Here is a 72,089-nt window from a genome sequence, read left to right on the forward strand (position 1 = left end):
GATATTGAAGACGGGTACACTGAGGCTTCGGTCAGATTACGGAAAAATGCCCACATTGACAGATTCGATGGAAATGGGGATCCGATTGTGCACATTCGCTTATTTTCAGATGTGCTAAGGCCAATGAGCCTGTCTCAGGCACAAAAACTATCACAGTTTGGGAGAACTCTGTCTGATATAGTGGCTATCTGGTACGCTAAATTGGAGGACTATACAAAGCGGAATTGGGAAGAGCTATTTGAGGCATTTGTAACTAGTACTCGTATAACACTCAGATAGAGGTAACCATCAGTGAGCTAGAGGTAACTACCTAGAATCCCAAAGAATCATTCATTGATTTTGTCGCCCGGTGGAGAGCCAAGGCAGCCCGGATGACAAATAGACCTTCTGAAAGAGAATAAGTTCGACTAGTGGTCTAGAATCTTGAACCAAATATGCTACAAAGAATGATAGTGGCACCATTATCCACTTTTGCTTCCCTATGTGAGTTGGGGGTCCAGATTGAGAGTGCCTTCAAGAAGGGCCTTATTCACAGAACAAGCGAACCTGCAAAAAGGCCATTCTTCTGGAGTACCAATGCTAGTAGTAGCACTATTCCTTGACCAGCAGATGTCAGTACAGTTGCTACAACGGCCAAAATGGCTCCCTTTACTGCTGCAACCTCACAACCTTCACAAAAAATCGGCCCACCCTAAAACCAAAGAGTTTTTACTCCTTTCCATATGAGCCCAGCCCGCGCCCTCAAATTGTTAATGGAAAAGGGCATCTCATGCCTCTCAATCCTCGACCACTTCCTGACCCATTACCACCCAAACATGACCCTACTCAGTATTCCAGCTTTCACCAACCACATGGTCATTCCACAGATCTGTGTTACCACCTACGCCATGAGATCCAGGATCTCATTGACAACAAAGTCATCACCCCACCCTCCAAACCAAACGTAACTACCAACCCACTTCCTACACATCACCAAGTCCGTCCCACCTAGAAACATTAACCAAATCCGTACACTACCACTGTAGACACCCCATTTTTGACCGTCCTCAAGACTTGGACGTCATCGTTTGAACACTCGATGATCATCCATGTTCGTGTTCGTCTTGAGTTCTTGGAGGTTTCGGTTGCGCGCCTTGCCTCAAGACCTCTCGACTTATTTGTTTTGTGCTTGGTTGTGCACCAAACACTTGTGTTTTTGCTTCTGACGGCAGAGAATGGCTTGTTGGCCATCCCAATACCTCACTGGCCTTGGCTTGAGGCCATCAGCCTTGTTTTCTTTCTACCGGCCAAAAATTTTGGTCAGTCGGCATTGTTTTTGATCGGCCGGCCATTTTTGTTGGTCAATCGGCCATATTTCCCAGCCGACCCCTTTCCATCTGCTTTTGGCAGATATTTTATGCCAGCTGTCACAGCTGGCATCCACATTACACCCCCTCCATACACGTGTATGGAGGGATTTGCCTCTTGCTTAGCTTGCGTAGAAAGCTTGGCATTTGAACCTCTATAAAGAGAGAGCCCCTCCTCCCTCCTCCAAGGTTCAGAAAAATTAGGATTAGAGAGTGAGATATAGTTTTGTATCTATACTCCCTTGTTTGATCCTATTTTGTGCCTTAAAGTGAGTTTTTGTCTTACTTTTGCACTTGAACACCTAGCATTACACCATCCTTGGGTTGCTGAGGCATTAGAGGGTTATTGTTAGGGTTCTTGAGTTGATTTTGATCAGAGAAAGGTGCTGGAGTGGTGTTCTTGAAGAGGTTCTTCAAAGGTGAGAACCTACCTTCTTTATTCCCCATTTTGCACAAGCTTTTAGCCTATCTTGCTTATTGTTTTAAGCTTTGACTATAACTGATAAAAGTTCTGATTTTGTGTGTTTTAGAACTTTGTTTAAGGTCACTTTGAGGTTTGGGGTTGTCTCCCCCCTCCAAGGCCTTGTTGGGCCTTGTTTTAGGCCATACCTTTTGGCCATTGTTTTGGTCTTTGCATGACCTCTCTACCACTGAAATCCAGAGGATTTTCAGTGGTGGAGAGGTGGTTTTGAGGTCCTAAAAAGGAGAGGGTCATCCCCTCTTCTTGTTGTCTTTAATGCTTGCATAAATGGCTTATGTGGTAGCATGTGTGTTTAGTTTGTTTTAGCTCCATTTCAGCATGTATTAGGCTTTGTTTTGCCATGATACACCTCTGTTTTGAGTTGGTTTAGACATGCCATGTATGCTTCATACACTTGTCTTATAATCCCATGATTTGGCCTTAACATGCATCATGTTGTAACATGTGTTTTTAGCATGATTTTGGCTCAACTCCATGAAGCTTTTAGCATTGTTATAGCATGCTTAAGCTCTGTTTTTCATTATTTTGGTTATGCTTGCATTGTTTTGTATAGCCACCATGCAATCTAGCTTGTTAGCTTTGGGTATTGAATCCTCTAGCATGCTCTATGTGGATCATTTCAGTGGTTTGGCATCACTTAGAATGTTATTTCAGTCCATGTTTCATGCTTATAAACTTACACTTATCACTCCTTTAATGTCTTAAAGAGTTTGTGTTTTATGCCTCATGAATGTGTTATTGCGTATGCCATCATGCTTAGGTCATTGGGATGCCATCTAAGTGGGTTTTTGGGCTCATTTTGACGTGTCATACCTCTGATTTTGGTTGCCTAAATCATGCCATGTTTGGTTGTATTAGGTGTAGTGTAACACCTCTTTGATGGCCTTGCATGCCTCATGATTTTCCCCCTTTGTTTTAGCTTGTTTTGGCTTTGGTCATTGCATGTTTTAGGCTCACTTTAGCATGATTTAGGACTGTTTTGGGTCATACTTGCCATATGCTCTTTGTTTTGTGTAGTTTTGGTTCAAGTCCCTCGACTAGCCTTAGGATTCAGTCTTGAGCATGCCATGCTCGACTTATTTATGTGATTTGGCATCACTCCTAGCTTCATTTCAGAGCATGTAATGTCGTCACATTTGCATGCTTTTCATTCCTTTTAAGTGTGCTTAAAGATTGCCCTTTCGTGCTTAAAGTGATGGGCCATTAGCATGCATGTTTGTTTGTGGTTTTGTCCCCTACCCCTTAGCATTTTGGCCACTGATTTGGGCCTATTAGAGAGCTGTCCATCCTGGTATAAGTCCATCCTTTGCATGTTGTTGCATGCTTGCCTTGTATGTTGTTGCACACTTGGCACATTGCATATTGTTATGTGCTCAAGTCGCATTTCACATGCTTATTTAGCTTTTATTTTGTCATGAGTTTAATATGTTGTTACATGTTTGTATGTTTGCATGCTTGTTCACATGCTCATGTTGCATTAGCTTGCTCGCATGCCTAGGTTGCATAGCATTAAGCATGCATTCCTTGCCCCTTGATAAACCATGATAGAGGTTGGGGCCCCTTATGTGTTATATGCATTTCATTCCATATTGATTTGCACACTTGGCTCCTTTGGCCATCATGCATCGAGATGCGTGATTGGTGGCCCGAGGTCGAGAACCATACTGCTTTGAGTCTCAAACATAATAAGGAGGGTGGTGGTGCAAACATTGCTTTGAAAATGCATTGCCATGTTCTGTCTGTCATCTGCTGCAGCAAAATAGGATTCTGCAGGAAGAGATGGTCGGTCGACCATCTTCAATGCCGGCCGACCATTAATTGTTAGCCGAGATTACCATAAATGGTCGATGACCAGTTCCCATTAGCCGGTGGCCTCACCTCTTGGTCGGTGACATCCTACAGTGCTCAGGGAGTGATTCTGAAGCTTCCTTGGGACTTGTGAAGTTTTCAGAAGTACAGATCAGTATAAACAAAGGCATCGTGAGTATGGCGATGGATTTTCGAGCAGAGCCGAGCGTGCACGCATTCGTCCCTCTTCCTGAGGCCTCTTTACTGCTTTCTTAGCTTAATTAATTCATTTAATTAATTAAGTATTGTATAATATTTAATTAGCTTGTTAGTTAATTAATCTGTATTATTCTTTCGGTCCCTCCCTCGAGAGGGTGCAATTGTGTAATAAGCGTGCGTGTGTGTGATGCATGTCTTCCAACCCCCACTTCTTTCTCCCTTTTATTTAACCGCTTATGATGGTTAGTTTTAGAGCATATTTGATTTAGCATACCTTATGCTATGCATGTTTGCATTCATTCATTTGTATTTCATGCACCAGGCTCGGCGCATCATACTAACTGCATAGTATTTCAATTCCAACTTGAATACGTGTATCAAATTGCCGCATATCATATGCCATCTTAGATTAGCTGAGCCTATTCTAATTGCATTTCGGATGTGTTGCATTAGCCATCTTAACATGGACTAGGATCATACATTTGATTACTAACATGTTCTTGTTTTGGCTCGGAGTACACTGCGAGTGTTTATGCTTTAGCATCTTGCATGTATGTGAGTGTTAACATGAAAGCATTCTTACCATGAGGCTAATTGCTTATGTGATATAACTGCCTGAATGCCTGTGGGTAAAGGTTGGATTGCTTGAATTGAAATAATTCATCGAAATCCATGATTTAGCCTACTTACGAGTAGCAAACTTCAAACCATTTTTCAAACAACAAATATGCGATGTTTTGTTCCAAATTAGGCGACCTAGTCTATACTTGTGTGTTGTGCGCATCACATAGTAAGATTAGCTAATTAACCGGGATAAGAACACATATGTTTTCAAAACTCGATATCATGCTTAGTACAGACCGATCTTTGGATCGGGCGAGCGGGGGTGCTCATAGCTGACCTTCCCCAATCGTACCCAAGTTCCTGAGCCGAGGCAAATTTGGTGATGACGGACACGTGGCCTTAGGCACGAGTCAGGGTTTCCTAAATTCTCCCAAAACAAAATATTTAGGTGGCGACTCTGTATCTGGCAAAGTAGTCCATGTTTGGCACTTCTTTCTTAAAAATCAGTTTTTCAAAATGATTTGCCGGATTTAGACTCTTTGGTGATTTATCAATCTTGCATTGCACTTTGCGAGATCAGATTCAGAACCGTGACATTTGAGTCCGAACTATAGCATGAGGCCCTCGGGGCGCGTCTACAGTTTCTGGCGACTCTACTGGGGAGTTAGAGAACTTGACTCGAACTCATGATATCGTGTTTTGACTACACTCATGTGTTTCTTTGCATTGCATGTGCATTGGTGCGCCTAGGACACCGTGTTTGCCAGCTGCTATTCCTGAACGGTTTGCCGGAGGCTCGCTTTGAGAAGTGTGCCATAAGGTTGACCAGTTACGGGCTCTGCCACGGTGGGAACACAAACCCCGATTTTTATCGGGGCACCCTTTGTGACCATTTGACCTAGTGCATATCGAAAACTGTAGTGACCATTCCAAACTAGGATAGGTTGCTTACCCGATTATAGGTTGTTTGAAACCGCTGCGTGCGTAGTGAAACCCTAGCTCCTGACAAAATAGGACAGGGAAACCCTACCCCTCCATAGGGGTGTTTTTGCTCTCACTTGTTTGTTGTGTGCTTTAGAGTTGACCTCTACAGGGAATACACATGTTAGTCTGCAAGTCTGGGCATCAAGCCTGTGGGCATCAGTGTTTTGAGAATCAGTTATATCTGCGGGTATCAGATTCAGATTTAGGGCAGTAATTTTGGAGAACAGTGATCAGTGGTCGAATACAGTTATTCAGCTATACTTATGTTTGTTCTAGTAAAATTGGGCTGAGATATTGCCTACTTTCTCTTTTAGTTCAGAGACTCAGTTTGGAGCAGCCAGCGTTCTCCTTTGTTGAGGTAAGACCAGTCAAGGCTCACCGGTTCACCTGCTCTGTCAGTCACTGGTTCCATCATCTCCGTTCAGTTCAGCAGACTTATGATGACTCAAAATTTAAAGGAAATTGTGGTTATGGCAGCCACATTGGACCAAGGAATCATCTTGCAGGATGAGACCAATGTTGAAATACCACATCCGCCTAGGTCGCTTGTCACGCACCTGATCTGGAGGCCCCAGTTGTTTCAAACTCGTGAGCCCACCACGTTTGAGTTGATGAGAATGATTGGCGACCTCCAAAGGTTTGTGGCTGACCTCACCTATGTAATGTCGGCTTCGCCACCAACCACATCGTATGTCGGGAACTTCATGCCGCAAGAGCCCCCGCTACTGGGGCGAATTGTAATTGAGCTCAGCCAACCTGAAGCTGTCTCAAACTCTGGCAATGACGTATCAACGACAACGGGGCTTCACACTGAAGCAACAACCCAAACCTCCCACCAAGTTGAGGCTAGTAGAAAGAACAAGATGAAGGTGGACGCTGATCCCTACGAACAACTTCAACAAGCTGTTGAGGCTCTAAAAGCAGAGGGGTTGAATAAGCAACAAGTACTCGAGGTTTTGGCTAAGACCGTGGATGACATCTTCCCCAATCAGACCGAGAGTAGTTTAAGCCAGAGGGAAAATCGGGATAAGGACCGTCGCTTCGGAACTGTTCCTGCCAATCCTAACCCTACGCCCGGAAAAGATCAGAGAGCCAAGGCAGTACTTACCGATCCTTTTGATAGTGCGTCCAGCAAAGGTCCATAGACTTCGAAATATCTGCCCCGAGGGCGTAGGGTTTTTCATGCCCTCTACATGCCTTTGTCCAATGCTCTTCGAATCCTCACTGAAAAAGGTCATCTTAAACCTCTTGAGCCTTGGCCTCTCCCGAGTAATCTCCCTCTCTCACATGATGCTACCCAGTAGTGTGCGTACCATCAACAGGCTGGTCACACCACCGACAATTGCTTTCGTCTTCGCCACGAAGTGCAAGACTTGATCGATGATGAGGTCATCCTCCCACCTAGCTCAACAAAGTCCGTCACTACTGAGTTTGTGGACTTCGAAGATAATACAAGTATGTGATCAGGGGTTGGCCCACCTACGGGCGGCGCTCGGTTTACTTCAGATGTGGCGTATGGCACGCACTGTTTTGAGCGTTTGCGAATGCTAGCTTTTGTAGTTTCTGACTCGGGTGTTGAGTTAGTTCTATTGTTTTATTTCGAGTCTGTCTCATTGTTTTGAGTCAGTCTTTTTGATTAAGGTCTGTCTTGTTGTATCGAGTTAGTCCTGTTTTGTTAGAGTCGGGTGATTTCGGGGGTGTTACCTCGGACATCACTTGCTTGTTTTGGTATTTGTCTTTTACACTCTTTTGAGTCTGTTTTTGCCAGGGAGCCAGTTACACCAGAAGACCTAACTGAAACAGCAGTGGTTTTCGTGTTTTGTGTTTATTTCTGCCTTGAATCAGTTGTGCCAAAAGATTTGAGTGAAACGACAGTGGTTTTCACCTATTCTTCTGTACCTTGAAGTCATTGCATTGACCTAAGTTTTTCAAAACTTTTTTTGAACACTGTGATGAAAACGAAGAGGAAGGAATTCCTTGGGATTTGCAAAATTTGACCAGCTTGAGAGAAAGAGAGGCATGCTAAGCCTTTGATGAATGAGATCATGTTTGTTAACGTGAGTACTGAGAAGGATCCTGGCTTGATCCAGATTGGTTCCGCACTGTCTTCAGCGCGAGCGACTTGTCGCTTCCTTAAAAGATTTCAAAAAAATATTTTGCGCGGTCCTGCGAAGACCTGTGTGGAATCGCTCTTGAGATCGTGCAGCTTAGGATCCCTCTCAGCCTCGAGACTCGACCCCTTGCTTCCGAACCTTGAACTTAGATTCAGAATGTTCAATGGTCAACCACCATGTAAGGCCTGTGTGGCTGGATCAGAAGCAGCCCTCAAACTAAGGACAGGGAAGCCAGATCAAGAAGATTGGATGTCGTCAAAAGAAACTTGCAAAGCTAGATCAGAAGCACCCCTCGAACTAGGGACAAAAGATGTCAGATTATGCTCGAAGAGCCGAAGATGGATCATTCCACAAATCAATGAAGATCGGCAAGAATGCCAAACCCCAGAAGGGAGGAAAGAAGAAGACATTGCTGAAGGACAACCGAGCTCCTATCCACAACACTAGGGGCAAATTCAGCCCCTATTGGATGGACTCCGACATCATCAGTAAGCAGCAGCCATTCTTCTAGATTCAGATGGCTTCGAGATCTCAAAACCATTTGACATGGACATAGCTACACTTTTACCCTTGAGAGGCTCGTTGGGCCGAACACCCGGAAGGGCGACCCAGGCAAACATTAGAGCAAGAAAAAAAAAAAAGTGAACAAAAATTCTGAAAAAGCAAAAAGAAATGAAAAGAATTGAAAAGAAAAGAAGAACAAAGCTCACAAGGTTGAAAACCCAGAAAGGGTGGCCTTGGCAAAAGTTAGAGCGCAAAAGGTGAGGGTTAATACACGAGTGAACCTGAACCCGAACTACGTAAGGCTTGATTCCCATGTTTGGGATACGTAGGCAACTTCATTTTGAAGTCCAGCCACAAACACCTCCAAATCGACTATGTCCATGTAATGGTTCTGATCATCGTTTTCTTCTCTGTATCAGAGAGCTCGGTTGTGATCATCACCTTGAAAACTGGTTACAGTATGCTGCGGTGCTATTCAAACAAGGGGCAACTTTCTGTTGCCATACAGCGCGCTGTGGTGCCATTCAAACAAGGGGTAACTTTCCGTTGCCATGCAGTGCCATTCAGATAAGGGGCAATTCTCCTTCGGATCTGAGGTTGTGCGTCTCGAGAGTAGGTTCCGTGCTCATTGAGCACTGGCCGTTTGCAAAAACAGTTCTTGAGAATTTTTACTAAAGCTGACTAATTCTCTCAAAAATTATTTCATTTTTTCCAAAACCGGACCATTTTCTTGGACCCAAAAAGCAAAATTTTCAGTGCCCACAGCCTGACTTGCATGATTTCAAATCAGAAAATTGAACAAGCATGTTAATCAAACTTTTATATTGATCAAAATTGTTTTAGTAGAAAAGCCAAAACAAAAAATGGTCAAAATGATGAACTAGGGGCCCAGTTGAGTCAGGCTTCCTGTCTTTTCCCCGTTATCCATGCATTTGCCAGAAAGGGCACCATACTTGCCGGAAAAGGCACTGTATTCGCCAGAAAAGCGCACAGCTGATGCTAATAACAAAGGATCGAAAGCTTTCAACATCCTCCAAGCAACGAGGTATCAAGCCAAGTGCGAAGCGCAAATTCGAGTGGATCAAGTTACTCTACTCCGTCATCCGGCGCCTCGACTAAATGACACCGGAGGAGATAGCCGCGAGCCAATAGTGTTGGGCATGAACCCACAACTTTTTGTTTATCCATTAAACCACCCAGGGGAGGGATAAAAAATGAGAGATTGAAGAATAGAGAGATGTGCGTTGAGAAAAAGTGAGAAAAGGGCTTTTTCAGAAAAATAGAGATTGAGTGCTAGAGTGATGCAAGAATCACAAATGAGAAAGGGTGGGAAACAATACCCGGAGAAACTGGCTCCTCGCGAATTGAGAGGCCTCTCGCCTTTGTAACACGTCCGAGTGTCATGTCTTTTGTTTTTGTTTGTCTCGATTCTTGTCTTGAGTCGTTTCAAGTGTCTGTGTTTGTCTTTAGGTTGTATACCTTTTGTTTTCTGTTGTTGAGTTTTTCTTTTTCGCTGTGTTCAGTCGTAGGCTCGATACTCGATTGAGAATTCATTTCTCGATTTTCAAAATGAATCGTTTTATGCTTAGAGTGCTATGCCATTCTCCACGTTTGTTCTTCCACATTTGGAGCATCTGAGTATGTTTCAACTTCTGCCAATCCCATCTTTGCATCCCGTCTGTTCGGATTGAACTGTTTGTTCAGAATTAGCTGCGTGCCAAATAAACCAAGCGCTGTGTTATGGGCTGTATGTTCAGAATGAGTAGTGCATTGTATGAGCTGTGTGCCAAATGAACTCAGCGCTGTGTTATGAGCCATGTGTTCAGAATGAGCAGTATGTTGTATAAGTTGCTTTGTTGTTAGTCAGTTCACCACCCAGTTATTACGATACATGGTTGTGTAAAGTGATGCGATGCGATGAATAAAATGTGCAAATATCTCTTTTTCAAACAAAAAGCTTGTTTCATTCCATTATCTTTTCAAGTATATAGTTTTGAGGAAAATAAAAGCTGCCTGAGGCAGTACAAAGTGCTCAAACTACCAACAAAAAAAAAAAAAAACAACAAACAAGAAGAGAAAAGCGGCAAAAGTCTAGATCAACGTCAACTGGTCTCAGGCATGAGAGCTTGTCCTCGTCCTCTTCCTAGATGAAGGTCTAGGAGCATCGTCGCCGGTCCCACCATCTGAGCCTAAGCCCGAGTCATCTCCAGTCTCATCCTCAGACGACTCTGCCTCTGCCTCTGTATCGGTCTCGGACTCATCATCATCTGGAATCGGTGCCCGCGAGCTGCTCTCAACATGAGTGTGCCCCGCTTTGGTGCGGGGGGGTACTGTGGTCCCTCGCCCTACTCTCCTCCTCGGGCAGACACGGATGGTCCTGCTAGAGCACCCCCTGCAGCCGGTATCTGGAATGGAGGTTGAAAAGGACAAATGGTAAATTCATCAGTTAAGATACGCAAAGCAGAGTATTAATACAGAATGCAGTGTATGAGTACAGTGTGTGAATGTTGTGAGCAGTGTATCAGAATAGAATGCAGCGTATGAGTACAATGTGTGAATGCTGTGAGCAGTGTTTCAGAACAGGATGTAGTGTTGAGTACAGGGTATGAATACTGTGAGTAGTGTGTCAGTATAGAATGCAGTGACTGAGTGCAGTGTATGAATGCCGTGAGCAATGCTGTGAACAAATCCATGGGTTACAGTGTATCAAAGCCGTGAGGGCCGCGTATCAAATGCCATGTTGACAGTGCGATGCATCAGATTATGTATGAAACAGATTATGCACAATTTGAGATTATGGTTGAAAGAGCTTACCGGGATACTGTAAATAGCCAGCAGGTCGAGGCGCCGCTGTAGCATCCCCATCACGGAAGCAGTCAACTCCAAAGACTGGCGAGTGTACTCGGCGGAAGTCTGCAAGAGTGTTAGAAACATCAGTATTCTGCGGAACATCAAGAGAAATGAAATGAAATGACTGTAGAAGATGCAACATGTAGTAGTGCATATCGGAGGCAAGCCGTAGAATCTGACTAGCTCGTGATCAGGCGGAGGGGGAGCGATGGGGATCTAGTAAGTCTCCCCACCCTGCCCTCGGCATGTCATCATAGTAGGCAGCTCGGGCCACCCAGCTCCCTGCCCTCTTTGAGGCTCACTCCTACCTCGGGCCCAAGGTGCCCACGATGCTCCTACTCTCGCAGTTGGCGCTGTTGGTCTCTCTCTCTCAACTCGGCCGGCACCGGTCAGAGGCTGCATGATAGAGGTCTGGACGAACTCCGTATAGTCGCCCTCGTCTACAAAGCGCTCATGGCTCCAGCTGATGGTGTAACTCATCATCTCTGCTAAGGTATATCTCTCTGTGTCCCTTGCATGGGTAGGAGGAGGTGCTGGAACCGGTTGCTCTGGCACGCCCAAGGTCTATCGCAAGAAGCGCTCCCCAAAGTACCAGGCACGGCAAACTGGGCCCTCTAACAAGACTCTGAATCAGGCAGTCTCCTGAGCACCGGCATACCGCTCCCGAACTGCGATGGGCAACGAGGCCCACGGCTGCCAGGTGATCTGCGAATAGCAGTAAATACAGTTTCTTATCTGTTATTTAAGGTACATTGCAAAGAAAAGACAATAAACTGAAATGTTTGACATGTTGCGGTGATGGTGTCAAAGTAACGACGGAAGAACATGAAGGGCTCTCGCGGCCTCCGCTCGCATCTTGGCCACTGATTTGGGCCTATTAGAGAACTGTCCATCTTGGTATAAGTCCATCCTTTGCATGTTGTTGCATGCTTGCCTTGTATGTTGTTGCACACTTGGCTCATTGCATATTGTTATGTGCTCAAGTCGCATTTCACATGCTTATTTAGCTTGTATTTTGTCATGAGTTTAATATGTTGTTACATGTTTGTATGTTTGCATGCTTGTTCACATGCTCATGTTGCATTAGCTTGCTCGCATGCCTAGGTTGCGTAGCATTAAGCATGCATTCCTTGCCCCTTGATAAACCATGATAGAGGTTGGGGCCCCTTACGTGTTAAATACATTTCATTTCATATTGATTTGCACACTTGGCTCCTTTGGCCATCATGCATCGAGATGCGTGATTGGTGGCCCGAGGGTCGAGAACCATACTCCTTTGAGTCTCAAACATGATAAGGAGGGTGGTGGTGCAAACATTGCTTTGAAAATGCATTGCCATGTTCTGTCTGTCCTCTGCTGCAGCAAAACTGGATTCTGCAGGAAGAGATGGCCAGTCGACCATCTTCAATGCCGGCCGGCCATTAATTGTTAGCCGAGATTACCATAAATGGTTGATGACCAGTTCCCCATAGCTGGTGGCCTCACCTCTTGGTCGGTGACATCCCACAGTGCTCAGGGAGTGATTCTGAAGCTTCCTTGGGACTTGTGATGTTTTCAGAAGTACAGATCAGTGTAAACAGAGGCATCATGAGTATGGCGATGGATTTCTGAACGGAGCCGAGCGTGCACGCATTCGTCCCTCTTCCCGAGGCCTCTTTACTGCTTTCTTAGCTTAATTAATCATTTAATTAGTTAAGTATTGTGTAATATTTAATTAGCTTGTTAGTTAATTAATCTGTATTATTCTTTCGGTCCCTCCCTCAAGAGGGCGCAATTGTGTAATAAGCGTGCGTGTGTATGATGCATGTCTTCCAACCCCCACTTCTTTCTCCCTTTTATTTAACCGCTTATGATGGTTAGTTTTAGGGCATATTTGATTTAGCATACCTTATGCTATGCATGTTTGCATTTATTCATTTGTATTGCATGCACCGGGCTTGGCGCATCATACTAACTGCATAGTATTTCAATTCCAACTTGAATACGTGTATCAAATTGCCGCATATCATATGCCATCTTAGATTAGCCAAGCCTATTCTAATTGCATTTCGTATGTGTTGCATTAGCCATCTTAACATGGACTAGGATCATACATTTGATTACTAATATGTTTTTGTTTTGGCTCGGAGTACACTGTGAGTGTTTATGCTTTAGCATCTTGCATGTATGTGAGTGTTAACATGAAAGCATGCTTACTATGAGGCTAATTGCTTATGTGATATAACTTCCTGAATGCCTGTGGGTGAAGGTTGGATTGCTTGAATTGGAATAATTCATCGAAATTCGTGATTTAGCCTACTTACGAGTAGCAAACTTCAAACTGTTTTTCAAACAACAAATATGCGATGTTTTGTTCCAAATTAGGCGACCTAGTCTATACTTGTGTGTTGTGCGCATCACATAGTAAGATTAGCTAATTAACCGGGATAAGAACACATATGTTTTCAAAACTCGATATCATGCTTAGTGCAGGCTGATCTTCGGATCGGGCGAGCGGGGGTGCTCATAGTTGACCTTCCCCAATCGTACCCAAGTTCCCGAGCCGAGGAAAATTTGGTGATGACGGACACGTGGCCTTAAGCACGAGTCAGGGTTTCCTAAATTCTCCCAAAACAAAATATTTAGGTGGCGACTCTGTATCTGGCAAAGCAGTCCATGTTTGGCACTTCTTTCTTAAAAATCAGTTTTCCAAAACGATTTGTCGGATTTGGACTCTTTGGTGATTATCAATCTTGCATTGCACTTTGCGAGATCAAATTCAGAACCGTGACATTTGAGTCTGACCTGTAGCATGAGCCCTCGGGGCCCGTCTACAACCACCCACCTATAATCCTAGCGCATATATTATCCTATCTCACCTACCCAAGTCAAAGGTGACTATTCTAGAAGGCACAAACATGTGCATGATGGACTTAACACTGCAAACCCAACACGAGCCCTTGGTGGCAGAGGCAGAGAAGAAAGAGAGTGTATAAGAGAAAGATTCACCTGATACCCGTGTCATAGAGAAAGGGGCCTCACTTGCAAAGGAAAATGACCCTAGCTTACACATTGTGGTTGTCGATCAACCAAAGCCAGTAATCATACTGTCGGACTTCCTCAGCATCAATGCTATCGGGGAGGATGAATTAGGGCAACATCAGCATGAGTGGCCTGAACAAGACCTTAATGATTTGGCTAAACTGGAAGAGGACCTGGGCGAGCTGGAAGAGGATCTAGACAACCTCTACTTCTTTGAAGAAGAGGATACAAGCAGTGTACAACTGGGTTGGTAGGGGATCCCAGCCAACCTGAAACCAGCAATGGGTGGTTAAGCGAAGAGGAGTTAGATATAGAGGAACATATAGAAGAAATCGGGAAAGAAAAGAAAGTTGGTGCTAGCAGCAAGACTGAGGCTGCACCCCTGATCAAGAAAGAACAGGCATTGGAATCCATAGGAAAATAGCCCTAGAGCAAGGAGAAGAAAAAGGAAAAGCAGAGGTTGAACTGACAACAGATGATATTCAGAGCATAAAAAAAACCAAGTGGGAACCCAGTGATAGGAAGAGAATCAGAAGAAAGCTCAGGAAGTCCTGGGATTCAGAAACCAAGATTGTAGTGGAGGAGGAATGGTATGATGATGGGGGCGTGATGTGGACATGCTCTAGATAGAACCCGTAATAGCCTAGCCATGGCTGTAAGAGAGTGGTGGGAAAACAGCAACCTAAGTCATGCATACACTGATGAAGGGTAGAAAGCTGAGACCCCTGATAACACCTGGTATACTGACGAGATTAACCACATGACCTGGAGTGGTCGGTATTTCAAACTCGTGGCCTTAGATTAGTTGGAGTCCTCTAACAAAGAGGTCGAGAAGTTAAAAGAGAAGGATGTTGAAGAAAACCTAGTCTTGAAACAGCTCAAGAAAATTCAAGCAGACATATCAATCTGGGGGCTAATCATGGCTTCTCGGGAGCATAGGCAAGCACTGCTAGAAGCAATGAACTGAACAAAACTGCCTATCAACACCACAGCTGACCAATTGGTGTCGTTGGTCACATCAGGAGACGTTACATCGGTGATATCTTTTATGGATAAAAAGTTGCCACCCGAGGGTGCAAACCGCAACAGATCCCTACATGTAACCCTAGAAAGTCAAAAAAAGTGGATTCCAATGGTGCTGGTAGATACTGGTTCAACGATTAACATATACCTGGCGAGGACCACCTATGCTATAGGTTTGAGGCCGACTGACTTTACGCCCACAACCCAAGCCGTCTGAGCTTATGACAATACCAACCGAGATGTTATGGGGACATTCAAAAGCCAAGTGTTGATTGGCCCATCCGAACATGAGGTAGAATTCCATGTAATGGATATATCGGCAACCTTTAACTTACTCCCGAGAAGGCTTTGGCTGTATCAGATGAAAGCAATGTCATCAACGGTCCACCAGTTGGTAAAGTACCCCTTCAAAGGCGAGATCACTACTATGTACTGTAATTCCGCGATCCATCCTCCCCAGGGAACTACCACACCAGTGTTGGAAAATCATACGTGGGGAAGATGACGTATTCTTCTCCGGCTTCTCACCAGCAGAAGCCCGATTGGTCTAAACTAGCATGGCAGAACACAATGGGAATTACGTGAGTGCCTAGTCTATTTACATGATGAACAAGCAGGGTCATATTCCTGGATCAGGACTAGGCAAAAGTGGTAGGTAGGGAGGTACTGTTGCCAAGGAGATGAGTCCCTACCCTCATGCTTTCAGGCTGGGATACAAACCTACCGGTGCAGATTGGCGAAGGAAGGCGGATTAGTTGAAAGGGAGAATCAAAGCCAAAAGGACTGGAAAGCAGTATGAGTTAGTCTACAAGCCACTATGGGGAACCTTGAATGGACGCTTTGTTCTCTAAGGGAAAGATTTCCCCTTCTGTGGATTTCAGAGCTATGGTATGACTAGGAAACAAAGACAAGGTACTCGGGGTTCGAGATCTTCTTTGAACAACAGTTACTGGAAGAAGAAGATGAGCAAACAGACCTGAGTCCTTACACAGATCAAGGTGGGACAACAAGCCTGGATATTGAAGAGGAAGAGTTGTTGGGAAAAGCACTGGCTAACTTACTAGCGAGTTTTATTGTAGACGCTGAGCCCACCAACTTAGGGGATAGTTTTACTATCTTAATGATCGGGGATAAACTAGCAGCAGATTTTTCCAATCTTATCGTGAACGCATCTGAGGCTGCACCCCTGGTCTGGAAGTTTGAGAAATGCGTCATCAGCAGTTTTGAATCAGATAGTAAGTTCCAATCTGATTCCACTGAGTCTGTGGAGTTGGAGTTAGATTCTAGTTCATCTGAGTCTGGTATTTCAGGGAGTGGTAACCCGGATACCAAGGTCTTGTCCCAGTCGTCTTTCAGTTTTTCTTTTGAGTCAACTGTAACTGAGGATTCAAGCTGTTTGAATGGGAATGCAGTTGACTTTGCCTATTTTTCTGTGCCTTTGGTTTGTTGTACTAATCTTAATTTTCAAAATTTTGACTTAAACGAAGAAAAAGAAATTCCTCGGGCTTTGAAAAATTTTGGTTGACCAAGAGAAGGAAAGGCGTGTTAAGCCTTGTTCTGATGAAATCATCGCTATTAATATGGGTACTGAAGAGGATCCCCGCTTGGTCCAGATCGGGTCCACGTTGTCTTTGTAGGAGCGCGAGCGTTTAATCGCTTTATTAAAAAAAATTCAAAGTTGTTTTCGCGTGGTCCTACAAAGACATGCCTGGAATTGATCCTGAGATTGTACAGCATCAGATCCCTCTTGACCCTGAGGCCCGACTAGTTAAGCAGAAGCTACACAAAGTCCACCTGGATTGGGCATTAAAGATCAATGAGGAGGTCACCAAACAGATTGAGGTAGGGTTCTTATTTGTATCTGAGTATTCGACGTGGTTGGCCAATACTGTTCTAGTTCCGAAGAAGGACGACAGAATCAGAGTCTGTGTCGACTTTAGGGAGCTGAACAAGGCAAGCCTAAAGGATGACTTTCCACTGCCATACATAGATGAGTTAGTGGACTTTGCTGCTGGCCATGCCTTGCTTTCCTTTATGGAAGGATTTTTTGCGTACAACCAGATTTTGATGGCATCGGAAGACCAGGAAAAGACTGTTTTCACCACGCCATGGGGTACGTACTGCTACCGAGTCATGCTATTTGGGTTGAAGTATGCTGGGGCTACCTATCAGAGGGCTGCGACCATAATTTTTCATGATATGAGCCACAAAAAGGTTAAGGTGTATATGGATGACATAATTGTCAAATCCAAAGTGCGAGAAGGCCACTACACTACACTGGAAAAATTCTTTCAACATATAGGAAATATAGATTGAGGTTAAACTCGCAAAAATGTACCTTCAGCATAATGACAGTAAAAATGCTGGGCTTTCTAATCATGCAGAGGGGAATTGAAGTAGATCCTTCCAAAATCAAGGCCATCTTAGAAATGCCACCACTAAGGACTGAAAAGGAGGTGTGCGGCTTTCTGGGTAAATTGTAATTCATAAGACGATTTATTTCCAAATTAACCTTAACTTGTGAACCACTATTTGGTCACTAGAAGAATGGAAAGAAGTTCCAATGGGACGATCGTTGTCAGTATGCCTTTTTGTAGAGAAGTGGTTTGGAAATACTCTTCTGATCCTGGAAAACGCTCGTGATCCTCTTCTAGTCACCTGAAAAAGAATAAACACTTCGGTCGGGGGTGCCGAAATTAGCACTCCGACGGACAAGTCAGTCTCAACGCTCAAGAATGCTTGTATTCTAAGTTTAGCACAACAATTCTCACATACCTCTTTCTGGCTGATGTTTCCTCTATTTATATCTTTTCTTCTCTGGGCCTCGAGATTAGATCCATTTCCCACCTCATATTCAGCACATTTTATAATAGACCGATCTTCACTCAGCCCATTGCTTAATCGGTTATTTGGTCGAGTAGGGTTGGATTTGAGCTTTCGAGCCAATTACCGAGTGCTTCGAATCTCGACTCTCCCAGATTCGACTATTTGGAATCTCCACGACTCCCAATTCTCGGCCCCCACAATTGCCCCCCAAGCACTCCACTAACGACAGTTGGCTGGAGTGTTTGGCTTCGAACTCGAAGAGTTAGAGCCGAAATTTGGCAGTTGACTGTATTCCAACGCAAATGTCTGTACACACGTTTCTCGGTTATCATTTCAACTTCCCGCCTCTTCGTACACTTCTATTTATTATGATTTAAAATTTTGACGTCTTTTCAAATGCATACACGTTTTTAGATGCCCGTCGCTGGACTGCCCTCCGGACCATCTCTGCAACTTCCTACTCTTCTCTATCTCCTTCGCTTCTTATAAGTTCTCTCTTTTTCTGCTTTGTTTTTTAGCTTAGTATAATCCTATTGGCTGGGGGGAATGGCAAAACATTTAAAAGATCTCCTCTCACTGGATCGAATTTCTGGATTCTGACGCCATTTTTCCATTCCTGATGACGTCCGTCTGTTATTTGTGGCAGATGGAACCCTCGATATGGAGAGGGTTGATGAAACCACGATCATCTTCCCTCTTCTATCAATCACAGAGGGTGGGGTCCGTTTCCCCTTCACCCACTCCTTAGGGCTGTGCTTTGCCATTGGAGGTTAATCCCTTCCCAACCCAATGTCAACTTCTTTAGGATCGTGATGGGGATTATCGCACTAAACCGCCGCCTCGAGCTTAACCTTGGCATTCCCGCTATTCGGCATTGCTATGCCTTGGCCAAGTCTTCTGGTCGGCACGGGCGTTATTTCCTTAAGACCAAAGACACCGACCATCAACTAGTGACTATGCTTTCCAACTCTGGGAAGCGAGTCGATAATGTTATGGTCGTCGTCCAAGGAAACTAGGAATTCGGCGAAGGCGAGGATCGCCTTGATCGTATTCATAGACGGAGGGGCGAACCAGGTGGCCGAGTATCTTCTTTTATTTATTTACTTGCTATATTTATAAAACTTTATTTTCGGGACCTCACGGTTTTTCTTTTGCAGGAAACGATTTGAAGAAAGTCTTGACCTCGACCGACGACGCCGTCCTTTCGAAAATCAAGACTGGGCTCAGGTATTTTAGCCGACCGAGTCTTCAGAAGCAGGGGAGGGCGGCCCATGTTCTACTCCGCTTACGAGCTGACTTATACGACCTTTTCGGTGGTAGAAAACATCCCAATTCCGAATGGTGAGGAGTTTTTTCTCGCCCTTATCTTGACTGATTTCAAAAATTTGAGGCAAGTCAGTTGCGAGGAATCATATTTGGAGCGACCAGAAGTAGCTGAGGCTGCCGAGTCAGACCAATTCGAAACTGAGGTTGACGAGGCTTTGAAGTTAGCATTTGAAGAAGCCGGCCTCAATTCGACTGATCCTCCGTCCACTTCGGGTCGAGAGGACTGTCTGCTTGATGATATTTTTCACGGTCTGGTGGACCTTCCCGTCGCGTTCCCAGAATATATGGCTGGGTTGAGCCTCACTAAACTTGCCAAGAAGGCGAACGCAGAAAGGATGACCGCGTGGCGAAGGGCGGAGGAGATCCGGGCTGTTGAATCTCAGTCCCAGTCCTCCTTGCCTGTTATTGAGGGAACGGCAAAGAACGGAAGTACCGAGGCGGAAGCTTTTGTGCAGGCAAGTGTAGAAGCTGAGCAAAGGGTGGAGAAGTGCCCTGCCGATGTCGAGGCCGACTCAGAAGAAGACCGTGCTGACAAACAACCTCGTTTGGAGGAGTCGGATGTGATTGTACCTTTTGTTATTCAGCCCAAGATAAAAAATACGCCGATCTCCTCCGATGCTTCAGTAATCAAAGATCCAGCGGTTGCACTCAGCTTGGGGACGTCTGTTTCACTTTCTGCTGACAAGGTGACTTTTTGGGCAGAACCTGATCTGGTTGCAATTGGGTTGGCCGCACAATCGACTCTTTTAGTATATATCTGGACTTTATCTTTTCTCTTTACGCAAATATTATTTTGTTCTTAACTTCCTGTTTTGCAGGCCGTCGGAAGGATAGCCGACATGGGCCATCGCTATCACGATGCCGTCGAGCTAATTGGGTGTTTATAAGCGGAGGTTGAAGGCCAAAGGAGTAGGGCGTAGACGGAGGGCGCCCGTGCCGAGGCCAAGATGGAGATAGCCCGCAATGCTGAAGAATTGAGATCAATCGCCGAGAAAAGGGCGGATGTGAGCGACGACGCGTTTAAATTGGCCTAGGAGGCGATCTCTAAATCGATGGCTGGGTTGGAAGAGATGAAGGCGGTGAAGGAAATAGTTGACCTGAAGGCTTCCAGCGCATTCGATGCTGGGAAAAAATCGGCTTTTGATGAATATGTAGACGAAGTCCCCAAATTTGAGAATCGCGGATTTAAACACGGCTGGCTTAATGCCCTTGCTGTTGCTGATGTGACATTGGCTACACCAATTCCATACGAGCAAGTGGATGTTGAGCCGCTGGAGTCTGACTCTGAGGGCCAATTTGGGCGGCTCTTGTTTTTGTTTTGGGATTTGCATGTAATTTTCATCTTTTTACAGTTTTTTGTTTAGTAGTTTTTATATGTAAAATGGTTACAATTTGTGCCCAATTTACTTATTGAAAATTCATTTTGTACTTTGCTGTTACTAATGAACGGAATTGTTTGGTTGCTATTTTGGATAAAACGTGTTGTGTACTTGCCAACTAGATGATTAGGCCGTTTAAAAAGCCAAAAATCAGTACATGAAGTGGTTGTGGCACATATCAATTGGCATGGGGCCAAGATGCTCAGTCGGTTAGATTAATAAATCTGCCCTTGCCCCAGTCAGTGCATGGACTTCAAGGCATTCTCCCATAATTGCCGTTTAGATAATTAGGCCATTTTAACAAGCCAAAAATTAGTGCATGAAGTGGCTGTGGCACATATCAATTGGCATGGGGCCAAGATGCTTGGCCGGTTAGATTAATAAATCTGCCCTTGCTCCAGCCAGTGCATGGACTTCAAGGTATTCTCCCATAATTGCCGTGTAGATAATTAGGCCGTTTTAACAAGCCAAAAATTAGTGCATGGAGTGGCTGTGGCACATACCAATCGACATGGGGCCAAGATGCTTGGCCGGTTAGATTAATAAATCTGCCCTTGCCCTAGCTAGTGCATGGACTTCAAGGCATTCTTCCATAATTGCCGTGTAGATAATTAGGCCGTTTTCACAAGCCAAAAATTAGTGCATGGAGTGGCTGTGGCACATACCAATCGGCATGGGGCCAAGATGCTCGGCCAGTTAGATTAATAAATCTGCCCTTGCCCCAGCCAATACATGAACTTCAAGGCATTCTCCCATAATTGTCATTTAGATAATTTGGCCGTTTTAACAAGCCAAAGATTAGTGCATGAAGTGGCTGTGGCACATATCAATTGGCATCCATCGTTTGGAGACTGCCAAAAGCGTTAATGAAATTGCCTCGAGGTTGTTGCATACCTACAAATAAATGGGGTGAGTTCGCACCAGTGGGTCCACTTATTCTTAATCCGACTCAATTTGAACTAGCTTGGGGTGAGGGCGAATGTCAAATAGACTGTTCTTCAACAGCAGAGGAGAGGGACGAAAGCTGGCTGAGCTAGATACTGCGATGAATCGCAGCAGCGAGCCTGCACGTGCGGGAGGATGGACCTCCAAGGAAAGCGAAAAACGTCAACCTTTAAGCCGTCAAAGCAGATCACCCCGAAGAGAGAAACATCAATAGGGAAGCTCCCCACGACCACGACCACGACCGAGGAATGAGTCAGACGCAGCGCCACGACCATTGAGTTTTGCGGTGTTCGTGGGGAATAAACTGATGACTGAGGCAGATTCCATTGTCAATGATCTGGGTGTAGCGGTCAAGTTCGCTCGACAAATCTTTCCACTGGAAGTCCAACAATCGATGGTTGGACGACAAGATTTCGAAGTGTTTCGAGAAGGTATTCATGGGGCGGTGAAGGGGCTGTACACCGCCTACGAAGTCGGCATGCGTCTGCGTGCCGCGCGGCGAGAGATGGAGAAAATGGACGAACAGATCTGCAGTTCGGAGGCTCGTGAGGAGAAAACCGAGGGCGAGCTTAGGGAGCCTAGGAAAGTTAAAGTCGCCAATCCGCATGGGGCCGGTCAATCTAACCCGATTGTGGATGAGAGGGTGACCCAACGGCTATTGAGTCATGCCATCGCCGACCGAGATACGGCAAGCATGTTTGTTGTAGAAAATACGAGGGCCAAGGGTTACGAGCAGGGCTTCCATGCTGGTCGGAAGGTTGGGATCGAGAAAACGAAAGAGACACTTGCTGAGGAGGTCTGCTGTTGCGAGAATCGGGGTTTTAAGCATGGTTGGATTGCGGCTTTTCAGGCCGCGGAGGCTCTCCGAGCAAAAGGTGTCGATTCCAACTTATGTGGCCTGGATCATCGTGATCATTTGCCCTTTTCCGCCTTTGAAGTTGAAAAGAGCGATGATGAGGGCGACGTCGAATAAAAATATGCGTTGTAATGTTCAAACGCGGATCGCATCTAGAATTATGTAATTATTGGTTGGTCGAATAAAAAGAAGAATTTTATTTTCAATGTTTTGTTATAATTTTTGTCCGGCACACATATGCTTGCATGTGTTTTATATATACATGTTTGAATAAACATATTTCAGACGAGTAAATGGACATTGATCGGCCTGATTTAATCGACATCATTGTGTTACGCACGGCCTGAAGGCTTAATCAGCCCAATGACATCATCTGCTAATGGGGCTCCGAATCCGGAGGCTTTAACGGCCCAAAGACGTCATTCGCCGATGGGGCTCTGAATTCGGAGACTTTAATCGGCCCAAAGACGTTATTCGCCGATGGGGCTCCGAATCCGGAGACTTTATTCGGCCCAAAGACGTCATTCGCCGATAGGGCTCTGAATCCAGAGACTTTATTTGGTCAATCGTGATATCCACGAAGGGCGCTCCGAATCTAGAGGCTTTAACGGCCCCAAGACGTCTTTCGCCGATGGGGCTTCGAATCTGGAGACTTTATTTGGCCAATCGTGATATCCACGAAGGGCGCTCCGAATCCGGAGGCTTTAACGGCCCAAAGACGTCATTCATCGATGGGGCTCCGAATTCGGAGACTTTATTTGGCCAATCATGATATCCACGAAGGGCGCTCCGAATCCGGAGGCATTAACGGCCCAAAGACGTCATTCGCCGATGGGGCTTCGAATCCGGAGACTTTATTTGGCCAATCGTGATATCCACGAAGGGTGCTCCAAATCCGGAGGCTTTAACGGCCCAAAGACGTCATTCGCCGATGGGGCTCCGAATCCGAAGACTTTATTTGGCTAATCGTGATATCTACGAAGGGCGCTCCGAATCCGAAGGCTTTAACGGCTGAAAGACGTCATTCGCCGATGGAGCTCCGAATCCGGAGACTTTATTCGGCCCAAAGACGTCATTCGCCGATGGGGCTCCAAATCCGGAGACTTTATTTGGCCAATCGTGATATCCACGAAGGGCGCTCCGAATTCAGAGGCTTTAACGGCCCAAAGACATCATTCGCCGATGGGGCTCCGAATCCGGAGACTTTATTTGGCCAATCGTGATATCCACGAAGGGCACTCCGAATTCGGAGGCTATAACGGCCCAAAGACATCTTTTACCGATGAGGCTTTGAATCCGGAGGCTTTAATCTGAACATCTTTGAACTAGATTATGTCGTAGGTGAATGGGTATCTTAATATTACTGAAAAAGAGATGCACATGGCGGACAGTTCGAAACAAGCATCATGTCCCACAAGTTGGGTTAATGATAAAATTTGCGTAAATGCGTGAAATTCCAAGGTCGTGGCAAACTTCTTCCTGACATGTCTTTGAGCCGATATGCCCCCACTCCAACGATCAAATCGATCTGATAGGGGCTGTCCCAGTTAAGACCCAATTTTCCATCGGTCGGTTTCCTGTCAGCTGGGAGCACCTTCTTCAGGACCAACTCTTCTGGTGTGTAGCGGCGTAGCTGAATGCGTTGATTATACGACTTTGCCAGCTGCTGTTGGTACCGTGCCATGAACGCAAGGGCTCAGTCTCTTCATTCTTCGATTAGAATCAAATCCAAAGCTAGCATCATGTCGTTTCGGCCTGTATCAAAAACTTGCGACTTGAGTATCGGGTGGCCGATCTCCAGGGGTAAGATTGCCTGGGTTCCAAAGCATAAGGCAAACGGCGTTTCTCCATTCGATCTTTTCGATGTAGTTCGATGAGCCCACAGTACACTCGATAATTCTTCGACCCATTTGCCTTTGGCTTTCTCCAACCTCTTCTTGATGCCGTCCAAGATGGATTTATTAGAGGCTTCGGCTTGGCCATTGCTTTGGGGGTAAGCCGGCGTAGAAAAGTAAGGTCGAATACCATATTTGCTGCACAGCTCTCGGTATACGCCACAATCAAACTGGGTGCCGTTGTCTGAGATAAGAGCTCTGGGAATACTGAATCGTGTTATGATGTTCCTCCACACAAAACGCTTAACATCAGCATCTCGAATGTGTGTTAATGCCTCTGCTTCGACCCATTTCGTGAAGTAATCTTTTGCGACGATCAGGTATCGCTTGTTCCTTGGGGCCCTCGGCAATGGTCCTACGATATTAAGCCCCCACTGGGCGAACGGCCAAGGACTGGTGATAGAGTTCAACTCTTCAGCAGACAGATGGTTTAACGGGGAGAATTTATGGCACTGTTCACACTTTTTTGCATAACACTCAGCGTCCACTCTCATTGTTGGCCAATAATACCCCTGCGTTATAGCTCGATGGGCCAAAGAGCGCTCGCCAGAATGGGTACCACAACTGCCTTCGTGTATCTCTATGAGAAGCTCCCCGACTTTGTCCGGGTGCACACATTCCAAATATGGGCCAGAGAGTGACTTTTTATAAAGCCTTCCTTGTGGATCCAAGTAGTATCGTATGGCTTTGTTTCGCAGCTTGTGTGTTTCTTTCTTGTCCTCTGGGAGTTGTTCAACAGATAGGAATGCAACGATGGGATCCATCCAACTTGGTGTAGATTCCATAACGTTGATTTGGACTTCCTCCGAAGGGCCAATGCTTGGCTCTGGAATGAATCCTACTTCAACGGTCCATTTAATCTCTGAGTGGATTGCAGAGGCTAGGCAAGCCAAGGCATCTGCATGGGTGTTCTGATCACGTGTTATCTGGTTCAACTCATGATGGTCAAATTTTGCCAACAGGGAGTTGGCTGTTTTCATATAGGCCGCCATACGGTCGTTTCTTGCCGCGTACTCCCCCTTTAGCTGATTGATCACCAGTTTTGAGTCGCAAAACACAAGCATACGCCAAGCACCCAGAATATGCGCATTCCACAAGCCGGCTAAAAGGACTTCGTATTCAGCATCGTTAGTTGATGCTTCGAAGCCGAGCTTGATGGCCTGCTCAATTATTGTGCCGTCGGGGGTCATAATTACAACCCTAGCTCCACTGCCCTGCTGATTGGACGATCCATCACAATACAACTGCCAGATGTCCGCAACATAAATCCTTCAGTTCGGCTTTGGTCGAATTTCATCTGACTTGAAGTCGGCAAGGCCCCCAGTGAATTTGGCAACAAAGTCGGCAAGCACCTGTCCCTTGATTGAGGTTCTGGGTAGAAATTGAATATCGTACTGGCCAAGTTCCAGAGCCCAGTTTGAAGCATGTCTAGATGCTTTTGCACTGCGTAGTACTGATCGGAGGGGATAATTTGTTAGCACCCCAATGCTATGCCCTTGGAAGTAATGCATGAGCTTCATTGCCGCCATAACTAGGGCTAGGATGAGCTTTTCCAGCGGAAGGTAGCGTGTTTCAGCGTCAACCATTACCTTGCTCACATAATACACTGGCCATTGCTCTCCCAGCTCTTCCTTTATCAATACGGCGTTGACGGCTCAGTCAGACACTGCCAAGTACAAAATAAGCGGGTCGCCAGCAGAGGGTGTTGTCAGGAGTGGTATTGAGCGGAGGTAGGTCTTCAGGCTGTTGAAAGCGACTTCGCACTCAACGGACCATTCAAAGGCCTTGCCCTGCCGTAGTGTATGAAAGAATTGTCGGCAGCGATCTGTGGATCGGCTGATAAACCTGTTGAGTGCGACAGCCATCCTCATCAACTTTTGAACCTTCTTTACTGAACGAGGGGAGCCGAGCTCCAGGATTGCTGTGATTTGCCTTGGGTTGGCTTTGATTCATCTATGGTTGACAATGTAGCCTACGAATTTGCCAGAGCCGATACCAAACGCACATTTGGAAGCGTTCAACTTCATTCCATATTTGCGTAGGATGCCGAATGTCTCTTCCATATCGGCTATATGATTCTACTCTTCTTTGGACTTGACCACCATCTCGTCAATGTACACTTCCATAGTTTTGCCGAGTTTCTCCATGAACATGGTGGTGACCAGTCTCTGGTAGGTTGCCCCTGCATTCTTCAACCCAAAAGGCATTACCTTATAGCAATAGGTTCCTCTTGGGGTGAGGAATGCAGTTTTCTCTTGGTCCTCTAGATGCATAGCAATTTAATGATAACCTCTATAGGCATCAAGAAAGCTCATACGCTGATGGCGCGCCGTAGCATCTACAAGCTGGTCTATCCTGGGAAGAGGAAAACAATCCTTCGGGCAGGCTTTATTAGGTCCGTGAAGTCAACGTACACTCGCCAAGTTCCATTTTTCTTCTTCACCACCACTGTATTAGAGAGCCATGTAGGGTAGGTCAGCTCCCTAATTGCCCCAGCGTCAAGCAGCCTGTCAACCTCCTCAACAACGGCGGTAGTGTGCTCTGCGGCTGACTGCCGGCTTTTCTGAATGATCGGCTTGCACTTAGGATCGACATTCAAATGGTGCTGTGAAACTGACGGATCTATACCCAGCATCTCGTATGGAGTCCATGCAAAGACATCGAGGTTGCTGAGCAAGAAAGATATTAGCTGCTGTTTGTTGGCCTGATTCAAGGAGGCGCCGACCATGAAGAACTTATCTGGGCTTCCATCGATTTGAACTCGTTCTAAGTCTTCCGTTGCCTTTTCATTTGGGAGTCGCCCAACATCGTCGAGGCTTTGTCGATCCAGCAACTCAATGGAATTCACCTGTAGTTCATTTGGCATTTTCTCAGCAAGGAGATAACGTGCTTGTGTCGATTTCTGGGAGCCACAGATTTGCTCAATATCGCGTTCTGTCGAGAAGCGGAGCAGTTGATGATAGGTGCTGGGCACGGCTCGGATAGTATGCAACCAGGATCGCCCCATGATGAGATTATACGGCAACGGCAGCTTGATGACCAAGAATCCCACATCCACTGTTCGGGAACCTGCTCGAACGGGAAGTCTGATTTTCCCTAACGGGTACTCTGGATTGGCATTGAAACCGAAAAGTGGATAAGGGGCGGGAGAAAGATCCGATTTGGAGAAGTCAAGTTTGGTGAATGTCTTATAGTACATTATCTCTGATGTGCTCCCCAAATCAATGAGTGTGCGCTCAATTGTGAATCGGTTTACGCGTAACTCAATTACCAAGGGATCAATGTGGGGCAGTGTTACTCCGGCCAAATCCGAATCATCAAAAGTGTTAACCTCGGCTTCATGGGGCCATTTAGCCGGAGTGAGTTGCTCTTGAGGGTTAGACTTCGCCTGAATCGCGTGCACCGCCGATGACATTGGCAGGCAGTATATCATGTGGATCACGCGGGCGAATGTGAATCCTCTGTCAAGGCTATTGCTTTGGTTGGGTTTCCTTTTTAGACGTATTGTTGTAGCCGGCCATCTTGTACCAATTTACCGTCGTACAAGGTGAATGACGGTGCTTTGAATTTCTTGGGTAGCCCTGCCTTTGCAATCCGTCGTACAAAAGGATCGTGTTGATCGTCATCCGAGCTGTTTCTTCTTCGCTTATGCCTTGTACGGGGACTCTCTTCAGAAGAATTGGAAATTTCAGATCGTCCCTTCTTCTTGGGCTCTGAGGATAATGAGTCGGAGTTGCTATCAGTATCTTGTTGTCAGGCTCGAGATCATCGACTAGCTGCCCTCACGGGTCGTTCCAGTCCTTGGTATGCAGCTTGTTTGGACTTCGCCACCTCCAAGGCCAAATCCTGACGGAGATGTTCGTTCTCTGCGATCATGTTCTCCAATTTTTGTTCCTTTTGCTTTGCTTGTTCTAGGATCGCTTGTATTGCTTCGTGCTCCGAAGTCGAGGGTGAGGCAAAATTCAAGGCACGTCTTGCGGTGATAGTCTCTGTTCCAAGCATGTTTGTTGGAGTGGTTTCATCTTGTGGTATATGGTCGACAGTGACTGTCGGAGGGTCTTCCATCACGCTCGCCATGGATGTGCTTGAGTGTTCCCACAGATGGCGCCAATTGTGGAGAAGTGGTTTGGAAATACTCTTCTGATCCTGGAGAACACTTGTGATCCTCTTCTAGTCACCCGAAAAGGAATAAATACTCCGGTCGGGGGTGCCAGAATTAGCACTCCGACGGACAAGTTAGTCTCAACGCTCAAGAATGCTTGTATTCTAAGTTTAGCACAACAATTCTCACATACCTCTTTCTGGCTGATGTTTCCTCTATTTATATCTTTTCTTCTCTGGGCCTCGGGATTACATCCATTTCCCACCTGATATTCGGTACATTTTATAATAGACCGATCTTCACTCGACCCCTTGCTTAATCAGTTATTTGGCCAGGTAGGGTTGGATTTGAGCTTTCGAGCCAATTGCCGAGTGCTTCGAATCTCGACTCTCCCAGATTCGACTATCTGGAATCTCTACGACTCCCAATTCTCGACCCCACACCTTTGAACAGGTCAAGCAATACCTCCAGAATTCACTTGTGTTATCGCCACTAGAGCCTGGAAAGCCTTTGATTATGTATTTATCAGTAACGAACTCGACCATGGGGTGCATGCTCGCTCAAGAATCTAAAGATAAGGTGGAGAAGGCTATCTATTACTTGAGTAAGAAAATGCTAGACTACGAGACCCGCTACACTCTATTGGAGAAAAGCTTGCTCGACCTTGGTATAGGCTACCAGGAAGTTGAGGCATTACTTGTTAGCTCATTCTGTAATTTTGGTTTCGAGATTAGACCCCATCAAATATCTCTTTGACGAACTGGTGCTTACAGGTAGACTAGCTCGTTGGCTACTTCTTCTCTCCGAATTTGATCTCAAATATGTTACACGCAAGTCAGTTAAAGGAAGAGCTGTAGAGGAATTCCTGGCCGACCACCCCGTAGAAGGGGATGAGGCGATGGAATATTTGTTCCCAGATGAAAACATTCTACAAGTGGAAGAGGAAACTTGGACGAAGTACTTTGACGGAGTGTCCAATCAGCACGGGTATGGGATATGTGTGTTGCTAATAGCACCCGATGATTCCCATATACCCTTAGCTTTCAAAATCCGGTTTAAAGTATCCAATAATGAAGCAGAATATGAAGCGTGTATTGTTGGTTTAGAAGCTGCCCTAAAACTAGGGGCAATAAGGTTGGATGTCATTGGGGACTCAAACTTGGTTGTTTCTCAAGCAAATAGAGACTGAAAAGTCAAAGAAAAGACAATGGAGGTTTACCATTAGACCCTGGATATACTGATTTTGAGGTTTGAAAAGCTGACGTTCACGCACATGCTAAGAGAGAACAACCGGTTCGCTGATGCTTTGGCAACTCTATCTTTAATGGTAGACATCCTATTGGGAGTGAAGATGCTATAGACGTCCCCGAACGTCCCGGGAGAAAAATCCCGTTTTGTTCATTGGGCTTACTACAATTTGGAATTGATGTCACGGTTCTGAATCTAATCTCGCAAAGTGCAATGCAAGATCGATAAATCACCAAAGAGTCCAAATCCGACAAATCATTTTGAAAAATTAATTTTTAGAAAGAAGTGCCAAACATGGACTGCTTTGCCAGATACAGAGTCGCCACCTAAATATTTTATTTTGGGAGAATTTAGGAAACCCTGACTCGTGCCTAAGGCCACGTGTCCGTCATCACCAGAGTTGCCTCGGCTCAGGAACTTGGGTACGATTGGGGAAGGTCATTTCATGAGCACCCCCGCGCGCCCGATCGAAGATCGGCCACTACTAAGCATGATATCTTGTTTTTGAAAACACATATGCACTTATTCCGGTTATTAACCTAGAATTACTATGTGATGTGCACAACACACAAGTATAGACTAGATTGACTAAGTTGGGACAAAGCATCGCATATCCGTTTGTTTTGAAAATGGATTGAAGTTTGCTACTCGCAAGTAGGCTAAAACACGAGTTTCGACGAATTATTCCAATTCAAGCAACCCAACCTTCACCCACAAGCATTCAGGCAGTTATATCACATAAGCACATAGCCTCATGGTAAGCATGCTATCATCGTAGTCACTCACGCATGCAAGGATACTAAAGCATAAACACTTACCAAGTACTCCGAGCCAAAGAAAGAAGCTAATTAGAAAACATGCATGAATCCTAACTGTGTTGAGAATGCCTAATGCAACACATGCAAAAATGCATCTACAATAGGCTCGACTATTCTAAGATGGCATATGAGATGCAACAATCGATATATGTATTCAACTTGGAATTGAAATACAATGCAGTTAGCATGATGCGCCGAGCCCAGTGCATGCAATACAGATGAATGAATGCAAACATGCGAACATATAGATGCTAATTGAAACATGCCATAAAACTAACCATCATAAGTTGGTAAATAAAAGGGAGAAAGACGTGGGGTTGGAAGACATACATCACACACACGCACACTTATTACAACATTGCCCTGCTCAGAGGGTCCGAATAAATAATACACAACCAAATGAATAATGAATTACAGTTAATTATTACACAATCCAAATTAATTAACAAATTAAAAATAAATAAGCTAGCATGCAAAACACATGAAATGGACTGCCTCAGCTCGGTCTTGAATGATAAGGAATGCATGCATCCTCGAGTTGCCTTGCTGGAAAATCCATCGCGATGTCCCTATTTGCCTTTGTTTGCAACTGGTCCCAGAACACTGTACAAAACTCCAGAAGGCTAAAACTCCACCATGCTGTAGGGATACTACTGACCAGTTTTTGCTGCTGGCTTTCGGTTTGCTGCAACAGAGAGCAAGAAAGGAGCATAGCAAAGTATTTTTAACATATATGTGCACGACCACTCTCCCCATCATTGCATAAGCTCTAGGGAGTATAGTCCTCGATCTTCGTGCCACCAATCACGCATCTAGATGCATGATGGCTGAGGAGTCGAATTGCATGACTCAATGTCAAATTGATGCACAAATGAACACAATAAGGCCCAAACTCCATCATGGGTAATCAAGAGTGTCAGCGACCGGGAATCGAAGCACGTTTCGTCACTTTGAGTACAAAACGTCCCTCGTTTCCCGTGTTTGGACTAAACCCTACTCCAAACACTATGCAACAACTAGAATGGCATGGAATGCAAACACAATGCAACAACTAGCATCCAATCCTAAACGAAATGCAACTAAGACATGCAAACATGCAAGGAATGACATGCAAAGGTGCAACTAGCATACGCAATGCTATGAACTACGAATGGCATACTCAATGCACATGACGCTATATGGCATACACAATGCACATATGACGATGGACATACACAATGGCATAATCAAGGCATACACAATGCGACGATCAAGCATGCGACAACATGGACATGGCATACACAATGCAAGATGGACTTAAACTAAAATGAATGGGCCTCAGCCACACTCAAATCAGTGGCCAAACATGATGAAATTAGGCAACGAAAACACATGCAAATATGCACAAATGCAAGGGACCAAACCTAAGGCACCAAATGCAACTCTACCAAAGCATGGCAAGTGATGAAATATGGCATACAATCACACATTTCCTAGCTCTGAAATGACATGCAAGATGGTCCCGAATCATGTAAACACCTCACACAATGCATGCTAGATGGCCCGGATATCGAAACTAGTGAAGTGCATTACACTTGAGGTACACAAAGCAATGCTCAAATGACCCAACCAGCCCCAAACAGTCCCTATGCAGGTCCAAGACAGTGGGAAAATGGTCTAAAATGATGGCTCAAAATGCATAGAAATGAAATTCATGCAATGGTCCATAAATGAGGTATTCATGCACAACTCTCAAACACGTTTAGAGAATGAAAAACATGGGAATATGGTATAAGTATAGGCTCTGAAATGACATGCACAATGGCCCCAAAACATGAAAACACCTCAGTATAAGCATGCAATAGGCTTCAAAACTCAGGGCTAGGCAAGGGTATTACACTACAACCATGCATAGCAAGCATCATTCGACCATGAGGCATAAAAATAGAGCTAAGGCAGTCCAAAACATGCATAAAATCAGTTTAAGGCATGGCCAAAAAGTGCTAGAATCAAAGACCAAAATAGTATGCAATACAAGCTAGTAAAGAGAGTTTACACTACAAGTATATGAAGCATTCAAGAGGTCACTAAACCAGCAAATTCAGAGGTATGACATGACAAATAAAGCCCCAAAACTCATTGAAACATGGTCAATGCATGCAAGAATGACATGTTCCTTTGATAGGCTATGAAGAGGGTTATTCTACACATGCAAGATGGACACCCAAAATGGTAAAACAAGCTCTGGAAAGAGCCTATGAAGGTCCTAAAACTCACAAAAAATGGCCTGAAACATGGCTTGGAAGCATGCAAATAAGGCTCCTTTGGAAGGCCAAAAATGCTAGAAAACAAAACAAGGAGGGAGAGGGTCACCCCTCTATGATTTTGGCACTCAAAACAGCACAGTGGCTAAAAAGCCAAACAAAGGCCAACACAAATGCTCTAAGGCATGACTCAAAACAAGGTAAAATGAAGCATGCAAGGGGGTAGATGACCCCCAACAGAAAAATAATCTTAAACAAACATGTTAAGGGCCTCAAAATAAGACTTTTTTCAGTTTACACCAAAGCTCAAATATGCTTGCAAGTATAGCTAAAAGATGAAGCAAAATAAAGCTTAAAAGAGGGAATAGGGTGTTACCCTTGTAGCTCAGCAACTCCAGTAGCTTATGGACCAAAAATGCAGCTCCTTAGGACCTCTCAAGACCCTCCAAGAAGCTTAGGTTGGTGTTGGAGGTGTTAGGCTAAGAGGTAGTGTGCAAAGGGGCAAGAACTTAGCACTTTTGGAGCCAAAATAGAGATATAGAGAGGGAGGTATATGTGTATGCCTTAGGGAAATTCTAAACCTTCACAAAGGAGGAGGAGGCCCTCCTTTATAGCCAAGAGGGTCCAAATCTTCTCAAAGAAGCTAAAAAACAAGCTTGAAGATCCTCCATACATATGGAGGATCCATTCTGTGCCTTCCAGCTGGCACAGTTGGCAACAACTCACAGAGACAAGACTAAGGGAGGCAGGCCGACCAGTTCAGGTGGTCGGCCGACCACTTCCCCTGGTTAGCCGGCCAGTTCAAAAGGTCCAAGCTCAAGAAAATTGGTCGGCAGCCCTAAATGGTGGTCTCCCAATTGAATGCAAGCTAGTGGTATGGTGGGAGACCAACAATTGTGGCCCAAAAGTGAGGGAGACCAGTTACCTGTCCAGGAAATCGGACGGCAGGAGAAAAGTGGTCTCCAAGGAGAAAAGGTGGTCTCCCACCCTTGTACCACCTTCCAAACAATGAAAATAGGGTCCATGCCAAAAATGAACCAAGACGGATGCAAAATAAGGGTTCGGGGGCCAAAATGCGCAGTCGGGTGCCCCAAAAACGGATTGTTAAGCATCGAAGGTGGCGTGTGACCACGAAGGTGGTCTCCCAGGCCACAGTGTCCCTCTAGAGAGAGGAAACAAGGTGTATACCAAAAACCGGAGCAAACGGAGAAAGTTAAGTGGTCCCGAACCGAGGCGCACGACCGACGACTCCGAAAATTGAAAACTGGTCTCCAAACAGGAACAGTGGTCTACGACCACGAAAAGTAGCCTACGGCCACTAAGAGATGGTCTATGAGACCTCTCCCTCCCTTCAGGAAGAGAAAACAGAACTTGGTTCGCAAATTGAGGCAAAACACAAAAGAGTCCCGAAGTCCGAAGGCAAGGCTCTCAGTCGAGACTCCGTAACCTCAGAACAAGCACAACATGCGCAATCACCGAGCGCTGAATCGATGATGTTTGAGTCTCAAGGTCGGTCAAAAATGGGGTGTCTACAGTTGCCCCTCTTTGAAAGAACTCGAAAGGCATAAGTGACGGGAGTGAATGTCAAAGCCTAGAGATGACCCATTTTTGACAAAGCCGAAGACATAGACAAACAGGCGAGATAAACAAGAGATGGGCTCGCAGGCGTGCCCACTGTAGACACCCCATTTTTGACCGACCTTAAGACTCAGACGTCACCAATTGAGCGCTCGGTGTTGTTGCATATTGTGCTCGTTTTGAGGTTGCGAAGTCTCGGCTGCGAGCCTTGCCTCCGGACTTCGGGGCTCTTTTGTGCTTTGCCTAAGTTTGCGAACCAGGTCCTGTTTTCTCTATTTTCTCTTCTCGAAGGGAGGGAGAGGTCTCGTAGACCATCTCTCAGTGGCCGTAGGCTACGTTTCGTGGTCGTAGGCCATTTTTCCCGTTTGGAGCCCAGTTTTCGATATTCAGAGCCGTCGGTCGTGTGCCTCGGTTCAGGACCGCTTAACTACCTCTGTTTGCTCCGATTTTTGACACACACGTTGTTTCCTCCCTTTAGAGGGACACTGTGGCCCAGGAGACCACCTTCATGGTCATACGCCACTTCCGGTGCCTAACAGCCTATTTTCGGGGCCCCGAACTGCGCGTTTTGGCCCCCGAACCTTCGTTTTGTATCCGTCTTGGTCCATTTTTGGTAGGGACCCTATTTTCATTGCTAGGGAGGTGGTAGTATGGTTGGAGGCCACCTTTTTCCCTTGGAAACTAGCTTTCTCTTTTTCTCTCTCCTCCAGCCAGTTTTTCTGACAGAAAGCTAGTTTTTCTCACTTTTGAGCCACAATTTCTGATTTTTCATACCACCATTGTGTTGTGCTCATCTGGGAGGCCACCAATATGGGCAGGCCAACCAGTAATTCTTCTTGACCCTTTTGAACCTTGCTAAAAAGCTGGTTTTTCTCTCTCCTAGGTCATATTTTCTGGTTTTCCACCATACAGTTGTGTTGCACTCATCTGGGAGGCCACCTTTCTGGGGTGGCCGGCCAACATTTCTCCTTGAACCTTTTGACCCCTGGTCAACCGACTAGGGGGAGTGGCCGGCCGACCACTTGAACTGGTCGGCCTGCTTATTGCTTTTTGTTCTCTCTGAATGCATCACAGTTGTGCCAGCTGGGAGGCATTTGGACCATCCTCCACACACGTGTGTGAAGGATATTTGAAGCTTCCAAGAGAAGCTTTAGAGCCTCTCCTCTATAAAGGAGAGGCTTGCCTTCATTTCAAAGGGTTCAACAATTTTGTTTAAGGCATACACACATTTCCCTCCATAGCCCACTATTCCAAGCTCCAAACCCTAATATTCTTGCACCATTTGCACTACACCTCATAGCCTACCACCTCCACCATCCATCCAAGCATCTTGGAGCTGATTTTCAGAGGTTAAAGAACTCCCATCTTGGTCTAGAAGTTGCTGGAAATCTGCTCTTCAAGGGTGAGTCTCTATTTCCCATTTTCTTGCATTATTTTGCTCCATTGATTAGCCTTATTTGCAAGATTTTCTGGACTTTTCCATAAACTGGAAAGTGTCTTATTTTGAGCTCCTCTTGAAGTTTGATTGAGGACACTTTTCTTTTTGAGGCCATCTACCTCCTTGTATGCTCTATCCCTCTTTGTAGGCTTATTTTGCATGATATCTTAACCTTACTTGCAAGCATTTTCGAGATTTTCCATGAACTAAAAAAAGTCTCATTTTGAGCCCCTCTTGAAGTTTTATTATGGTCATTTTTCTGTTTGGGGTCATCTTCCTCTTGGCATGTTTCATTTCCTCATGATTAGGGCTATGCATTAGAGCATTCACATTGGCCTTGGTTTGGCCTCTTAGCCACTGAAATCTAGTGGATTTTTAGTGGCTTAGATATGTTTTTGAGAGCTAAAATCAGAGAGGGGTGACCCCCTCTCTCCTTGTTTTGTTTGTTGGCCCCTTTGGCCTTCCAAAGGGGCCCCATCTTGCATGCTTTGAAGTCTTGTTTCAGGCCCTATTATGTGAGTTTTGAGGTCTACCTTAGCTCTGTCCAAAGCCCATTTGGCCATATTTTATTTCTACGATGCATGTGTAGAACAATCCCATTCAAGGCCTTTCAAAGGGGCCTTTCATTGCATGCTTCCTAGACTAATTTCAGGGCCTTTTTGGTAAGTTTTGGGCTGTCAAAAATTATTTTTAGAGGTGGTTTTGCCCTTTTATCTGTCTATCATGTATGTGTAGAACAACCCCTCGCATGGCTTTCCAAAAGGGCTCATCATTCTTGCATGTGTTAACTGAGTTTCAGTGGTTATTTAGGCATATTTTGGCATGAAATACTTCTGTTTTTGGCTGGTTGGGTGAGCCCTCATATGCTTCATATAGTTGTAGAACAACCCATGGTTCACTAGCTTTCTTTGCATGCTTTATAGGCCATTGATTCTAGCATATTTTGGCTATGCCTTAAACTGATAATGTGTTTATTTTGGACATCCCTAGCTCTGTTTTTAGGTCTTGTGGTCGAATGATGTTAGTTTTGCATGCTTGTAGTTCAAGGTCCATGCTTAGCTTTGAGTTTTGAGGTTCATTCCATGCATATACTGAGGTGTGTTCATGTTTTGGTCTTATTATACATCATATTTCATAGCTTTTTTGAATGCCATATTGCCATGTTTTGTACTCTTTAAATGTGTTTGAGAGTCGGGCTTGTATACCCCATTTACCGACCATCGAATGAGCTCCATTTCGTTGCATTCCGAGCCATCACTTTGGGTTATTTTCCCACTATTTCAGACCTGCCTAGGGTCTGTTTGGGATTGGTTTTGCCACTGGTGCATTGCTTTGGGTACCTCTAGTGTAACGCACTTCACTAGTTTCGGTACCCGGGCCCCCTAACTTGCATTGTGTGACATGTTTGCATGTTTCGGGACCATCTTTTATCACATTTCAGAGCTGTATCATGTGTCATTTTATGCCATGTTTCATCCTTTGCGATGCTTGGTTAGAGCTGCATGTTATGCCTTAGGATCGGTCCTTTGCATTTGTGCATGTGTGCATGCATTTCGGTTGTCTCATTTTCATCTAATGGCCACTGATGTGAGTGTGGCTGAGGTCCACTCGTGTTGGTGTAAGTCCATCGTGCATTGTGTATGCCATTTCGGTCCATAGCATTGTGTATGCTGAGTTGCATGTTAGAGCATTGTGTATGCCATGTTACATCGAGCATTGTGTATGCCATTTCATAGCATTGCGTATGCTAGGTTGTATGTTAGTCGCATTGTGTATGCCATCTCATTTGCATTGTGTTTGGGATAGGAGTTAGCCCAAGCACGGGAAACGAGGGACGTTTCATACTCCGAGTGACAGAACGTGTCTTAATTCCCAGTCGCTGACACTCCGGATTACCCATGATGGAGTTTAGGTCTTGTTGTGTTTATATGTGCATTCATTTCACATCGAGTCATGCAATTCGACTCCTCGGCCATCATGGATCGAGATGAGTGATTGGTGGCACGAGGATCGAGGACTACACTCCCTGAAGAGTAGTCATGCATACATATGTGAAAATACTTTGCTGTCCCCCCTTCTAGCTCTCTGTTGCAGCAAATCAGAAATCAGCAGCTTTCTAAAGCCTTGCATAGCATTCCGGCATTAATTGCAAACAGAGGCGAATCGGGGCAATGGATTTCCGCGCAAGGCAACTCGAGCATGCATCTTTCATCATTCGGAACAGAGTTGAGGCGGTCCATGGATTTGCATGCTAATTTACTTGCTTTCCTAGTTAAATTGTTAATTAATTAGGGTTTTTGTACTTATTCAGACTGTAATTATTATTCAGACTGTATTATTTATTCGGACCCTTCGAGCGAGGGCACAATTGTAATAAGTGTGCATGCGTGTGATGTATGTCTTCCAACCCCACGTCTTTCTCCTTTTTATTTACCAGCTTATGATGGTTATATTATGGCATGTTTCAATTAGCATACTTATGCTTGCATGTTTGCATCATTCATCTGTCTTGCTTGCACCGGGCTCGGCGCATCATACTAACTGCATTTTTATTTCAATTCCAAATTGAATACGTGTTAGTTGTAGCATCATCACATGCCATCTTTAGAATAGCCGAGCCTATTGTAATTGCATTCCTGCATGTGTTGCATTAGGCATTTCGGTATAGTTTGGATCATGCATGGATTTCTAACATAGCTTTCGTTATGGCTTGGAGTACTCGGTAAGTGTTTATGCTTTAGCATCCTTGCATGTGTGTAAGTGACTGCCATAATAGCATGCTTACCATGAGGCTACGTGCTTACGTGGTATACCTGCCTGAATGCCTGTGGGTGAAGGTTGGGTTATTTGGATTGGAACAATTCATCAATTGTGAGTTTTAAGCCCACTTGAGAGTAGCAAATCATCTTGTTTTCTAAGCCCATCCGAGGGTGGAAAAATCTGCATTTTAAGCCTACTTGCGAGTAGCAAACCATTTTGAAAACAAACATGAGATGTGTTGTTCCAATTCAGGCTATCCGGTCTATATTTGTATGCTGTGCGCATCACATAGTAAATCTAGGCTAATAACCGGAATAAGAGCACATAACGTTTTCAAAACTAGATATCATGGTTAGTAGAGGCCGATCTTTGATCGGGCAAGTGGGGGTGCTCACGAAGTTACCTTCCCCAATCGTACCTAAGTTCCCGAGCCGAGGCAACTTTGGTGATGACGGACACGTGGCCTTAGGCAACGAGTCAGGGTTTCCTAAATTTCTCAAAATAAAATATTTAGGTGGTGACTCTGTATCTGGCAAAGCAGTCCATGTTTGGCACTTCTTCAAAAAAAAATTTGTTTTCAAAAACGATTTGCCGGATTTGGACTCTTTGATGATTTATTGGTCTTGTATTGCACTCTGCGAGATTAGATACAGGACCGTGACATTGAGTCCTGAACTGTAGTGAGCCCAATGAACAAAACCGGGGGGGGGGGGATTTCCCTCCCGGGACGTTCGAGGACGACTACAGTTTCTGGCAACTCCGCTGGGGATTTAGAGAACTTAACTCGAACTCATGATATCTTGTTTTGATTACACTTATGTGTCTCTTTGCATTGCATTTGCATTGGTGCGCCTAGGACACCGTGTTTTCCGCATGCTATTCCTAAACGGTTTGCTGGAGGCCCGCTTCGAGAAGCGTGCCATAAGGTTGACCGGTTGCGGGCTCTGCCACGACAGGAACACAAACCCCAGTTTTTACCGGGGCACCCTTTTTGACCATTCGACCTAGTGCATATTCGGAATCCATAGTGACCATTCCAAAGCTAGGACAGGTTGCTTACCTGATTATAGGTTGTTTGAAACTGCTGCGTGCGTAGTGAAACCCTAGCTCCTGACAAAATAGGACAGGGAAACCCTACCCCAACATAGGGGTGTTTTGGCTCTCACTTGTTTGTTATGTGCTTTAGAGTGCGTCTCTACAGGAATGCATGTATCAGTTTACAAGTTTGGGCATCAGGCCTACGGGCGCTAGTTCAGTATTTTGGGTATCAGGCCTGCGGGCACCAATTCAGTATTTTCGGAATCAATTATCTGCGGGTATCAGATTCAGCTTCGGGGACAGTGATTTGGGAATAATGATCAGTCTTTGAGAACATTGTATCAACTGCGTGTTAATTATACCCGACTGTGTGTTGTGTTTATTTACGCTGTTATGCTGTCTGTTTGTCTGCTCGTTTATTTCCTTATTATTGTCTTATTTATCTTTTTGCTAGGGTAGTTTAGCACAATTGCTTCAGACCAAGCAGATATTCCCCAAGCACTCTGGACAAGAGGTCTCCGACTCCATCGATCTGAGGATCTAGTCGACGGACAACCAGTGTATCATTCCCTACCCCCGGTTATCAGACGGAGGTCGAGAAGACGCAGTGTATCCGAGCAGAGGTTGCCAGAGCAGTGGATTACCCCATCAGTGGACAGTCGGACTGAGATCTCAATTGTTGCCATAGAGATAGACCTGCCAGTAGTTCAAACAGATCAGGGCAGTATGGCGGGATCGACAGGAGTTGAAGAAATGATGCGCCAGATGCAGGAGACCATGAGAGCCATGCAGCAGGACACTGTTCGCCGAGATGAGTTTGCCAAACAACAAGCCGAGATCATGGCCCAGCAGGCAGGGTTAATTTCCAGGTTGCAACAACAAACCGGGGCATCTGCTTCGCACCTAGCTCCTCCCCCACCAGGAGTTCCAGCACCCGGGGAGGCACCAAATGTCCAGGGAGATACGGACATCCCGATGGGGCTGGCTCCGCCCCCAATTCTACCACAGTTATCTAAGGCACCTATGCCTGTCAATCAACCGGACTCTCCCTTTGAGTTCGAGGTAGACCATACAGCATTAAAATTGAGCAAGCTCGAGAAGTTGTTCAAGAAATCCCAGGGGGTGAAGTCCATCCCAGACATCGAGGACGGATATACCGATGTGGCTATGACGCTGCCAGATAGGTTCAAGATGCCACAAATCGACCGCTTTGACGGATCCAGGAATCCCATGGTCCATCTTCGGTTGTTCTCAGATATGCTGCGACCGATGGGCCTCACCAGACCACAGAAGCTTTCACTATTCGGTCGGACCTTGTCAGGTGTGGCCGCTATCTGGTATGCAAAATTAGAAGATGATGTTAAGCGGAACTGGGACGAGATGGCCGAGGCTTTCATTGCACAGTACTCCTATAACACTCAAATTGAGATTACAACCCGTGATCTTGAGACAACAAGGCATGAGGCTAAGGAGAGCTTTTCGGATTTTGTGGCCTAGTGGAGGGCGAAGGCCTCAAGGATGACCCTAAGGCCTACAGATAAAGATCAAATCCGGATGATTGTGCACAATCTCCAGCCAAAATTGATGCAGAAAATGATTGTGCTCCCCTTCCCTACCTTTTCAGATTTGCACGAGATGGAGGTACAAATAGAGGATGCTATGAAACAAGGTCTGATTGACCAAGATAGAGAGCAACCCCGAAGAACCTTCAACCGCAATAACAACACAGGCACCAGCAATGCCGCAAATGCTAGAGCTTCGGAGGTAAGCATGGTCACCACCATCCCTCCTCCAAGACCCATGGCAGCTACACCTTTCTCCGGCGCGTCCGGAAGCAACACACAAACCACCAAATTCCAACCTCGAGGCCAGAGAGCCTTCACCCCACTATATATGCCCCTGTCCAAGGCTCTAGGGGTATTAATCAGGGAAGGGCACTTAAAGCCCCTGGAGCCGAGGCCATTGCCAAATCCACTCCCTCCCTCTCATAACCCAACAAAATACTGCGCATATCACCAACAACATGGTCACGACACTGACCAATGTTTCAGATTGCATCATGAGATTCCAGATCACGTTAACAAGTAGGTGATTGTGCCTCCAGAAATACCCAATGTCACAACAAACCCTCTCCCACCGCACAACCAAGCTCCACCTCCCAAAAGAATCAACTTTATCCAGACTGGGGTCGTGTCTTACGATCCCAGCATATATATTACCCCAACCCACCTACCCAAGCCGGAGGTGCTCCTTCCTGACTGCACTGACTTGTGCATGTTAGACATCTCCAGAGCCCAACCCGAACCATTGGTGGTGACTGTCGAAGACAAAATAGGGGAGATTCCAGGGGAGAATGGGATTGTCGAGCCAGGATCTGAGGAATCTAGGAGTTTTGCTGAGGAAGTATACAGTCCGAGTGACTACATTCTATCAGTGGGCCAGGTTGGGCCGAACTTTGAATTGCCGGTGGGGGCAAAGCTTTGTATAATATAGGGGGATGAATCTGGTCAGAGGATAGATGACCTGGCAGCTGTGGAATAGGACTTTGCTAACCTCCAATTTATCAATGAACAAGAGCCAGAGAGGTAGTCAACTGGTCAGATTTTGAGGAGTCAGCAGAGGTCACCGGGTGGCTTGATGACCTGCCAGATGTTGTCAACGAAGCTCAGTTAGAACGGGGCCCAGCAGGGGCAACAATATCAGTTGTGGCCGGAAGGGCCGAAAATCAGAATGAATCGCCGGAGAGCGCCAGCGCTAAGAATTTCGCTCAAGACTTGGGCATTGTAAATGCAGGAATTGTTGAACAGCCAGCTGTACTGACGCAGTTGGAACAAGAAAGGTTTGAGGATTCTGAGAGAATCAGGAAAGCTAAGGGCCCTGAGGGGATTGAAAGTGTTGTGTGCACGAGGATAGAGAATACTGCGAGCATGTGGACGGAGAGTACTGTGGGTGCAATTGTACCGGAGCCAGACAGGTGTCTGTTGGCTGCCGACGGAATGTGGTGGGAGGATGATAATTTATGTCTTGCCCACACGGATGAGGATTGGGGGAGCAATCAGCCAGATGATACCTGGTATATCGGCGAAGTCGATCATATGACCAGGAGCGGGCGGTATTTCAAGCCCCCGCACCTAGACCAGCCAGAGGCATCTGGGAAAGATAAGGAGGCAGAGAAGCAGAAAGAGAAGCAACTCGAAGAAGAGGCTGTACTGAAGCAGTTGAAAAAGATACAGGCAGACATCTCCATCTGGGGACTGCTTATGGCATCGCGAGTGCATCGACAAGCTGTCTTATCGGCCATGGACAAGGCGAAGCTCTCAATAGACACCACGCCCGAGCAGCTGGTGGGCTTAGTTTTTTCGGGAGGGGCTACCCCAATGTTGACTTTCTCCGACAAAGAATTGCCACCTGAGGGTGCGAACCATAACAAGCTACTCTACATTTCTATGGAGTGCAGAAACAAATGGATACCCGTGGTGCTTGTCGACACAGGGTCTGCCATCAATGTGTGCCTAGCAAGGACTGCATATGCAATCGGTTTAAAGACCGCAGATTTTGTGCCGACAGCCCAGGTGATTCGGGCATATGACAACACAAGCAGAGAAGTAATGGGGACAGTGAGAATTCAGACCAAGGTTGGGCCGGGATAGCATGAGGTAGACTTCCACGTCTTAGAAGTTCCTGCAACTTTCAATATGCTCTTGGGGCGGCCGTAGCTGCACCAGGTGAAGGTAGTTTCGTCCACCTTGCATCAGATGGTGAAATACCCCCATGCGAAGGTGGTAGCCATTGTTTTTGGAAATTCATCGATCCATCCACCGCCGGAAGTATCTACACCAGTTTTGGAAATTGAGCACGGTATGGAGGATGTGTTTTTATCCGGTTTTACCCTAGCTGAGGCCTGGGTCATGCAGAACATCCTAGCTGTTAATGAGGGGGTGTATGTCAGTGCTCAATCAGTATACCTCATGAACAAGCTTCAACACATCCCGGGATGTGATTGGGAAAGAGTGGCCGGAATGGCGTCGCAGCATTGGCCGAGGTGCCACACAACCCACATACCTTTGGCTTGGGTTATCTGCCCACCAAAGAGGATTGGATAAGGAAGGGTAAGGAGATGGCTGGGAGAGCTAGAGCAAAGAAGGTGGGGAAGCCTTTTGACTTAATGCACCGGCCCATTCAGGGTACCTTAAACGGACGCTTCGTCTGGGAGGGGGAGGACTTTCCATTTTGTGGCTTCCCAGAGCCGTGGCTGAACGCGGAGAGGAAGCGCGTGCCAGGTTTTGAGATTTTCTTTGACCTACAGTTATCCGAGGATGACGTTGCCGAAGAGCAGACAGACCCATTAGTTGAGGTTGAGCAGAGCAAGAAAGTGGAGTTTGAGGACGCCGAAAGTGAAATGGGGGTAGCGCTGCCGTGTCTACTTTCAGATCCTCCGATAGAATAGAAGTGCTTGGGGGATAACTCCTCGGTATGCGTAATCGAGAATGGACCGACTGCGGGCCTACTAGCAAACATTTTGGATGCATCTATCGCACCCTCTCTCATTTGGCAGTATGAAGAGGGATTTTTGTCAAGCAGCACCGGGTCAGGTAGTGAGCCAGAATCTGATTCCTCCGCATCTTTTGAGTCGAAATTAGGTTCCAGCTCGACCAAGTCTGAGTTCGGTATTCCTAGGGATGATAACCTGGATACCACAGTCCTGTCCAGGTCGTCTTTTTCTTTCTCTTTTGAGTCTGTTGTAACTGAAGAATCAGATGATTTGCATGCGTGTAATGAGAATGATATGGCTGTGGTTTCTGAGTACTTTTCTGTGCCCTTGATTTATTGCATTAACTCAAACTTTCAAAATTTTGATGAAAACGGGGAGGAAGAAATTCCTCCGGTTTTGCAACGCTTAATTGTACAAGAGCAGGAAAGATTTGTTAAACCCTTAATGGATGAAATCGCTACTGTGAATATTGGTACTAAGGAGGACCCGCGGCTGGTCCAGATCGGGTCCACGTTGTCTTTGGAGGAACGCGAGTGCTTAGTCGCTTTATTAAAAAATTTCAAAGACGTTTTCGCGTGGTCCTACAAAGACGTGCCTGGAATCGATCCTGAGATCGTACAGCATCGGATCCCTCTTGACCTCGAGGCCCGACCCCTTAAACAAAAACTCAGAAGGATCTTCCCGGACTGGGCCCTCAAGATTAAAGAAGAAGTCACCAAGCAAATTGATGCAAGTTTCCTACTGGTATCCGAATACTCGACTTGGTTGGCCAACATTGTTCCAGTGCCGAAGAAGGATGGCAGGATCCGGGTATGCGTGGATTTCAGGGACTTGAATAGAGCCAGTCCGAAGGACGACTTTCCCTTGCCCCATATTGATGAGTTAGTGGACTTCACAGCGGGGCATGCTTTGCTTTCTTTCATGGATGGCTTCTTAGGCTATAATCAGATAGTGATGGCACCTGAAGACCGGAAAAAGACTACATTCACTGCCCCGTGGGGGACCTACTGCTACAGAGTGATGCCATTTGGGCTGAAGAACGCTGGAGCTGCATATCAACGGGCCGCGGCCACAATATTGCACGACATGATCCACAAAGAGGTTGAGGTGTATGTGGACGACATGATTATCAAGTCCAAGGAAAGAGAAGGCCACTACACCGCCTTGCAAAAGTTCTTTCAAAGGATCAGAGAATTTCGATTGCGGCTGAATCCTCAGAAGTGTACGTTTGGTGTTACAGCAGGGAAAATGCTAGGGTTTCTGATTACATAGAGAGGTATCGAAGTCGACCCTTCCAAAATCAAGACCATTCTAGAAATGCCACCACCAAGGACTGAAAATGAGGTGCGAGGCTTTCTGGGTAAAGTGCAATTCATAAGATGGTTTATCTCAAAATTAACCTTGACTTGTGAACCACTTTTTTGGCCTCCTGAAGAAAGGAAAGAAATTTCAATGGAACGGCCGATGCCAAGCTGCTTTTGAACAAATCAAGGAATACTTACAGAACCCACCCGTGTTGTCACCACCAAAGCTGGGGAGACCGTTGATTTCATATCTTTCAGTAACTGAGACTACGATGGGCTGCATGCTCACGCAAGAATCAGAGGACAAAGTGGAGAGAGCCATCTACTACCTAAGCAAGAAGATGCTGGAGTATGAGACTCGCTACATACCGTTGGAAAAGGCTTCTTAGCCTTGGTATGGGCTACCAGAAAGCTGCGACACTACCTGTTAGCTCACTCCGTAATGTTGGTTTCACGATTAGATCCCATCAAATATCTCTTTAAGAAACCAGCACTTATGGGTAGGCTGGCTCGTTGGTTGCTGTTGCTTTTCGAATTTGATTTGAAATATGTGACGCGCAAGTCAGTCAAGGGAAGAGCAGTAGTAGAATTCTTAGCCGATCATCCAGTGGAAGGAGGTGAAGCAGTTGAGTACTTATTCCTAGATGAGGCCATCTTGCATATCGAAGACGAAACTTGGACGATGTACTTTGACGGAGCGTCAAACCAGTATAGGTATGGGATAGGGGTGTTGCTGATAGCACCCGACAATTCCCGTATCCCTTTAGCATTTAAACTCCAATTCAAAGTCTCGAACAACAAAGCAAATTACGAAGCATGCATTGCTGGTTTAGAAGCAGCCCTGGAACTAGGAGCAAGACGGTTGGACGTCATTGGGGACTCGAACCTTGTTGTATCCCAAGCTAAGGGGGATTGGAAAGTCAAAGAGGAAAAGATGATAATGTATCACCAAACCTTGGACCTGCTGATTCCTCAGTTTGAGAAGCTAAACTTCACTCATCTACTAAGAGAAAATAACAGGTTCGCAGATTCACTAGCAACTCTATCTTCCGTGATAGACATCCCGTTTGGAGTCCGGATGCGTCCAGTCATTATCGACCAGAAATTTGTGCCGGCTTACGAGTCAATTGCTGCTATAGATGATGTTCAGGATAAGAACCCCTGGTATTACGATATTTGGAATTTCTTGGAGAAAGAGGCGTATCCACCTGGGGTAAATGCCAAGGATAAAAGGGCAATTAGAAGAATGGCGGTTCAGTTTATCATCTGCGGAGGTAAATTGTATAAAATAGGTCATCTGGGAATTCATAAGCTGTGCGTTGAAGCTGAAGAATCGAAACGCTTGATGGAGGCCATCCATGGAGGAGAATGCGGTGTGCATATGAACGGGGTAATGCTAGCGCGAAAGATCCTCAGACAAGGTTATTATTGGTCCACCATGGAGGAGGATTGTATCGGCTTTGTTCGGCGATGCCACAAGTGTCAGATTCATGCAAACCGCATGAACATTCCGCCGTCGAAGCTGTACAATATGACTTCGCCATGGCCATTTTCAGTTTAGGGAATCGATGTGATCGGGGCTGTCACTCCAAAAGGGTCGAATGGGCACGAGTTCATCCTAGTCGCGATAGATTATTTCACGAAGTGCGTTGAGGCCCAATCTTATGCGGTGTTGAAGGCGTCGCATGTTGCAAAGTTTATCAGCAACAATATCATCTGTCGTTATAAGGTCCCAAACGAGGTCATTTCAGATAATGGTTCCCATTTCAAGAAGGAAGTGATTGACTTGTTGGAGAAATACAACGTGGCTTTTCATAAGTCATCCACATACCGGCCGCAAACCAATGGAGCGGTTGAGGCCGCCAACAAGAACATCAAGCACATACTGCAGAAGATGGTAGAAACCTACCAGGATTGGCCAGACAAGCTGTCGTTTGCTCTGTGGGGTTACCAGACTTCAATTAGAACTTCTACTGGGGCGACTTTGTATTCATTGGTTTATGGGATGGAGGCCGTTCTACCTATCGAAATCGAAGTTCCGTCTTTGCGAGTACTGGCTGAGTGTCAAATAGCCGAAGCAGATTGGCAGCAGAGCAGAACTCATGCTCTTTGATGAAAGAAGACTGAAAGCATTGTACCATGTTTAAGGTTATCAGAACAGAATTGCCCAGGCTTTCAACAAGAAGGTTAGGTCCAGGAATCTAAAAGAAGGAGATTTGGTGCTCAAGGACAACCGAGCTCCCATCCACGACCCTAGGGGCAAGTTCAGACCCAATTGGACTGGTCCCAACATCATTAAGTCTATCTGGTCGGGTGGAGCTGTGGTTCTGATGGACCTAGATGGCCTAGAGTTCTCCCAATCGATCAATATGGACAAGTTGAAGAAATATTACCCTTGAGAAGCTCGCTAGGCCGAAAACCCGAAAGGGCGACCTAGGCAAAAGTTAGAGTGTGAAAAATTTGAAACTATAAAACTGAACTCGCAAGGTTGAAAACCCGCAAAGGGCAGCCTTGGCAAAAGTTAGAGCGTAAAAGGAGAGTGAAAATACTCAAGTGAACCCCAGCCTGAACTACGTAAGGCTTGATTCCCATCTTTGGGATACGTAGGCAACTTCATCCTAAAGTTCAGCCATAAACTTTTTCCCGATCAACTTTGTCCATTTGATCATCTCGACCATCTTTGTCTATTCAGCATTCAAGAGTTCGGTTATGATCTTCGGTGCAGTGCTCTTCAGACTAGGGGCAACTTTCCGTTGCTGCACAGTGTTACGGTACTATTCAGACTAGGGGCAACTTTCCAGTTGCTGGGATCCGGGGTTGTGCATCTCAGTGACAGATTTCAGGCGTGTCTAGTTTTGATCCATATCGAAAATGGTTTTGAAAAGTTTTAATAAAAGTTGACTTTGTTCAAAATTAATATTTTTACAACTTAGACCATTTTTGGACCAAAGCGAAAAAATTTTAGTACCCACAACCTTCAATTTCATTGATTTCAATACAGAGTTCTCTTGTTCTTGCATACAAATTGAAGTTGCTTTTTATTGCAATCATAAAGAAAACTTGAAAGTACGAATAAAGCAATAAATCCGGGGCATAGCTAAGTCAGGTGTTCCTACGCCCCTGTAGACGTCCCCGAACACCCCGGGAGGATGAGTCCCGTTCTGTTCGTTTTGCGGGTCTACTACAGTTCAGGACTCTCAAATTGTCACGGTTCTTAATCTGAACCAAAGAGTCTAAATCTAGCAAATCGTTTTGAGAAACAGATTTTTGAAAAGAAGTGCCAAGCATGGACTGCTTTGCCAGATACAGAGTCGCAACCTAAATATTTTTTATAGGGAATTTAGGAAACCCTGACTCGGTGCCAAAGGCCACGTGTCCGTCATCACCAAAGTTGCCTCGGCTCGGGAGCTTGGGTACGTTTGGGAAATGTCAGCTATGAGCACCCCCTCTCGCCCGATCCAAAGATCGGCCTCTACTAACCGTGATATCCGTTTTTGAAAACGTTATGTGTTCTTATTCCATTTATTAGCCTAGAATTACTATGTTATGCGCACAGCAAACAAGTATAGACCAAATCGCCTAAATTGGAATAAAACATTTCATGCTTGTTTTGAAAATGGTTTGCTACTCGCAAGTAGGCTGAAATGCAGATTTTGCCACCCTCAAGTGGGCTTTTAGAAAAGATGGTTTTTCCATTTATCTAGTGGGCTTAAAACTCACAGTTTTAATGCATTATTCCAATTTAGGTAATTCAACCTCCATCCACAGGCATTCAAGCAGTTATATCACATAAACAGATAGCCTCATGGTAATCATGCTGTTATGGCAACACTCACACGCATGCGGTATGCTAAAGCATAAATGCTTACCGAGTACTCCAAGCTAAAACAGAAACTAGTTAGTAATCATATGCATGATCCTAGTTTAAGATGGCTAATGCAACAAATGCGAAATGCAACTAGAAATGGGCTCGGCTATTCTAAACATGGCATGTGAAATGCTACAACTAACACGTATTCAATTTGGAATTGAAACACAATGCAGTTAGCATGATGTGCTGAGTCTGGTGCATGCAAGACAAATGTATGAATGCACGCATGCATAGCATAAGGTATGCTAATTTAAATATGCCCTAGTCTACCATCATAAGCGGGTAAATAAAAGGGAAGAAAGACGTGGGGTTAGAAGACATACACACACTCACGCACACTTATTACAGAATTGCCCTCGCTCGGAGGGTCCAAATAAATATTACAATCCGAATAAATAATACTAAGTTAATTATTAAAGAAGTTCTAATTAATTAACAAATTAAATGCAAGAAGAAGGTGGCCGCAGCCCTGCCTCGGGATGCGTGAATGATGCATGCTTGACTCGTCTTGCCCGAAAATCCGTACCATGCCACTGTTGCCTCTGTTTACACTACCTTGCCCCTCTGAGGATCACATAAATTTTTAGCACTGCTTTGAGTCACTCCCTGAGTGCTCTGGAGTGTCACCAGCCAGAACAAAATGCCACTGGCCGTGGAAATGGGATTATCGGCCAAATATTATGCTCTCGGCCAAGCATTTTTTTCCAGTCGGCACAGAAAACTGCCGGCCGGCCAATTCTTCCTGCTGAAACCTGCAGTTGACACCAGCAGAGGGCAAGTAGTGTATGGCATGGAATTTTCAAACAAATGTATGCATGGCCACACCCCCTATCATGCAATGGACTCAAGGGAGCATGGCCCTTGACCCTCGGGCCACCAATTGCACATTTCAATGCATGATGGCCGAAGAGTCAAGTATGCATTTCAATGTCAAATGCAATATACACAAAACATACAAGGGACCCAACCTCAATCATGGTTGATCAAGAGGCAAGGCAATGCACAACGATGCACATGCGACCTAAGCATGCAAGCAAACATACAAACATGCAATGCAACTATATAGCACACACAATGCTAACAACATAACATGCACAACGCATTGAAACATGGCATACACAATGCAGGATGGACTTACACTAACATGAATGGACCTCAGCCACACTCAACTCAGTAGCCATTAGGTGAAAATGAGACTCTCGAAATGCGTGCACGCATGAACGCAAACCGAGGACTGAACCTAAAGCATAACATGTAACTCTAACAAGACATGGCAAGGGATGCAAGATAGTATGCAAACTCACAAATTTCAGCACTGAAATATGATGCTAAACAGCCCCAAAACATGGAAATATGGCACCCGATGCATGAGATGAAACTCGAAACTCGAAACTAGGCACATGGAATGACTTATAGCTATATAAAGCATGCATTATTTGATTATGAAGCATGAAGACAGAGCTAAGGCAGTCCCAAAACATGGACACTTCCAGTTCAAAGCATGGCCAAAAGATGCTAGCATGGTGGACAAAATAGCATGCAATCTTGACTAGCAATCATGGTTTACATGGCAAGTATATGAAGCAAATGTAATCTCACCAAACCAGCAAAAATCAGTGAATAAATCATGTGAAAATAGGTCCAAATAACCACTGATATGCAACCATGGTATGCAAAAATAATGAGTTACTTTGGAGGGCCATGCAAGGAGTTATTAAGCACATGCAAGGTAGACATTTAGCATGGCATAAACAACTATGAAGATCAAATATGGTAGTCCTAAAACTCACCAAATTGACCCCAGAAAGTGACTTCGAAGCATGCAAGATAGGGTCTCTTTGAAAGGCCAAAAAGGCCACCAAACAAGAGAAGGAGAGAGGGGGGTCACCCCCCCTCTAATTTTGGATCTCAAAATAGTGTTTTAGCCACTGAAAATCCACTGGATTTCAGTGGCTAGAAGGCCAAAACAAGGCCAATGCAAATGCTCACATGTATGGCTCAAAATATGAAGAAATAAGGCATGCAAGGAAGGAGATGACCTCAAACAAGAAAATTCCCTTAATCAAAAATCAAGAGGGCCTAAAAAAAAAAATTTCTAGTTTATAACAAATCTCAAAAACAAACACAAATAGGGCTAAACCATCATGCAAAGATGGCCCTAAAAGAGAGAATAGAGACAAGGGACAGAATCTGGCCTCAAACAGTGAAGAGCCCTTCAACAAATTTTAAGAGGGGCTCAAAATAAGGCACTTTACAGTTTATCCCGAAGCCCAGAAATGCTTACAAACAGGGCTAACATATCATGCAAGAAATAGCCCTAAAAGAGAGATAAAGGGAAAGGGATAGCAGGTGGCTTCAAACAGAGAAAAACCCTTGATCAAACATGAAGACGAGCTCAAAATATGACTATTTCAAAATATGACTATTTCTAGTTTGGGTCGGAGCCCAAAAATGTAAGCAAAAGGACCTAAAATATAGAGCAAAATAGTGCAAAAAAGGGGAACATAGGAGCTTACCCTTGTAGAACAACAACACAGCAGCTTTTGGTCCAAGGAAATGAGCTTCTAGCCTCTGGAAATCAGCCTCAAGTTGTTGGAATGGAGTATGGAGGTTGTAGGCTATGAGTGGTAGTGTAAAGGGGGGCAAGAACCTTAGGGTTTGAAGGGTTTGGAAGAGAGAGATAGGGAGAGAGTTGAGAATTTTAGAGAGAGAGGAAATATTTTTCTTCTTTCAAGTTGTATATCTCTTCTCCTTTCTTCTTGTTCTCTTTTGAGAGAGCTTGATTGATATAGATATATCAATTTGTAGCTCCTCAGAACTCCCACGTCCAGGCATGGGCTGGGGCATGGCCTAGAATGACAGCTTCCAGCTGTCTACAGAAATATCTGTTGAAAACCACATTTCGCCGGCCGGCTATCAAAGTGGTCGACCGGCAGTCAAATTGGTCGGCCGGTCATCACATTTGGCCGATTGAAAATCAAGGTGGCCGGTGGGCAGGAGACTTGGTCGACAGGCTACCCCCTTCCCTCAGGAACACATCCACAAGCTCTTGGTGCAACCAAGCACAAAATAGAGAAGTTAAGAGATTCTAAGGCAAGGCGCGCAGCCAAGACTTTTCGAAACTCAAAACAAACACAAGCATGGATAATCATCGCGTGTTCAAATGATGACGTCCAAGCCTTGAGGACGGTCAAAAATGGGGTGTCTACAGCCCTCTCCCAGATCTGGTCAAAGCCATTGATACCAAAGTGGGCCCTTCCTGTTATCTCTTCATTGAGCCAATCCAAGCACTCATCAGACAAAGTGCAACTGAAAGTGGGAGCAGGGGCCAGGAGCTCTCTAGTCCTCCATGCTGTGGCATACCGGGCAAGCTATGCACCTCGAACCAGGAATGCAGCAGGATACTCTATCCCCTCTGGCGGGCAAGTCTGATCATGTCTGAATTGGCGCTGGAACCGGAACGGAAAATAGAAGACACAGTGTGTCATGCCAATCAATTAAATCCCAGGTTGACGGGTCATGTTGTAACTCATCGCCGGTAGATTGAGCCAAGAGCAGCCCCAAGTGATGCGGTTTGCAGACAAATTGCACATCCAGTTGTACCACCACCACTCATCAAGGGCATCGACCAGGCGTTGTCAAAAAAAGTAGCCGTGAGCTGAGTATGCGGGGCAAGACTCCACAATCTGTAACTTGTCCATCAACCACACCTGAGGAGGGATTGAAAAAGAAGAGAATAAAGAACAGAGAGATGTACGATGAGAGAAAAGTAAGAAAGGGGCTTTGCGAGAAAAACCGAGCCTGAGGGCCGAGTGATGTGAGCAATACATATGTGAGATTGGGTGGGAAACATTACCTGTAATAGTAGTGGGCTCCCCGCAAGCCTAGCCGTCTCCCGGCGATGAAAAGAGTCTAAACCCATCAATGTCTCAGCCAATGTCATAGCTATACAGCTCTTGCCCTCCTTCAAACCTTGGGCAACCTTGATCAACCGGACACTGGATCCTCCGGAACCTAAGGCAAGTAAGAAATGAGATAGCAAGCATAGACAAAGCGTGTGTTGCCAATAGCCCTGCCAATGATGGTCGCCGCGGTCACCAGCATCAGAAAACCGGCAAACCAAGCTTGGGATGTCCAGCTCCCCATCATGAATCAATGATCGAGCATCATGCAAAGTGAGGCCGCACATTTGTCCTAAGGCTTGGACGTGGCCGAATCGGAGTTGAGGCAAGATTTCCTCATTGCGCTCGGACTCCATCAAAACTTGGAAATCCTCGAAAGTAGGACACATCTCTTGCCTGCTAAAGCTAAAGACGTGTGTTACCGGATTCCAAAACCTTGCCGTGGCATAGAGGAAAGGAAGATGCAGCGGAGTACGGCCCAGCGTGAACAGTGCATTCAAGCCGAAGTCCTGGAAGTTCAACTTTTCCAAGCCATCTAGAGAAGCAATCCAAGCTGTGAGATTTTGGGTGAGGAACGCCTCCATTTTGATGCAAAACTAAGATGAAATGAAAGAGCCACAAGGCTGGAGCTTTTAAAGAGGATAAGGCACTGTTCGGGGGACACGTGTCGAACATTTGGTGGCTGCCAAGCTAGGTGGTCGGCCGGCCACCTTTTCTGGTAGGCCGACCACCCCTCTCCCCTCCAATGCAAAAAGCTGGTCGGCCAGCTCCCTTAGGTGGTCGACCATAGAGAGGAAGGTGGCTTTGGTCTTGATCTAGCTTCTAGAAGAAAGTTCCTAGCATTTCCATGCATTGGGGGTGTTGAAGGTGCGAGTTTTCCTCTGTTTCGGATGCGTTCCGTCACCCAGATCGTCCGAAATGCATTTGTTTATCGAGTTGTTGTTAAATCCTGCTTATCGAGTAATTATTTTGCTTATTGAGTTATTGTTTTGTCTATCGAGTTGTTTAGTTTATCGAGTTATTAAGTTTTGTCGAGTTGACGAGTTGTGTATATGGAGTTGTTACTTTTTGTTTAGTCAACATTGTTGTGTCTTGCTTATCGAGTTGTAGGTTTAATCAACATTGTTGTGTCTTGCTTATCGAGTTGTAAACCTTCTAAGGTTCTGTTCTTTCTTAGTAAATTAAGTTGCTTTTTTTGTTGCGTCGGTTCACTACCTGACTTGGCAATTTTCAAATGCACAATTCCATTCAATCTCATTTTGTGCAAAATGATGTGATGCGATGCAAAAACATAAAATGCAACACTTTTTGAACAAAAGCTATTTCATTCCATCATGCTTCCTTTGTTACAACGTTTTACAACAAGGGTACAAGTTTTACAAAAAATAAAACTGCCTAATAATGTACAATGTGCTACAACTACTAGTAAAAAGGCAAATAAAGCAGGAACATATGTGCTCTCAAGCGCAAGAAAAAGAGGCCCTCTTTGTCCTCTTCTGCGGAACAGCCCCTGCGTCATCCCCATCAGCACCACTATCTGAATCGGAGCTGCTGTCCTCGGAACCCTCTTCGGCATCACCTCCGCCCTCGGAACCGGACTCAGAGTCATCCTCTCTGCCGGCGGATGTCTCTGACTGAGGATGAGCGGACTTCTCCTCCTCACTGGACTCCTCCTCTATGATATGTGCTCTACGCCCACCTCACCTGCGAGATGACTCCGCTCTCCCAGCTCCTCGAGAAGGCCTAGATGGCCCAGCTCCTCAAGAAGGCCCAGATGGCCCGGCCTGTGGCCCGGTATATATCAGAGGCATCTAAAAAGAAAGAGTGCAATTTGAATGCATCAGCCAAAATATGTATATCAGATGCACAGATAAAAAAGCTACATGGAGTGGATGTATGCAGATATAGTACATGAATGTGGTATGTGTCAGATGTGCTCTACACTTACAGTCAATCAATGTAGTGAAATGATCAAGTTCAACATGTCATCAGAAGTATGATAAATGCAAGAAAACTAAAGAGTACCGAGACACAAAGGATGGACAACTGTGCCTCCCTCCGCAAGACCATGCCCTTAAGTGAGGCCACCAATCCGAGCATCCCCTCCATGTACTCTTTGGGTGGCTGCAGATACAAGCTCAAATCATCAATGAATAAATGAGTGTCTAAGTATCTGAGTGATAAATGAAAAGCAGTGGAGCATACCGGTGTTGAGTCAGGATCACTGACGTATCGATGATCAGGCATAGGAGGCTCTATCGGAATTGGGTAGGAAGTCCCGTATCGCCAACCCATCAACTCGGTCTGAATGTCTGGCCATCCGGCATGATGATAAGTCGGTGGAATCGAGGGGACCAGTCCAGTCCCACCTCTCGACGTACCGGCTCTGCTAGTAGAAGGGTTACCTACAGCCCGGGCTCGACTCGAAGATGGCATGTCAGCGAACCTCCTCGTGGGAGTACGAACACCTGTCAACGGGGGCATCAAGTATGTGTGACGGTAGGTCGCGTACTCCCCCTGTCCAAATGTAGCAATACGTCAGTACCTAGCATGGCACTAGTAACCTCCTGGGGAGTGAGCCTCCCGGTAGTCCACATATCGACCGGAGGTGCTGAGGGGATATCCTGATGAGGGTAGCCCATCGTCTGGCGCATGAAGCGTTCCCCCAGGAACCAGGCCCTACCAACAGGCCCCTCAAACAGGATCCTGTACCAAGAGGCGGCCCATCCTCCAGCAAGCTGAAATCGGAGGTCCCCACCCAAAGGCACCCAGGGCTGCCATGTGATTTGCAGATAACCAATACATAAGCCGATTAGAAATCGTAGATGTGCAAAATAAATCAAAGATGAAAACATGAAGGACTGAGAGTTCTGAATTACCTTTGTCGGCCGCACTATGTCGAAAAACTGCCATAGGTAGGGGAAAGTCTCCCGGGCCCGCGGCCGGTACTGGCCCTCGAAAACGAGCAAGTAGGGGGTCATGAGGGGCGCCCCCACCTCGAGCTTTGGGGCTAGCATCAGGAAGTACGCAAAAACCCATAACTGTGGAAAACAGGGCACAAGCCATCAGAATATAGAATGCCGAGTGCAGAATTCGAATACAGAATGTAAAGTGTGCCGTGCGTGCAATGTACAGATAATGAAAAGCGAAAATGTAAATCAAGAGGGCAGAAGGTACCTCCTAAGTTCTCCAGTAGCCGCCAACTATGTTCCCCTGTCCGCGGGAGGTCGCGCTTATGTAGCAATAAAGGGTAGCCAAGTCGGCGCCACCCCAGTCATACTGACTGACCGGCGAGAGGTCTACCAGGGCACTCAGCAGACACAGCCCAATGGTGTTCCCCCTATCGGCGAACAGAGTGGTCCCGAAGAGGAACATCAAAAACCCTCGAGTGTACTGTGCTAGCTCCTCGGGAGTCTCGGGCTCCCTCTGTCTGAAATATGAAGAAAAACAGGTGTACCGGACTCGGCCCGAGGATCGGTCGACCGGTGGGTGAGCTCCCAATAGATAAATCCAGGTGGCCTCCCACTCACCCATGTCCTTATCGTAAGGGATCGCCCAGCCTCCCACGTCGAGGCCTGTCAACACAGCGAAGTCGAATGGGGTCATAGTCATGTCCTCGACAGCTGAGAAATGAAAAGAATTGGTGGTGTCCCACCACCTCTCCACAAGGGCGCCCATCAACGTCCTGCTAGCGGGATAGCGAGAAATCCCAGTACAGAAGGGCCCGAACCCTGCCTGATCAACCCAATCACGAACGGCCTCTGGGAGCTCTGCATACCACTCCTTCGCAGCAATGGAGCCATATCCCCATGTAACACGGGAGGACACCTGCATTCACAATGAACACATGTATTCAGTTTCAGAATGAAATGAATAAGCTGCGTGTAAATGAAATGTATGAGCTGTGTGCAAATCAAATCAAATACAATGCTGTGAACTGCGTGTTCAGTATGAGCTGTGTGTTCAGAATTGAAGTGTGTGCCGCGTGTTCACAAAAAAATTTGGGTTGTGTGTTCAGATTTCAGAAATAGTGTGTGCTGCGTGTTCACCAATCAAATATGGGCTGCGTGTTCAGAAATTCAAAGTTTGGGCTGCGTGTTCAACTTTCAACAAAATTTAGGCTGCGTGTTCAGAAATTCAACAGTTTGGGCTGTGTGTTCAACTCTCAACAAGTGTGTGCTACGTGTTCACCTTCAAAATATGAGCTGCGTGTTCAAAAATTCAAAGTTTGGGCTGCGTGTTCAACTTTCAACAAATGTGTGCTGCGTGTTCACAAACAAAGTTTGGGCTGAGTGTTCAACTTTCAACAAATATGGGCTGCGTGTTCAGAAATTCAAAGTTTGGGTTGAGTGTTCAACTTTCAACAAATATGGGCTACGTGTTCAGAAATTCTAAGTTTGGGCTACGTGTTCAACTCTCAACAAGTGTGTGCTGCGTGTTCACAATCAAGATATGGACTGCGTGTTCAGAAATTCAAAGTTTGGACTGCGTGTTCAACTATCAACAAATGTGTGCTGCGTGTTCACAATCAAATATGGGCTGTGTGTTCAGAATTGAAATGTGTGTTGCGTGTTCACAAACAAATATGAGCTGTGTGTTCAGATTTCAGAGATAGTGTGTGCTACGTGTTCACCATCAAATATGAGCTGCGTGTTCAGAAATTCAAGTGATTGAGCTGTATGTTCAAGATGCAAACAGAGTACTGTGTTATAGACTAAGCATTCAGAACAAGCTGTGTGCTAGAATGAGCAGAAGTATGGCATGCGAATGTGTTCAGAGTGAGCAAATAAGCATGCGTAGCATAAAATGCACGGAAAATGCAGAATTAAGGCAGGAAATGTAAAAAAAGTGAAGTACATACCTCTCGTACCTGATGAAAGAGATGGGACTCCGGCTCCCGCAATAGCAGGTCCACAGGTGCTCGAGCATCAAAGTCGGTAAAATGATAAAAAACCGCCCGAGGGAGGATGTGTGTCGGAGGGTCATACCTCTCAGGAATGAATGGCTGAACCCTCGAAGGTAAAGACTTGATGTCAGGCTCACCTCCAGCACCTAGAGAACCTCCGTCATGGGAAAATGACCCGCCATCTCAAGAAATTTGCAAAAAGGAGCAAAAATGAGCAAAATGAGCCAAAATTGAAAAAAGTCAACAAAAGTCAACTCCTGAGAAAATCTTCCAAATGTTGAGACAAAATTATCTCAAGTGGTGAAAATGAGAAAAGAAGCTCCGAAATCAAAATTTAATCGGTTCAAAGTGAAGAGAACTGAATGTTTTCGCGAAATAACTTTGCGTGGGGCGTTGGAAAACGCGTATAGAGCGCAGATCTGAGAGGGAAAATGCTCTAGGAAGGGAGAGGGACTGATTTCGGACTTAGAGTTGTGAGCAAAAAGTGTTTGGCTTTGTATATTTAAAGAAATGAGTGTGAAAGGACAAAATTGCCTCGGATTTGGGCTAGGTGGTCGGCCGGCCAGCCACCTTTTCTGGTAGGCCGACCACCCCTGCACTCAAACCTGGTCGGCGGCCTCCAGTGAACTCCAAACCTGGTCGGTGGTGTTCCCAAGATGGTCTCCAAGGTCTCTGCAAATTTTGGTAGTGATCGGAGTCCCCAGCACCCGAGAAAGTACAAGAAAAGTGCACTTTTCGTCGCAAAATCCCTCAACGGGAACTTCAACTCCAACTTTCGATGCGCGTTTCATCGTCACTCGTCAAGAGCAAAATGTATCCTTTTTGAGCACGTTGTCACCCTTTCGGGAGGTAAACCGGACGTCGCGATTGAGTCGCACTCGTCAAAACTTGCATTTCTTTGCTCGTTGTTTTGTGTCAAACATGCATTCGAGTTTGCACTTATCCTGCATTGTTATGCACGTCACTTGCATTGTTGTGCACGTTTCATGGGTATTGTCATACCCTCACGCTTAGCTTGCGTTGACACGCGCGTGTCTCTCGCATTGCAATGCACTTTCCCATCGGCACCCTGTTTGTCTACATTCGATATAGTGTTGAACATGTGTTGCTAACTATGTTGTGCTTGTTAAGTTTCTCTCTTTTGCAGGCACGATATTGTATGTACGGTTCATTTGAAGCTGGTGCAACTAGACAAATCGTGCAGGTATTGTATCTTCTCCGTGTGAGACGTGGCAAGAATTGAGTAATTCTCCGCATTCTTAAACTGCATGAAATGTAGTTGTTGCTTTGCATTCTTGCTTAAAACTGTTGCGTGTGCGCTTCATTACAGCTTGCTGCTTTGCATGATCATGAGTTACGTCCTGCTTTGTGCATATCATTTTGCATCTTGCCCCCTGCCTGCGGGTATGCCTGTGGGCACATCTTTGTTATCTTACCTATTTGTCTAAGTTTTCGGCCTTGCCAAAAATGGGTCGTCTCTGGGCTTTGACATTCACTCCCGTCAATTACGACTTTCGAGTTCTGTCAAAAAGGGGCAACTGTAGACACCCCATTTTTGACCGACCTTAAGACTCAGACGTCACCAACTGAGCGCTCGGTGATGTTGCATATTGTGCTCGTTCTGAGGTTGCGGAGTCTTGGCTGCGAGCCTTGCCTCCAGACTTCGGGGCTCTTTTGTGCTTTGCCTCGATTTGCGAACCAGGTCCTGTATTCTCTATTTTCTCTTCCCAAAGGGAGGGAGAGGTCTCGTAGACCATCTCTTAGTGGCCGTAGGCTACGTTTCGTGGTCGTAGGTCATTTTTCCCATTTGGAGCCCAGTTTTCGGTTTTCGAAGTCGTCGGTCGTGTGTCTCGGTTCAGGACCGCTTAACTACCTCCGTTTGCTCCGATTTTTAGCACACACCTTGTTTCCTCCCTTTAGAGGGACACTGTGGCCTGGGAGACCACCTTCGTGGTCATACGCCACTTCCGGTGCCTAACAGCCTGTTTTCGGGGCCCCGGACTGCGCGTTTTGGCCCCCGAACCTTCGTTTTGCATCCGTCTTGGTCTATTTTGGTAAGGACCCTATTTTCATTGCTAGGGAGGTGGTAGTATGGTGGGAGGCCACCTTTTCCCCTTGGAAACCAGCTTTCTCTTTTTCTCTCTCCTCCAGCCAGTTTTTTAGACAGAAAGCTGGTTTTTCTCACTTTTGAGCCACAATTTTTGGTTTTTCATACCACCATTGTGTTGTGCTCATCTGGGAGGCCACCAATATGGGTTGGCCGACCAGTAATTCTTCTTGACCCTTTTGAACCTTGCTAAAAAGTTGGTTTTTCTCTCTCCTAGGTCACATTTTCTGGTTTTCCACCATACAACTGTGTTGCACTCATCTGGGAGGCCACCTTTCTGGGGTGGCTGGCCAGCATTTCTCCTTGATCCTTTTGACCTGTGGTTAGCTTACCAAGGGGAGTGGCCGGCCGACCACTTGAACTGGTCGGCCTGCTTCTTGCTTTTTGCTCTCTCTAAATGCATCACAATTGTGCTAGCTGGGAGGCATTTGGACCATCCTCCATACACGTGTATGAAGGATATTTGAAGCTTCCAAGAGAAGCTTTAGAGCCTCTCCTCTATAAAGGAAAGGCTTGTCTTCATTTCAAAGGGTTCAACAATTTTGTTTAAGGCATACACACACTTCCCTCCATAGCCCACTATTCCAAGCTCCAAACCCTAATATTTTTGCATCATTTGCACTACACCTCATAGCCTACCACCTCCACCATCCATCCAACCATCTTGGAGCTGATTTTCAGAGGTTAAAGAACTCCCATCTTGGTCCAGAAGTTGCTGGAAATCTGCTCTTCAAGGGTGAGTCTCTATTTTCCATTTTCTTGCATTATTTTGCTCCACTGATTAACCTTATTTGAAAGCTTTTTTGGACTTTTTCATAAACTTAAAAGTGTCTTCTTTTGAGCTCCTCTTGAAGTTTGATTGAGGACACTTTTCTGTTTGAGGCCATCTACCTCCTTGTATGCTCTATCCCTCTTTGTAGGCTTATTTTGCATGATATCTTAGCCTTACTTTCAAGCATTTTTGAGATTTTCCATGAACTAAAAAAAGTCTCATTTTGAGCCCCTCTTGAAGTTTTATTAAGGTCATTGTTTTGTTTGGGGTCATCTTCCTCTTGGCATGCTTCATTTTCTCATGATTAGGGCTATGAATCAGAGCATTCGCATTGGCCTTGGTTGGCCTCTTAGCCACTGAAATCTAGTAGATTTTCAGTGGCTTAGATGTGTTTTTGAGAGCTAAAATTAGAGGGGGGTGACCCCCTCTCTCCTTGTTTTGTTTGTTGGCCCCTTTGGCCTTCCAAAGGGGCCCCATCTTGCATGCTTTGAAGTCTTGTTTCAAGCCCTATTATGTGAGTTTTGAGGTCTGCCTTAGCTCTGTCCAGAGCCCCTTTGGCCATATTTTATGTCTATGATGCATGTGTAGAACAATCTCATTCAAGGCCTTTCAAAGGGGCCTTTCATTGCATGCTTCCTAGACTAATTTCAGGGCCTTTTTGGTGAGTTTTAGGGCTGTCATAACTTATTTCCAGAGGTGGTTTTGCCCTTTTGTCTGTCTATCATGTATGTGTAGAACAACCCCTCGCATGGCTTTCCAAAGGGGCTCATCATTCTTGCATGTGTTGACTGAGTTTCAGTAGTTATTTGGGCATATTTTGGCATGAAATACTTCTGTTTTTGGCGGGTTGGGCGAGCCCTCATATGCTTCATATAGTTGTAGAACAACTCATTGTTCACTAGCTTTCTTTGCATGCTTTATAGGCCATTGATTCTAGCATATTTTGGCTATGCCTTAAACTGATAATGTGCTTATTTTGGACTGCCCTAGCTCTATTTTTGGGTCTTGTGGTCGAATGATGTTAGTTTTGCATACTTGTAGTTCAAGGTCCATGCTTAGCTTTGAGTTTCAAGGTTTATTCCATGCATATACTGAGGTGTGTTCATGTTTTGGGCTCATTATACATCATATTTCAGAGCTTGTTTGAATGCCATATTGCCATGTTTTGTACTCTTTAAATGTGTTTGAGAGTCGGGCTTGTATACCCCATTTACCGACCATTGAATGAGCTCCATTTCGTTGCATTCCGAGCCATCATTTTAGGCTATTTTCCCATTGTTTCAGACCTACCTAGGGTCTGTTTGGGATTGGTTTTTCCACTGATGCATTGCTTTGGGTACCTCTAGTGTAACGCATTTCACTAGTTTCGGTACCCGGGCCCCTTGCTTGCATTGTGTGACATGATTGCATGTTTCGGGACCATCTTTTATCACATTTCAAAGCTGTATCATGTGTCATTTTATGCCATGTTTCATCATTTGCCATGCTTAGTTAGAGCTGCATGTTATGCCTTAGGATCGGTCCTTTGCATTTGTGCATGTGTGCACGCATTTCGGTTGTCTCATTTTCATCTAATGGCCACTGATGTGAGTGTGGCTGAGGTCCACTCATGTTGGTATAAGTCCATCGTGCATTGTGTATGCCATTTCGGTCCATAGCATTGTGTATGCTGAGTTGCATGTTAGAGCATTGTCTATGCCATGTTACATCGAGCATTGTGTATGCCATTTCATAGCATTGCGTATGCTAGGTTGTATGTTAGTCGCATTGTGTATGCCATCTCATTTGCATTGTGTTTGGGATAGGAGTTGGTCCAGGCACGGGAAACGAGGGACGTTTCGTACTCCGAGTGATGGAACGTGTCTCAATTCTCGGTCGCCGACACTTCGGATTACCCATGATGGAGTTTAGGTCTTGTTGTGTTTATATGTGCATTCATTTCACATCGAGTCGTGCAATTCGACTCCTTGGCCATCATGCATCGAGATGCATGATTGGTGGCACGAGGATCGAGAACTACACTCCCTGAAGAGTAGTCATGCATACATATGTGAAAATACTTTGCTGTGCCCCCTTCTAGCTTTCTGTTGTAGCAAATCAGAAATCTGCAGCTTTCTAAAGCCTTGCACAGCATTCCGGCATTAATTGCAAACAGAGGCGAATCGGGGCATCGTAATGGATTTCCGCGCAAGGCAACTCGAGCATGCATCTTTCATCATTCGGATTAGAGCTGAGGCGGTCCATGGATTTGCATGCTAATTTACTTGCTTTCCTAGTTAAATTGTTAATTAATTAGGGTTTTTGTACTTATTCGGACTGTAATTATTATTCGGACTGTATTATTTATTCAGACTCTCCGAGCGAGGGCACAATTGTAATAAGTGTGCGTGCGTGGATGTATGTCTTCCAACCCCACGACTTTCTCCCTTTTATTTACCAGCTTATGATGGTTACATTAGGGCATGTTTCAATTAGCATACTTATGCTTGCATGTTTGCATCATTCATCTGTCTTGCATGCACCGGGCTCGGCGCATCATACTAACTGCATTTGTATTTCAATTCCACATTGAATACGTGTTAGTTGTAGCGTCATTACGTGCCATCTTTAGAATAGCCGAGCCTATTGTAATTGCATTCCTGCATGTGTTGCATTAGGCATTTCTGTATAGTTTGGATCATGCATGGATTTCTAACATCGCTTCTGTTTTGGCTTGGAGTACTCGGTAAGTGTTTATGCTTTAACATCCTTGCATGTGTGTGAGTGACTGCCATGATAGCATGCTTACCATGAGGCTACGTGCTTACGTGGTATACCTGCCTGAATGCTTGTGGGTGAAGGTTTGGTTATTTGGATTGGAACAATTCATCAATTGTGAGTTTTAAGCCCACTTGAGAGTGGCAAATCATCTTGTTTTCTAAGCCCACCCGAGGGTGGCAAAATCTGCATTTTAAGCCTACTTGCGAGTAGCAAACCATTTTCAAAACAAACATGAGATGTGTTGTTCTAATTCAGGTGATCCGGTCTATATTTGTATGCTGTGCGCATCACATAGTAAATCTAGGCTAATAACCGGAATAAGAGCACATAACGTTTTCAAAACTAGATATCATGGTTAGTAGAGGCCGATCTTTGATCGGGCGAGCGGAGGTGCTCACGAAGTGACCTTCCCCAATCGTACCCAAGTTCCCGAGCCGAGGCAACTTTGGTGATGACGGACACGTGGCCTTAGGCAACGAGTCAGGGTTTCCTAAATTTTCCAAAATAAAATATTTAGGTGGCGACTCTATATCTGGCAAAACAGTCCATGTTTGGCACTTCTTTCAAAAAAAATCTGTTTTCAAAAACGATTTGCCGGATTTGGACTCTTTGATGATTCATCGATCTTGCATTGCACTCTGCGAGATTAGATACAGGACCGTGACATTGAGTCTTGAACTGTAGTGAGCCTAATGAACAAAACCGGGGGGGGGGAGATTTCCCTCCCGGGACGTTCAGGGACGTCTACACCCGCAAGCAGGGGCAAAATGAAAAACGACATGCACAAAGCCGAACGTAACTCATGATCATGCAAAGCAGCAAACTGTAATGAAGCAAATATTCACAATAAATACAACAATTTTAAGCAACAATGCAAAGCAAAACTACATTTCATGCAGTAAGGATGTAAGAGAATTACAATTCTCGCTACGTCTCACACGGAGAAGATACAATACCTATGCGGCTCGTCTGGTCGCACCAGCTTCGAATGAACTGTACATACAATATCGTGCCTGCAAAAGAGAGAAACTTAGCAGGCGTAACATAGTTAGCAACATATGTTCAACACTACATCAAATGCGGATAGACATGGTGCCGATGGAAAAGTGCACCGCAATGCAAGAAGAAACGTGCACGACAACGCAAGTCAAGCATGGAGGGCATGACAATGCCAATGAAACGTGCATAACAATGCAAGTGACGTGCATAACAATGCAGGATAAGTGCGACTTTAAAAGCATATTTGAAACAAAACATCGAGCAAAGAAATGTAAGCCTCGACGAGGGCAACTCAAATGCGACCTTCGGTTTACCGCTCGAAAGGGTCGCAACGTACTCAAAAAGGATACACCTTGCTCTTGGCAAGTAACGACGAGCCATGCGTCGAATATTGGATTTGAAGTTCCCACGGAGGGATTTCACGCCGAAAAGTGCACTTTACTTGTACTTTTTTGAGTGCCGGGGACTCCAATCACCACCAAAATTTGCAGGGAGCTCAAAGAGTCATTGGAGACCACCCAGGAGGGCCACTGACCAGGTTTTGTGCAAGGGGGTGGTCGGCCTACCAGGAAAGGTGGTTGGCCGACCACCTGTCCAAATTCGGGACAGTTTTGTCTTTCTACACTTGTTTCTTTAAATCCACATATCCCAATCACTATTCCTCACACCCTCAAGGCCGAAATCAGTTCTCCTTCCTTCCTAGACCATTTTCTCTCTCAGATCTGCTCTTTATATGCGCTTTCCAACGCCCCACGCAAAGTTGTTTCGCGAAATCTTTCAGTTTTCTTCACTTTAGACCGATTAAAATTTGATTTCGGAGCCTCTTTCTTCATTTTCACCACTTGGGGTAAGTTTGTCTCAAAATTTGGAACATTTTCTCAGGAGTTGACTTTTGTTGACTTTTTCATTTCCTGAGAGTTGACTTTTGTTGACTTTTTCCAATTTTGGCTCATTTTGCTCCTTTTTGCAGATTTCTTCAAATGGCGGGTCCTTTTCCTCATAGTGGAGGTCCTCCAGGTGTCGAGGGTGAGCCGGACATCATGTCCTTGCCCCCAAGAGTTCGGTCGTTTGATCCCGAGGTGTATCATCCTTGGGAGCACGTCCTTCCTCAGGCCACTTTCTACCATTTCACTGACTTTGATGACCGAGCGCTTGCGGATCTGTTGTTGCGGAAGCTAGAGACTCATCTCTCTCATCAGGCACGAGAGGTACGTACTTCACTTTTACATTCTCTGCAATGTATTTTGCATTTCATGCACATTTCATACTTTCGCTATGTATGCTTATCCGCTCGTTCTGAACACATTTGCACACCATATTTCTGCTTATTTTAGCACATATCTCACAGCAAAGAATTTTGTTGAGTGGGCACACAGCTTGTTCTGAACACTTAGTCTATAACATAGCATTCTGTTTGCATTTTGAACACACAACTCAATCACTCGAATTTCTGAACACGCAGCTGATACTTTTTATCGTAAACACGCAGCCCACAGTTTTTGAAAGTTGAACACGCAACCCAAACTCTTGATGGTGAACACACATCCCACTTTTTGAAAGTTGAACACGCAACCCAAACTTTTGATGGTGAACACACAGCCCACATTTTTTGAAATCTGAACACGCAGCCCAAACTCTTGAGGTGAACACACAGCCCACAGTTTTTGAAATCTGAACACGCAGCCCAAACTCTTGAGGTGAACACATAGCCCACAATTTTTGAAATCTGAACACGCAGCCCAAACTCTTGGGGTGAACGCAACAGCCCATAGTTTTTGAAATCTGAACACGCAGCCCAAACTCTTGAGGTGAACGCACAGCCCACAATTTTTGAAATCTGAACACGCAGCCCAAACTCTTGAGGTGAACACACAGCCCACAGTTTTTGAAATCTGAACAAGCAGCCCAAACTCTTGAGGTGAACACACAGCCCACAGTTTTTGAAATCTGAACACGCAGCCCAAACTCTTGAGGTGAACACACAGCCCACAGTTTTTGAAATCTGAACACGCAGCCCAAACTCTTGAGGTGAACGCACAGCCCACAGTTTTTCAAATCTGAACACGCAGCTCAAACTCTTGAGGTGAACACACAGCCCACAGTTTTTTGAAATCTGAACATGCAGCTCAAACTCTTGAGGTAAACCCACAGCCCACAGTTTTTGAAAGTTAAACATGCAGCCCAAACTCTTGAGGTGAACACACAGCCCACAGTTTTTGAAATCTGAACACGCAGCTCAAATTCTTGACGTGAGCACACAGCCCACAATTTTTGAAATCTGAACACGCAGCCCAAACTCTTGAGATGAACACACAGCCCACAGTTTTTGAAATCTGAACACGCAGCCCAAACTCTTGAGGTGAACACACAGCCCACAGTTTTTGAAATTCGAACACGCAGCTCAAACTCTTGAGGTGAACACACAACCCACAGTTTTTGCAATCTGAACACGCAGCTCAAACTCTTGAGGTGAACACATAGCCCACAATTTTTGAAATCTGAACACGCCGCCCAAACTCTTGGGGTGAACGCAACAGCCCACAGTTTTTGAAATCTGAACACGCAGCCCAAACTCTTGAGGTGAACACACAGCCCACAGTTTTTGAAAGTTGAACACGCAACCCAAACTCTTGAGGTGAACACACAGCCCACAGTTTTTGAAATCTAAACATGCAGCTCAAACGCTTGACGTGAACACACAGCCCACAGTTTTTGAAATCTGAACACGCAGCCCAAACTCTTGAGGTGAACACACAGCCCACAGTTTTTGAAATCTGAACACGCAGCCCAAACTCTTGAGGTGAACACACAGCCCACAGTTTTTAAAATCTGAACAAGCAGCCCAAACTCTTGAGGTGAACACACAGCCCACAGTTTTTGAAATCTGAACACGTAGCCCAAACTCTTGAGGTGAACACACAGCTCACAGTTTTGAAATCTGAACACGCAGCCTAAACTCTTGAGGTGAACGCACAGCCCACAGTTTTTCAAATCTGAACACGCAGCTCAAACTCTTGAGGTGAACACACAGCCCACAGTTTTTTGAAATCTGAACATGCAGCTTAAACTCTTGAGGTAAACACACAGCCCACAGTTTTTGAAAGTTAAACATGCAGCCCAAACTCTTGAGGTGAATACACAGCCCACAGTTTTTGAAATCTGAACACGCAGCTCAAATTCTTGACGTGAGCACACAGCCCACAATTTTTGAAATCTGAACACGCAGCCCAAACTCTTGAGATGAACACACAGCCCACAGTTTTGGAAATCCGAACACGCAGCCCAAACTCTTGAGGTGAGCACACAGCCCACAGTTTTTGAAATTTGAACATGTAGCTCAAACTCTTGAGGTGAACACACAACCCACAGTTTTTGCAATCTGAACACGCAGCTCAAACTCTTGAGGTGAACACACAGCCCACAGTTTTTGAAAGTTGAACACGCAGCCCAAACTCTTATGGTGAACACACAGCCCGCAGTTTTTGAAATCTAAACACGCTGCTCAAACTCTTGAGGTGAACACACAGCCCAGAGTTTTTGAAATCTGAACACGCAGCCCAAACTCTTGAGGTGAGCACACAGCCCACAATTTTTGAAATCTGAACACGCAGCCCATACTCTTGAGATGACCACACAGCCCACAGTTTTTGAAATCTGAGCACGTAGCCCAAACTCTTGAGGTGAACACACAGCCCACATTTTTTGAAATCTGAACACGCAGCCCAAACTTTTGAGGTGAACGCACAACCCACAATTTTTCAAATCTGAACACGCAGCCCAAACTCTTGAGGTGAACCCAGAGCCCACAATTTTTGAAATCTGCACAGGCAGCCTAAACTCTTGGGGTGAACGCACAACCCACAGTTTTTGAAATCTGAACACGCAGCCCAAACTCTTGAGGTGAACACACAGCCCACAGTTTTTGAAATCTGAACACACAGCCCATACTCTTGAGGTGAACACACAGCCCACAGTTTTTGAAATCTGAACACGCAGCTCAAACTCTTGCGGTGAACACACAGCCCACAGTTTTTGAAAGTTGAACACGCCGCCCAAACTCTTGAGGTGAACACACAAGCCACAGTTTTTGAAATCTAAACACGCAGCCCAAACCCTTGAGGTGAACACACAGCCCACAGTTTTTGAAATCTGAACACGCAGCCCAAACTCTTGAGGTGAACGCACAGCCCACAGTTTTTCAAATCTGAACACGCAGCCCAAACTCTTGAGGTGAACCCAGAGCCCACAATTTTTGAAATCTGCACAGGCAGCCCAAACTCTTGGGGTGAACGCACAGCCCACAGTTTTTGAAATCTGAACACGCATCCCAAACTCTTGAGGTGAACACACAGCCCACAGTTTTTGAAATCTGAACACACAGCCCATACTCTTGAGGTGAACACACAGCCCACAGGTTTTGAAATCTGAACACGCAGCTCAAACTCTTGAGGTGAATACACAGCCCACAGTTTTTGAAAGTTGAACACGCCGCCCAAACTCTTGAGGTGAACACACAGCCCACAGTTTTTGAAATCTTAACACGCAGCCCAAACTCTTGAGGTGAACACACAGCCCACAGTTTTTGAAATCTGAACACGCAGCCCAAACTCTTGAGGTGAACGCACAGCCCACAGTTTTTCAAATCTGAACACGCAGCTCAAACTCTTGAGGTGAACCCACAGCCCACAGTTTTTTGAAATCTGAACATGCAGCTTAAACTCTTGAGGTAAACACACAGCCCACAGTTTTTGAAAGTTAAACATGTAGCCCAAACTCTTGAGGTGAATACACAGCCCACAGTTTTTGAAATCTGAACACGCAGCTCAAATTCTTGACGTGAGCACACAGCTGTAGACACCCCATTTTTGACCGACCTTAAGACTCAGACGTCACCGATTGAGCACTTGGTGATGTTCCATAATGTGCTTGTTCAGAAGTTTCAGAGTCGCGGCCGTGAGCCCTGCCTCCGGACTTCCGAACCCTTTTTTGTGCCTTGTCTCGGTTTGCGAACCAGACTCGGTTTTTCTCTGTTTCTTTTCCTGAGGGGAGGGAGAGGTCCCGTAGACCGTCTCTCAAATGTCCGTAGGCTACATTTGGTGGCCGTAGGCCATTTTGCCCATTTCGGAGTCCGGTTTCCGGTTTTCGGAGTCGTCAGGCCGTGTGCCTCGGTTCGGGACCGCTTAACCATCTCCTATTGCTCTGATTTTTGGCATACATCTTATTTCATCCCTTTTGAGGGACACTGGGGGTTGAGAAACCCACTTCGAGGTCGAATACCATTTTCGATGCTTAACAGCCCATTTTCGGGACCCCGAACTGCGTGTTTTGGCCCCGGAACGTTCGTTTTGCAACGGTTTTCGTTCATTTTTGGCAGGTACCTCTGTTTTATCACAAGGAAGGTCACTGAAGGGTGGGAGGCCAGCAATTGTTGCAACAACCAGTTATCTCTCTTCCAGAGCCTCCCGGCGCCCGTTTTTCGCACTTCCGGGCTAATGTTGAATACCTTGGAGCTAATGTTGTCAACTTTCAACCACATATCTGTGATGTACACACCTGAGAGGCCCCTAAAAGTTGGTGGCCGGCCATTAAGGTCACCTAACCCTTTTGACCCCTTTCTTCCGGGCTAATGTTGAACCCCTTGGACCTTTTTTCTTGAACTTTCAACCACATATCTGTGATGTACACATCTGGGAGGCCCCTAAAAGTTCATGGCCGGCCAGTAATTCAACTTGACCCTTTTGAACCCCTCTTTCCGAGCCAATATTGAACCCCTTGGACCCATTTTCTTGGAATTTTAACCACATGGTTGTGTTGTACACACATAGGGGTACCTCTCCAATAGCTGGCCGGCCAGAAAATGACCTTGACCTTTTTGACCCCTAGCCGGCCGGCTAGGGGGTGTGGCCGGCCGGCCACCTCCAGCAAAAGTAATGGGCCGGCCGTGTTCTTTGCACTGTGCACTTTACAGCTGTGGGGCAATGTCCCCCAGATATTTTCTGTATCCGAGGGATATTTTGTGGGGGAGTTTTGCCCTCCTTCTCCCCCACCTTTACACCCCATTTTGAACCCTTATAACCAGCTGGTGGCCTTCTTTGTAAGGGTTAGAAAAATTACTCTTCAAGTCTCCATAGCCAACTCCATCTTCTTCCTTCTCAACTCTTGAAAAAACCCTAAGTCCCTAACCATTATTCCTTCTACACCACCAAGCTCTACCACCACCATCTCATTTCCAGCAACAAGGAAGGATTCTTGAAGGCTAAAGAAGCTGCAAATCCATCCAAGAAGCAACAAAAGTTAGAATCTTCAAGGGTAAGTGACACTTTTACCCTTTTGAACCTTTTTCTTGATCTATTTCTAAGCCCCACTTCTTTTTGGTTTCAAGCTCCGGCCCTAATTGAAAAGGGCCATATTTTGAGCTCATCTTCACTTCTCATTAAGGGCTCAACCTTGTTTGAGCCCTCCATAATATACTTGCTTCATTGATCATCTTGTATGTCATAGTTTTGCATGCTATTTTTGACCCATGAGAAATTTATTTTCGAGCATGTTGTAAACTGATATTAGGCTTATTTTGAGCCCCTCTTCAACATTGAGGAAGGGCTCAACCTTGTTTGGTGTCTCCATGTGTCACTTGTAGTTCAATCCCTTATTTGGCCCCATTTTTGCATAAATTGGTAGCCCTCTTTGCTTCTGTTTTTGGACCTTGGTCCGAACTGAAAGTGGTCTTATTTTGGCCTATACTTCATGTTTCATTCACACCTTTTTTCTGTTTGGTGATTATTTTATATACTTCATGTTATAGCACCTTTTGAGCCTTGTTTTGCATCACATTTTTAGCATGTTTGTATACTGATTTGAGGTCTTCCATATACTGTAAATGTTCATATTTTTGGTCCATCTTCAGTGTTGTAGAAGGAAATTTTTCAGTTTGAGTTTTTCTTATACCACTTGCTTCATTACCCCTCTTTTGGCCCCTATTCTTGCATGATATTTTTCCCCTACCTATACTTGCTGTTTGGCCATGTTTATAACTGTGAAAGTGCATCTTTTAGGACTGTCTAGCTTCTGTCTTTGCATTACATGTCCATATTGTGCATGTTTGGCATAGCTATAGGCCATTTCGGGTGCCTAATGTTGCATTTCGGGACGTTTCCTTGCATTTCATGTCATTTCGTTTCATTTCGGGACTGTTTTCCCCCATATTTTAGTGCTGAAATTCCATTAGTATGCTTGCATATCATTTTTGCCACATTTCATCACATTTTAGCGTCGCCTCGGTTTGCGTGCCCGTGTGCACGCATTTCGAGGCACTTCATTTTCTGCCATCGGCATCTTATGTGAGTGCGGCTGAGGCTCTCTCATGTTAGTATAAGTTCATATTGCATTCTGTATGTCATTTGCATTACATTTTAGCGTCGCCTCGGTTTGCGTGCCGTGTGCACGCATTTCGAGGCACTTCATTTTCTGCCATCGGCATCTTATGTGAGTGCGGTTGAGGCTCTCTCATGTTAGTATAAGTCCATATTGCATTCTGTATGTCATTTGCATTACATTTTTTCATCGCCTCGGTTTGCGTGCCCGTGTGAACGCATTTTGAGGCACTTCATTTCATCACATTTTGCCATCACCT

The sequence above is a fragment of the Camellia sinensis genome, chromosome 1 (assembly GCF_055761805.1).
Source record: "Camellia sinensis isolate YWXY chromosome 1, ASM5576180v1, whole genome shotgun sequence".
In the NCBI taxonomy this organism is placed as follows: Eukaryota; Viridiplantae; Streptophyta; class Magnoliopsida; order Ericales; family Theaceae; genus Camellia; species Camellia sinensis.